This window comes from Vigna unguiculata, chromosome 3 (genome assembly GCF_037176805.1).
Source record: "Vigna unguiculata cultivar grain cowpea cultivar isolate G323 ecotype 2 chromosome 3, ASM3717680v1, whole genome shotgun sequence".
Taxonomy (NCBI): domain Eukaryota; kingdom Viridiplantae; phylum Streptophyta; class Magnoliopsida; order Fabales; family Fabaceae; genus Vigna; species Vigna unguiculata.
Window position 1 is genome coordinate 63,273,576 of NC_140794.1, and position 72,089 is coordinate 63,345,664.

Consider the following 72,089-nt stretch of genomic DNA (forward strand, 5'->3'; position numbering starts at 1 on the left):
AACGGGGAGGGAGTTTCAACATGATGACTTGATGGGGATCAACTTTCTCATAACCCAAATCTCTATCTGATAGAATTTAATAAATTTATACTTGATACTATCTCACAAACAACCATACGTATGAGGCTTAGAAAAAAGATGAAAGAGGCAGAAATCCACTCAGTCACTAATGCTAAGCTCAAAAAATGGGGAAAATAATGTGGAATGATATGTAACTACTGTCATTTTCAAGCGGGTGAAAAGTCATTTCCTTCTCGCTTTAGGAGAGATGACCAATTGTGGAAATAGAATGTAATTGAGTTGCAATTTAGCTCCAGATACTCTAATTTTTATTGCCCAAAACAATTGTAACAAAATTTTGATGTAAAGTTTTTCCCGGCTAATTTTCAGTCAACCAAGCAAATCCTGAAGCCATTCGGGAAACAGAAATGGGAATGTTGAGATTATTAACGAGAAATAACCAACTGGTTTTAGTTAGAGAAAGCAGCAGCAGCAGCAGTGTAGTTTTGTTAACAGCGGAAACACTAATCTACTAGTACATATTGTAAATTTCCAAAGCAAATATTTCACTCCACACCATGAAACAGAAATGCCAAACAATTACCAATTAGATCAATGGTAGTTCCATCCTCCACAGTAACCTCAGACACAGAAGCTCCCAAGTCTAAGAGTAACTGTACACTTTCAACATGCGCATTCAATGCTGCCATATGCAGAGCAGTGATCCCTCCATCAGAAGTTCTGTTAATTACCTCGCAAAGACCACTTTGTATGCAACCATTTAAAGACAAAATTAACTCATTGCCACAGCGGAAGAAGCCATTAGACCTTTGAGTGAGAGACAGAGTACCTGTGATCAAATTCTGCGATTGATTTATGATGACCTGTCTGTAACGCATTCCAGAAGTTATGGATGCTTGGTATATAGTCTGCCAGGATTAGCCGAATGCATCTGGTGTGGCCATTCAAAGCAGCCAAATGAAGGGCAGTTCCTCCATTTAGGTAATCAGCTTTGTGGATCTGCAATCAAATTTAACAACCAACGTTTTACATTTACAACTCAAGATTTATCTGATTGTTAGCAACATTTGGAACAAAATTGGTTGATAGTCCGATCGTACATTGGCTCTAAAAATAGTCAAGGTCTGAACCACCTCCCAGTGACCATGTTGACAAGCTTGCATCAATGCAGTCTGTTAATGTTGTTCAGTGTGAAAAGTAAGTAAAAGAAATGGTCGTTTCTATAATCCAAAGCAGCAAAATTTGCCATGTGATGTGACATGTAAATACTGTGAATAGAATTTAAAGAGACATTAAAACGAAACATGGATTACCTGACCGCGATAATTTCTGAGATTGATATCAACTCCGGATTCAATCAAGAGATACACTATCTGCATTAACACAAAAACACATTTGATATTTTGAAAAGAATTGCAAAACATTATACAAGGAGATGGAGTGCATTGAATAAAGTACCTCATGGTGGCCATGAGCGGCAGAGTAATGCAAAGGGGAATTGCGAACACCAAAAGTGGAATACCTTGCAAGACGGGGGTTATATTCCAACAAGGCTTTGGCCTCTTGAATGTCACCATCTCTTGCAGCAGAAACTAACCGCTCACCAGATGCAGAACAGCCGAAAGAATTCCCCACCAAGCTCAGAAACTTCATATCCCTCACAAATCAAAGCCACAACACGATTCAGGAAATTGGAAGCAGGGTCTCTTCACAGCTTCACCGAAAGGCACCAATTTCTCTTTTGGACAAACACCCCCGACATGAGATCATCAATCCAGCATTCTGATTTGGACAGATCTTGTTCTCTGTCAAAGGTTCATCCCATCTACCAAACCAACAACAACAACAACTCAATCAGAATTTCCCACGCATTCGAAAGAATTGGTTGTAACAATCAAAGCCCCACATGATTCTCGAGAGATATGGAAAACAGGTTCCGGTAGTTTTGTCCACAACCCTTCGAGTCTGCGCAACCAATGAATTGCCAACTTTAAAACTGTTCATTTAAATATTAAAAAACATTTTCTTACAGATTGGTTCAACCCTTCGTGAACTTCGAGAAACCGAACAATAACACAAAATTATTTTACCATAATACAAAACAAAATATCCTTATACCTCTGGTAGAATTTCTATTCTATTTCAATTTGCGAAGCGGGTACTGTGAATCTGACACCAACTTCCAACTATTCCTTTCAAAAAATGATTGGAGGGATAACCATTGAGCATTAACCCACCTTCCAAATTACACAACCCACGTCAGAATATATCTATCTATCTAACTAACTAACAAAAAGCATGAAAATCCACAACCCCAACCTCGGAAGGATGAAAACCCAGGTGGTGGAATATGTGGTTTCTGGGAGAGGAATGATCGCATCAAACCTCCTCCATGAAACCCCACCAGATGCAAAATCGTTGGCAACGATGAAAACAGAAAGATATTTGTTTTTTCTTAAACTGGCAATTTGCTAAAAATATTGTAAGAAGATGGAATATCCAAAAGGGTGACAGATGTTATTGGAAAAAGCAAGTTTTGTGTGCAGCTTCTTGAGGCAACAACAAAAGGCGTGTCACCATGATTGGATATTATTAAGGAGTCAACTTGGTAGTTGTGTCGTTTCTTTCATTGTCCCCTCCCTTTGCGGAGCAAGAATTAGAATTAGCATTCCTTCTAACTGTTCATACTATCAAACACCGCACACGGATCGAGGTCCTCAATCTTGGTACTACCTGACTCGTCCCCTAGCCCAGGGGTCAAACATCTATATCTATCTTAATTACATCAAATATTAATATTAACTAACACGACAACACCTATGTTTTCTATTTAATAATTATGCCACAAAATTAATAATCCACTTTATGTGAGGAATTTAGCTGGTTAGATAAATATAGGTGGGAGTGGTAATTAAATGTAAGAGGTAGAAAACAAATGCAAAGCTATAAAAAGTTGACGGCGAGAATAACATTCAACTTAACTTTAGCATTGGCATTGGGTCCTTTAGAATAATTTTATTTGATTAATTAGGAACCCTAATGATAATTATGGCATGACAAACATTAACAATACGGTACGATAAATCGAAGAAAGATGATGGAAAATGGTGAGTTGGATAAAGAGGTGGAGCGGCACCAATTTTGTGCTACCAACGATGGTACTTGAGGGCTGTAATGCGTTGTCTAAACCCAATCGTTAGACAGTTGGAATCTTTGCTGTTTCATTTTCATCAACACCAACACACACATACATAAAAATCAAAAAGATGTATAGCCAGCCAATAAGTCAAGGGATGTTAAGTGTCAAATTCATTAAAATAGACTAATATTTTCATCATTCTCATTAAAAATTGATTCAATCATTCATTCCCGTGGTATGCAATTTTAAATATTTGTAAATCTATAATCTAATTATTCTTAAAGTATTGTTTGATTTGAATTTTCTTTTATGATTTTGTCGAAAATTCGTTGAAATAATATTATTAAGATTAGTTACTAAATTTAAGATATTGCCCTTAAAAAAATATGGAATATTGAAGGATAAAAATATATTTAGACTATTCCTAACTTTAATCTTAAACGATATAGATGTATTAGATATATCAAAATTAATAAATAATTAAATATTTAAAACCACCCGCTGGAGTTCTTCTATTGTCCTTGATTTCAAATCAAAAGGATTATTTGGAAGTTTGAATTTTAAGAAAAATGATATACGTATTTTAAGCGGTTATTTAATTAAAAAAAGTTCATATATAATAAAGTTATCATTTTTTTTCTTAAAATAATTACTTTAAAATAGTATAAAAGATGGGTTTTAATTTTTACATTTGTGCATTGCTACTAGAATGCATTCGTGATATAAATACATTTTACATCATCTTCCATTTGCATATCATTCTGTTTAACGATTTAGCTTACAAAATTAATTTTAACTTATTTTTTCTTAGTATTGTATAGATTTGTTTACGGGTACACCGTGTGACAATTAAACTTATTTTATATATTTAATTAAGCTCAAAAAACTAAATTAGTCATTTCCAAGAAAAATATTTAATTATTACTAAATATTTTATAAAAGAAACGCAATTTGAAAGAAGAATAACCTTTTAGTGAAATGAAATTTAATAAGCAATTTTCCCAGTGGTCCAGTTGAAATGAAATTTAAAAACTATAAGAAAGAGCGATCCTTGTACTTCAAAACACAAAAATAATGTCAGCAGTGCATGTTACATTAAAAACTTACTTGAGAATCTAAAAAATATGATATTAATGTTGTTTTCAGGCTCTTGAATGTATTGAAGATATTTAATAAAATTTTCAAACTTGCACTCTGCGACCTTTTCTCTACCCACTTGACCATAGTTAAGTTAAATAAGTAGCATGGGGCATTTTAGCAACTGTTACTATTATTTTAAAAAATTCTCTTAAAACACATTTGGTCAACAACATCCAATGATTGAGTAGTAGTTACGACTTACAGCATATTACTTTTACACACTCAAGCATGGAAAAATTGGTGCATGGGTTCAGAGAGTCCACTCAAGAAGAGCTACAAAGAAACAAAATGATTGTGACCTCCATTATCCTTCAAGCGTGAAACCTTTCCAACCATCACATGTGTCGATAATACATGTAGCTTAACTCGTTAATTACGACATAAACATCATTAATTAGCATGAAGATCCTAAAGATCAGTTTTGTTTCTGGCCTCTGAGTTTGATTATCTACCTACGAAACGTGTCTGCAAACTGCAACAAAACATGTCAAGATTGACATTTTATAACAATATTCATCATTCTGTGTGATTTTATGATTTCATCCTTTTATCACACATTTTTTTTTACATCTAACTCTGTTAGTTTTGTAGACTACAAGCACATCTTTTTGTCACTTACATATTATATTATAAAAGTGTTTGATGTAACATTCTAATATTTTAGACCTTTATAATAATTACAGATTAACATTTATAGGATAGAGATTAAGTCTTCATTTAGGTAAGTCCATATGTAAAAGTCAACTACATGACTTTTCTCTACAAATTCAGCAAACCTGACTTTGGTAAACTCTTTGAAACAATCAAAAGAAAGTTAATAAGAGTTTAGCCTTGGGATCTCATCCACCCGTAACAAACCTTAATTAGTGACGCGCAACATAAAAATATCAAAATCAAAATTCCATATGCAATATAAAAAACAAATTAGAAAATAGACCATTGGTGAACTCTTTGTTCTTTGACTAAAAATAATAAAATTATAACCTATGATTAAATTTATTAACCAATTGAAATCTAAAAATCTTCTACTATTTGATTTAACAAAAATAATATATTATAAAATATGTAAAACACTTAATTTAGGGAATAATCTTAATCAAGGTCAACTTAGAGCAAAACTAAATATGTTTCTCTTCAACCTTTGATGACGTGACGTATGACAATTAGAAAGTTTCATATACCTATTTTTGATGACATATTGTAATAAGGGAAGCCAAGGAAATTTTCTCTCATCATTCTCTCTTGTTGGTTAAAACCTATAAGGTCAAGGCTCAAACTTCCCCCTTCTTTGTCCTACCAACAAAATGAGATGTCAAAATAAACTCTAATCGGTGAGTGAACCTGTGAGCCAACTCAGCTCCCTAAAGGTTGGAGTCGGGTTGGATTAAAAAATAATCAGTTTTTTTCAAAGGTGGATTGAACTGAATTCAGCTCACTTAACCCGCGGATTAAACGGGTTCAAATCGGATTGAAAGTGAATTGACTTACTTAACACACTAACATTTTTTTACAAGTTTTTTTTTAAATGTTATAATTATTTAGTATTTCTAATTATATAGTATTTCTAATTATATAGGTTTAAAATTTCATATTTTTAAATGTTATAATGTTGCTCAGTAATATTTGAATAGTGTGAATGTTTAATTAATTTGTTTCTCATGTTATATAAGTTGATACTTTAATTTTTAACTATTATCTTTATAATAATATTTCAAGAATTAAGGAAACACTTTAATTTCACTATTATAAAAAGTAAATTAAGTCAATTCACTCTCATTGTAATGTAATAAATATATAAAATAAATTGCAAAAAAAAAAAAAACATTTGTAAGTGAGTCAACCCACTAATTCACCAACCTATAGTGAATTGGATCGGATTGCAAAATTCTGACTCATCAAAAAAGTGAGTCGGGTTAAACTGATCCTTTTTTAGCTTAACTCATGGTGAATCAACCGGTGTGAGCCGGATTGGCTCACTTTAACACCTTTACCTACAAAGGTATATACATATTTTAGAATCTCTTCCTCTGAAGTAACTATCTTATATTAAGTTATAATGTTGGTTCTTGATGTTTTTATGTTACACGTTTAATCATGTTATGATGACAAAGGAATTTTTCTTTTTAGTGTAACAAGATCAATTTTGGTGACCAAATAGGATTGGACGGTAGTTGATCTTGTTTTTTCTTTAGATTTCCATGGATATATAATATTTATAGGGTACATATTTACTATTTATTAAGCAATTTAAAACACAAATGAAATTTCAGTTTCAGATAACAAATTTAGTATATTTTCTTGGTTTGGAAATTTTATATACTCAAAAGGAAATGAAGTGTCATCAATAGAAATATGTCATTGAAATGTTGACACTATAACATTTTATGCCTGTAACAATACTTTTATTTGTATAGAAAAAGAAATTATATATTAGAAGACAACAATAAGGAAGAAGTTTGTTTATTATTAACATAGTATAAACCATTTTTTCAATTTTTAAACAACATTTTAAAATCATTATATAAGTGTACAGGAAATAATTTTTTAGTCTAATTTTATTTACAACAATTATAAATTCCTGCATATAAAAGTTGTTATCATATCTCTAAAGTTAAAAAAATTGTTCTCAAATGTCTAACATTAAAAATCATTATCATATTCAAAATTTGTTTATTAATTATATACTATACTTCTAGACAATAATAATATATTTATTTTAAGTACTATTATGTTTAATAATTTATTTTTAACAAACACCGTAATTAATATGACAAATGTCTCACATATATTTAATTATTATTTGTAATTAATTTTAAACTTAATTGAAAAAATTTAAGATATAATATAAAATTAATATCATAATATGTAATATGATAAATATAATAATAGAATTTAAAAATTATAAATAAAATAATTGTATCACTTAAGCATTTTCTTTTATATGTCGAGGTAAATAACTAAAAAATTGTAAAGTTATGTATCTTAAATCAATACAAATATCATTTAAAAAAAACGCCGATAAATAAAATATATCATTTAAAAATAATTATTAACTATATTTAAGCCATACGAATTCAAAAAAAAAACATAAAATGTGAACATATTTAAATTGTTAACTAAATATAGTTCAAAATAAATTAGAAACAATTGGTAAATGAAGAAAAGTAGTATGTGAAGTTTCAGTGGATATTTGTTGAAGTTCCAAGGAACACCAATCTTTTGGTGATGTAAGAAACAACCAAGGTAGCTTTATCTATCCTTGAAGCAAAATACATTGCAGATCCTTTACTTCTTGTTAAGTAATGTTGATAGGTTAATTATTGCATAAACTGAAAATTAAGGTTGAGAAAACTCTTAGTTATTAGTTCACAACAACCATTAATTTAGTAAAAAAGAAAAAACATTAATTTGGTAAAAAATCTTGTGTCTCATTGAAGAAGCAATCATTTTTGGACAATGTTTCCTTCTTAAGAGTGCAATTATCGAGTATAGTTAGTATGTATTAATGGAGAATTTTGTGAATCTCATTACTTGTAATTAAAAACTTTATATAAATCTTCTTAACCTTCACATATTTACTAAATACATTTATACTCTCAAGGTAACTATAAGAATCATAGGTTTGATTTACGGTTAGAGGCATGTGACGAGTAGGTGTGGTCCAAGTTTATAAGATGTATTAAGAATGTAAAAGAATATTTGGTGGAAAGAAGAGTTTGTATTCGGATTTTACATGAGTGACAATGGTGGCAGAATGTCAACTAAGTTATTTGAGAGGAGAGGAAAAGATGATTAGGTTAGTATATTTTTCTTTGTCAAAAACACAGGTGACTTCGGTTAACTCATGTATTTTCTGTCTACCACAACACTATGTCTGAGACGAAAGAAAAAAAAAATTAGATTAAAATACTGATCCTAATTTTCGTTCAATTTTTCAATTAGGTATTTTTTTTTTGTTTAATTTTTATTTTAGTATTTGTTAATTTTGATCAATTTGATATTTTTTGCTAAAGTCATTTCAATAGTTAACAGTAGTGAATAATGATCGTTACGTGTCATTTCGTAGTTTTCTTAAATTTTTTTAATATTTTTTTATTTTAAAAAAATATTCACGTGTTAAGTCATTATCGTGGCTAGGGGTGTCAATTGGGTAGGTAGGATATGGGCAGTAGCTCCCCCGTATCTTACCGGATAAATATTCGCCCCGTACTCGTACTCATATATGTGCAAGTATTCGTTATGCGAGTACCTACACATTTTTTTAATATCCACGGGTACCTAGGATTATTTACAAAAGAAAATTTTAATATTTAACAATATATTTTAACCATAAATTCAACTAAAAATGCAATGCATAACATTCATATATTTCATACAAAGTACAAATAATTCATTTAAATAGTGTTGAATAACAGTTTACAAATAAATGAAGATATTTCAAAACCAATTAATAAAAAATAACTCATTCAAAATCAATATGTTAATGTTCTAATCACATTTTTTTTTAATTTAAATTAGAGTATAGATGTACGAGTATCCATGGGTACGCGTACGGATACCATGATACTCGTACCCACCCTGTTAACATTCGAGTATAAAAAATACATGTATCTGTTACCCGCAAGTATCCATTTACAATATTCATTTCCTTCCTTTTGCAGGTTTTATTCGCGGATACTCGCAGGTACGGATTTTTTTGACATCCCTAATTGTGGCACATGTTAGGGTCAGCTTTTTATATTCAATTTGATTTGTCCTTATATTTATTATTTTTGTTGAATTCAATCATTTCTAAATTTAATTTTTACATAAATTTTATATTGGTATTTTATTACATATTTTTAATTTAGAGTTAGAGTTAGTTTAAAATTAAAATAAAAATTTTTAAAGTGGGGGATAACACCACTGGTTTAAAATTTTAATAGGCTAAATATCAAATAAAGTAATATAATTGATTAATATAATATTATATATAATATTTTTATGTGATTTTTAATACTTGGTGTGATTTTTAACCTTTTAATAGTTTAAACAATAGTTTTATTACTTACTTTTAAAATTTTTGTTTTAATTTTAAACAAATTGTAACCCTAAACAAAAAATATTTAATAAGAATTTGAATTTTAATAAAAATATCAGTGTAACATTTATATAAAAATTCAATTTATTCTCATTTTGGAAAGGAACAAAATTGTTTGATTTAAAAAAAAAAATTGGTACCAAATTGGAAAAAGTAATGAACATTAAGACAAATTGAATATAAAAACTGTGATATATGACATAATACTAGCCTGGTATGTGAATATTTTTCACAATTAAAAAAAAAGTCATAAAAAATTATATGTGACAATCATTGTTCATCGTCGCTCAATTATTTAAAATGAGTTCGAAAAGAAAACGAAATTGATGAATATTATGACATAATTTAACAAACAATATTATGACCAAATTTAAAAAAACTGAACAAAAATTAAGACCAAATCAATATTTAAATCTTATAAAAACTATATATTTAAATTGCGACTTAATTAATTATATTATACACAAAATCATATTTACTTTTACAAGAATGTTATGATATGTATTTTGTTATCAGTAATATTTTTGTTATTCTCATTATTATTACCGGTGAAAACATATGCTACGCGCATGTGTTTTTTTTTTTGTGATAAAATAAACTAATGAATTATAATGATAGAAATAAATATAAATAAGTTTTATAATTTAGTTATAGATAGTTTTATTTATTGTGTAGATGACTTTTATTTAGTTGGTAGATATTGTTATTTATTTAATTTAGAAAAATAGTTAAATTTTAAATAAAAAATGGTTAAATTTGAAAACTTAGTTAAATTTAAATAATATTGTATCTTGAAGGATAAAAGTGAAGAAATAAAAAATAATACTAAAAAGAAGAATCATCTTTATACGTATTGATGATATATGATTCAAAGGATAATAAACAAAATTATCTTATTTTTCGGTCATTTTTACTTTATTATTTTTAACTTACTTAAACCATATCACTCTTTATTTTATTTTTTTCTATTTCATTCCTTCATTTGTCATCCCATCTTTCAAATGAAGCGTACATGTCAATTGTATTACAAAAGAAAATTATAAAATGAGTTAAGTTGAAATAAGTCCAACTTAAATTTTCATAATTCAATCCAACCAATTATCCAGCTAATTAAGGTAATCTATCATAACTTATATATTAAAGTAAAATTACGTAGGTATTTACTCTTTACAGGTTTGTGAAAGTAGGATTAAAATCTAACAAAATTTATAAACAACCTAAAAACAATCTTTTGGAGCAAATTAAATCCACACACATAGGGATGGCAACGGGGCGGGGCGGGGACGGGTTTCGCTATCCCATACCCATCCCCGCATAAAAAATTCATCTCCATCCTCATACCCAAACCCAACGGGTATCAAACTTTTTTCCCATCCCCATCCCCACCGGGTAACGGGTATAATCTCGTACCCATACCCGTACACGTGTTCTAACTACTTCAATATTAATTTTTATAAAAGAAAAAAAATTACGGTAAAGAAAACATAATATTATGAAATATTCAATATTAGGAGGATTTTCTTCGATGCCAAATACCTTAAAATAAATTATAATTGTTTACATTTTATATTAGAATACCAAATAAAATTTCATGTGAACCAAAACATTTATTAAATTTGCAAACTACAACATTGATGAACTTAGTTGATAAAATTAAAAAATATTTCAAAAAAATATAAAAGGAAAACAAATATTCAAATTAAAATATATTTTAAATGTTTGTTTACTTCAATTTTTTAAATTCTAATGAATCTCTTTTTTATACACTAATAAAAGTTATAATATATCACTTGATCAAAATGACACAAAGAACAAATAATAAAAGGAAAACAAATATTCAAATTAAAATATATTTTAAATATTTGTTTACTTCAATTTTTTAAATTATAATGAATCTTTTTTTTATACACTAATAAAAAATTATAATACATCACTTGATCAAAATGACACAAAGAACAAATAATAAACATAATAATAAAATTTTGACATAGATTTTGTATCTTTTGAACTTCAATATATGTTGGATAGTGACAAAAAAATATTCATAGAAATTACATTAAATTTTTATATTGTAGTAAATAAAAGTTATTTATACAATTAAAGTGAAAAAAATTACAGTATGATTAATAGTGAGTTATAAAATAACAAATAATTAGATAGAATATATCGAAATATTATTCTACATGATAAAAATAAACAATAAATAAAAATATTAAAAAACTAGCAAATGTATGTTTTAGAAATAATTTGAGAGACTATCGAAAGAAATCGCACAAAGGAAATCAAATGTATAATTAAGGTATGATAAAATGAAAAAAACCTTAGAGAAATAATTATTAAATTATGTTTGAAGTGGTTAAAAATAAATAGAAATATCATTAGTGACCAAAAAATTTGTCATTAAATTACAAATAAATTAGTAATTAAATTGGTCACTAAATCAAGTACCGATTCGATCATTGAATCAGTCACTAATTTAGACAATAAATCAACGACTACCACCAATGACGAAAAATAGTGACTGATATGGGTTACTAACTAAATCAGTCACCATTTCATGTTTTTCTTGTAGTAAATTATCATATACTATTCCTAAATATCATTATATATATATATATATATATATATATATATATATATATATATATATATATTAACCACTTCAAACAGAATTTAAAGTAAAAAAATTACATTATGATTAATAATGAGTTATAAAATAAAAAATAATTAGATAGAATATATCAAAATATTATTCTACATGATGAAAATAAAAACAATAAATAAAAATATTAAAAAACTAACAAATGTGTGTTTTAGAAATAATTTGAGAGACTATCGAAAAAAATCACACAAAGGAAATCAAATGTATAACTAAGGTATGATAAGACGAAAAATATCTCAGAGAACTAAGAAAACTTTTCAAATATCAACATATATACTTAATGGTTGAAAAATAACGAAAATTATTTTAATGAAACAAAAGAGTTCTTCAAATTAAACAAAAATTAATAATAATAATAATAATAATAATAAGTAAAGAATTTTTTTTATATTACCTTAAATTGAGAGTATAAACATTCTCATGTGAAAGGAAAATTTATAATAAATAAAAATATTAAAAAATAATATAAATATTCAAATGTGAGGCATAATTTTTTTTTTTATTAACATACATCATTTTAACATAATTACATAAAGGTTATGATAAGATAAAAAATATATTGGAGATGAGAATGAGTTTAATGACAAATGAAAGAATTAAAAGAAATAAAAAATAGAAAAAAAAAATATATATATATATATATATATATATATATATATATATATAGGGATTACTTGATTAATTGTGAATATTTTAATAATTTAAACGAGAATGAAGATATGGCGGGGACATGTATTATGACGGGTATATGTACATTCCCATACCCATCCCCATACCCAACTGAAAAAGTCGGGGATTCCCCATACCCATACCCATACCCATACCCAGTTAATGCCGGGATTCCCCGTCAAAACGGGGATGGGTTCAGACAATACCCACGGGGACGAGTTTATTTGCCATCTCTACACACACATGTTTATGAGTCTATTTTTTTATTTTTTATTTTTACATATATGATTGATATAGGTAATAAAATTATAGTTGTGGTGGTAGACTTTAGTCTTGTACATAGATATAGTTTAAAGAACACTTTCTTTACATCCATATAATATTTTTGCTCATTGTTCACTAAAAATGGATGCATGCGAAATTTAAACTTTCTAAAAAATATTGCTTAGACTAAAATAAACATGCTTTACAATTTTGATAATTTTTAATTTACATTTTTTTTTAATTTATCTGAATTAAATATGAACGGGCCTTTGTACGGTTTTAAATTTTATTGTTAATCTATATTTTAAAAATTTCCACTAAACTTAAACTATCATATGACAGATGATATTAACCGGCAAAAGAAAAAAAGTGTGAGATTGGCATTCATGGTATTTTGAACAAGAACAAGAAGGGGATTTTGAAAATCAAGCACAAATTAATTGGGCCCGTTACCTAGGCCTTAGTGTCTGAGTTAAAATTATATGAAAATTTAATGATTCGCAATGATAACCCAACAGAGAGTGGGTTACCCTTGAAAAATAAGAATGAAAATCCAAATATGAGGAGTTTTAAGAACATAACACCCAAGCCTGTTTCTGCCTACAAACTTTTTGTGAGTTCCAATGGTTTCTGTTTTAGAACCATATACACGTGCATATTTATTTTCATGTTTATGAATTTACACCAAACTCACTAAATAAAATTATTAAATTTAAACAACTTAAATCTTTTGTTAAATATACGACCACACACAAACATATATGTATATGAATGAATAACATGTTTTATCTTTTTAAAGTATACTCTCAAGTTTTAGAGAAAAAAAAAATCTCACGAAAATCTTATATTGTTATGATAACAAAAGGGTAGAGAATAATTAATATTAATTGTTGATATTTTAGCCTCTGTACAACACGGATAAAAAAAGAGAAAAGGAAAAAAAAGGGAAGATACAATACAGTAAAGTAAAAAGTGTGCTTGTTTATTTAAAGAAAAATAACTAAAAATAAAGGGAAAATGTTATTTTAAATAATAAATTAATTGATTAAAATTAATTAATGGTATATACAGAAAGGGAGAAGAGAAATAACTTTAGAAAATATTAGCTTTATTTAAAGGATAAAAAAAACATTTGAGAGCATTTGAATAACAAATAAAATCGTTTCGCTAACATTAAAGTATATATTCTTCATAGATTTTTTTTTATTATTATTATTAACTCTTTGAATTTGGCGCTACTCCTTTTTAAGAATTTCTTCTTTAACATTATTTGTACTCTTACTTTAATTTTAGATTTTACTAAAAGTAAATAAACTTTTTATTTCATGTATATATTTAATTACTTTAACAACTAATTTTATAACATATTTTTAGCTGAAAATTAAGATTATAAAATTCACTACAATTAATATAATTTATCATGGTAAATTTAAAAAAATGCCCTCTCTCTACTTTATTCCCCTCCACACTTTTTATACAGCATTTTCCTTGCTTTGATTATTATATCCCTTTCAAAAATAAAATAATAAATAATAATCCATATCAATTTATAACGGTTACTCCATTTTAACGTATATTTTTTTTTTCACAGTCCCGTCTTGCATCTATTTTTTAAATTATAAAAAAACAAAGATTAAATGTAAATTACTGACGTTAAAAATAATTATATATTATAAATTACTTTTTTTAGTTTTGTGTAACTACTTCTGCTTTCCTTTTTAAAAGGTATATCTATTTTACTATTTTCAAAAGAAACAAGAAATGATGTGATGGGAGGGAGTTGACTTCCCTACAACTTGGATGCATCTGTTTGTCTCATTTCCCCATTATCTAATCCCATGCTCAGGCCCACCTTTCTTCTTCAACTTTACAAAACACACTATCCTCATCTTCTCTATATTCATTTTCTTAAACAATTATCATTTTCAAATTTCAAAAACATTAATCATTCTCATACTATTTATTTCCTCCAACTAAAAAATTTTATTTTGTTAAAAATATCTATTATGATAAAATAACAGAAGAAAAATACATTTCTCCTTCCACCGCGTACTTGAATTATGAATACCGTTTCCATCATCACCATGCTTTCTTATTATTATAATTATATTTTACAAAGCATGCATTGGAGCTCGTGCATGGTAGTGTTCATTTGTTTTCACAGTCTTGGTTCTTTTGACCAATTTGGTTTTCCATGTGGCAACTCCTAACATTTGACAAATACACACATGGGACAACGAAGTAGTTAATAATTAGGAGCAAACTTCACCAAATTAGTTTATACCTGGATCTTACATTTCTGTCTCCAACCCAAATATTGCTGCTTTTTTTCATCTATATGATCATCACTTCGATCTTTTCTTCCACCGATACCATACTCTATCGAGTTGTAACATTTTTATTTTTTTATCCGAAAATATTGTAGCAGTTGGATCAGTAACATGTATATATTGAAAAAACATCATACGGTGATATAAATGATATAGTTAATTCCATGTTTGAAGCGATGGTCTGGTCTGTAACGTGTCAGTAAATTATATTTTAAATTTTCGTCATCAAATTGGGACGTCATTAACCAAATGCAACCAAATGCGTTGAGCCAACTAGTGTTTACAAAGGCACGTACTATACTGTGTTGTATGACTCAGCTTATGAGTGTATAGTAATAATAAATAATGTGAAAATAACTATCTGAAGTGACCTGTGACCATAATCTTAGATTGTCTTATATATATCTAGGAACCCTGTAAGGCTGAAATGTGTCATAGTCTAAAAAACTATTCTTCATTGTCTGTTTCAGTCTTTGTCCAACAACAAAGGAAGATAATTAATTCAGATTAAGCCAAACCTAACATTAATTGTATGGTTCACGGTAATGGAATAAGAAAAATTAAACTATAAATAAGCATAATTATGGATCTGGAAATATAATCTTTTCATTATGACCAAAAGATCTTTAACTCTTTAGCAGTGTAGCTTTATATCTGTAAATATTAAAAATATCTTAAAAGCCTAGTTGTTTATCGCAAATATGTTATTGTTAAAAGTTTAGATATACAGTACAAAAACAAAAATCTTCAAGAAATGGGTTAATTATGTTTTTCGTCCCTCAAGTATTATGCGATTTTGTTTTTAGTCCCCCAACTAACGTTTGTTCCAATTTGGTCTCTCATGTTTTGAAACTATTGAAAATAGTCCTCCTTTTTGGAAGTCGTTAGTTTTGTTTGACACCTGGCAAACAGACTGTCACGTATTGATCCCGTTTTAAGATGTGTAAGTGGACTGTGTTTTTGCACGTGCTAATTAAAGAGAATGACATCCAAATAAAAGAGGGGTTGGGAGAGTTTGAAACTCTAAAATTGAAATTTGAGAATTGGGACTTCGAGAAAGTGAGGAATTGGTGCATATCGTCACTGGGCAGGCAAAGTTTGGCATAGTTATTGCGTTGTTCACTGATGAAGAGTGGTAGCAAAGGGTTTCCATGTACACCGCAAAATACGGGTTCAAAAATGTTGCAAAGTTGTGCGTCATCTTCAGAAATGTCATCCAAAGTCTGTGGGTGTGGGGAAAGACTGTTGCTCCTAAAGGCATCTACTGTGAAAAACAAAGGGAGATTATTTTGGAGATGTCGAAATTGGGCTGTAAGTTTCAAATTCCGTGACTTTTATTGGATGTTGCTTTTGTATTTGTTGTAATGGTTTCATCTTTTTCTTTCGCAGACCAATTCACATTGTAATTACTTTGAATGGGTTGATGACGAGAAATCTGATTTTCAAGGGAAAGAAACTGAAAGTGAAGCTAATGGTGGAAAAAGCGTTGATGGGGAAAAAATGTGAAGAAGATGAAGTTTCTTTGAAAAGGGAGAAAAATATGCTGGATTTGATGAAGAAAAATGAGAAGTTGAAGATGAAATTGCAACAAGAGAAAAAAATTGGGACATTCCTGTTTTTTTTATTTGTGATATCGTGGGTCTCAACAATTGTAATGGTGCTCATGTTGTTGTTCAAAGTTAATTGTAATGTTTGAGATTACTGTAGTGGGAAGTGTTTTGTAGTTGTGATAATGATATTATTGGAATTGTAATGGAATTTCAAACTTTTTGTTACTGTTATGTCTTAGTATTTGCAATGAAAATGGAACTTGTAGCTGTGATTATTACTGTTATCATTAATCTCAGATTTTGGAAATTTTGCTTAATACCAGATTCAGCATATTGAAACAAAACTCACGCCAATGAAATATTTACATAATGATTTATTGATAAAACAAAGTGAGCTAAATTGTTTTCATTCATAAACAATAAAACGTAATCCAACACTAGCTGTCAATTAAGTGTAGCAGACAAGTGGTCCCTAATTGTGAATACAATAATCCAATAGTTCTACAATCCAAAAAGTGGTTAACTTTCACTATGCCCAATATTCTAAAACAGTGGTCCACTACCATAATACACTGTATTCCAGAAAAGTGGTCCACCATACAAAAAAGGCAACAAAAAAACTTGATTCTTTCACATTCACGTGGGTTGTGCTGAAGTTGCAGTACTTGCTTGAGACCCTAAAACTCGTGTTCCCATTCTTCTTCTCCTTATGGTGGTTCGAGGTATTTCTCCTTGGTTGGTGGCTGCTACAACCCGTGATGTGGACCTGGTTCTACTAGTGGAGCTAAGGTTTGATGTTCATGCAGTGTTGCTTGCTGCACTACCAGTTGTATGCATCTGTCCCTGCCAATTTGGTATGAATTAAAGATTCAGAAGTTGTATTTAGGAAGGAAAGAAATTGTAAATAGTACAAATGTGCGTTTACCTTTCTGTTTCTGATTCCCCTTCTACAGCTTCTTATGTTATGGCCTAACTGTTTACACTTGCTACATTTGATGATGGTATTCTTCTTTGATAGTTTGGAATGGCTGACATGTTCATCAGCTTCCCTTCTTCTTAGCTTTTTTGGTCTCCTAGGTGGAGTCTTGTAAATGGGTGGCAATAGTTCAGGTTGATTAGTTTTTTGCCAAAGTTGTTGTCCATTGATTGGGGTAATTTGAGGGCCATAGGAAGCTTGGTAGGCATCCCTTTTGTAATAAGCATGAACATAATCCTCTGGGTTTTCAACCTTGTAATTAATGGCTGGTAGGCATCCCTTTTGTAATAAGCATGAACATAATCCTATGGGTTTTCAACCTTGTAATTAATGGCTGCCACAGCATGCCTACAAGGTATACCTACTAAATCCCAAAAATAACAACTACAGCTATGGTTACTTAAATCAACAACAAATTTTTCCATAGTGAACCCCTGCGTCACTTCAAACTTAGAATCCCCTGCCCATACAGGAAGCCAATTCCCACTTTTTTCTATTTCCCTGTCTAACCTTTTCTGTGGTTTAGGCATCACAGTTCCTGAATATGCATTCACTTTCTCTCTAAGGGTTGCAAACCTACTCATTATATATGATCTAATCCATTCCATCATACTAATTATAGGTTTATCCCTAGCCAGTAAAATAGTACTATTAAATGACTCTGGCAGATTATTCATCAAGACATCACATCTTGGATACATGCTGAATGCATGTTTACACCAGGACTCCCTAGGAATGGCAACTAACCAATTAAAAGCTTCAGGGTTGATGTTTCTCAACTCACCCATCTTTTTTCCCATCATGCATAGTACGTTGCCTTTGCTGCTCCCATCATCAAGTCTCTGATCACTACACCACCACCAAATTTCTTCTTGAAATTGCTATATAAGTGTCGCAAACAGAAACAATGCTCCACTCCATTCAAGACAGTCATTAGGCCCTGCAAAAATTTAATTCAGAGTTAGAATTAGATGTCAGTTTTACATTCCACTTTAATTTAAATCAGAGTTACATTCCAGTTTATTGAAAAGTAAATGGCAGTTACCTTTTGTTGATCTGAAATAAATACCCATCTATGATTTCCAATGTCCCCAATATCTTCTAACAACAATGTCAAAAACCACCTCCAGGTCTCCTTGCATTAGTTTTCTACTACTGCAAAAGCCAGCGAATAGTATTGATCATTGGGGTCCCTACCCACTGCAACCAACAATTGACCACCATATGCTGTCTTCAAGTGGCAACCATCCACACCTATAAAGGGTCTGCATCTAGCCAAAAACCATTGCTTACATCCATCTAAACACATGTAAAAACAGCCAAACCTAGGTGGCATAGTTGGTTGGGGTTGATTTATCTTAATCTTGAAAGTTCTAGCTTTGACTCTCAATAATTCAGCCACATAGTCATATAAACGACCATATTGTCGTTGACCATCCCCAACCAAACAGTCCATGGCAATCTGTTTTACTTTCCCAGCCCTCCATGGTGTTATACCTACATTATATGTCTTCTTCACCTCGTCAATTATTTGAGCCATAATCATAATACCAACATTCATAAATCTGTCTATAAGGACCTGAGCAATCCAGTCCTTATTTGCATTTTTGTTTCCAAATACCCTTCCACATTTATGACGCCCAATAAGTGTCTTGACTCTGTAGGTTTCCCTCCCTCCAACCCTGCTAGCCATGATTAGAAAACCACATTTCTTCTTGCAAATTGCCCTCACTCGCTTCTGATCATTTTTAACAAACTTTACTTCTTTTCCATTAAGAACACTATGCTCCATTAAAGCTTGTTTAAAGTCCTTCAAAGATCCAAACTCCATTCCCAATTTAAATTTGAAGTCTTTATTCATATCTTCAGGTCTAATCTTACAAAATTTGGGACCAACTGTGTCAACACCCTCATCACTGTCAACATCAAAATCTAATTCATTTGTATCGTAGTCCTCATTAATGTCATGCACTCCAACTTCTTCATTTGTCACAAATTCCCCTTCACCAATATCTCTTTTCCTTTTGACTCTGCTTAAATTCCGTTTGAATGCTTTCCACCTATCCAAAATAGGCCCAAACTTCCTCACAGGTGGATCAATATCCATCCCAAACCCATCATCATCGTCTGCCACCCTCTCTTCTTCACTGTCATCTAATTTGTCTCCACCTAAACCTTCTTCATCTTCATAATTTACATCACTACTTCCTCTTCTGCTACCACATTCTGTTGAGCCACATTATCTACAGCCACTCCTTCCTCTTGAACTACCACATTATCTGCAACCACTTGTTCCTCTTCTACAACCACATTATCTACACCCACTCCCTCCTCTTCAATTACCACATTAGCTGCAGCCACTTCTTCCTCTTCTCCTACCACACTCTCTTCAACCAGTACTTCCTCTTGGTGTACAACATTCTCTTCAGCCACTACCTCCTCTGCTACACCATCACAAATAAAGTGAACGACTTCAGGCTGACTAGGTACATGTTGAACGTATATATCAACCTCTTCCTTAGTCTCCTCTGCAAAGTTAGCCAATGCCATTGCTTCCTTATCATCATTCATCATTCGTAGATTGTTTAATAGCTTCTCTTTTAAACCCTTCCACCACAGTTTAACGTCACCCTCGTATTTAAACTCTTTGACGATGATGCCCAATGCTTCAAAATAAGACCAAAAATCGGGGTCGATCCCTTTAACTACATGAATCTCACCCCCAACGTATTTTAATCCCTTATTCCTTTCGAACTGACCCATATGATGAAAAGCAACTGCAAACCCCATTTCCAGCCCTACATTTCCAATCAATACACAAACTAAACAAATACAACCATACACGAACCAACAAAAGCAACCAAACCAGACCAAGTATCCAAAAAAAACACGAAGGAACGAACTTACCTTAGGTCGCGATTCTATTCTTCAATACTTGAATCCCTTACATCAACCTCCCGATTCTACTCCCGATTCTACTCTTCGATGCTTTAATCCCTATCCTCAACCTCCCGATTGCTGTGTATTGGTTTAATCCCTTCCCTCAAGCCCTGGATTGGTCTGTGCAACGCTTTCGTTCAGACAAAATAACTTTCCCACTCAAGATATGACCTTTCTTCTCTTTTTAATTTGAACAGCGACCTTCTCTTTTAATTCGGACAACTTAATTAAATAACACAGCCTACTTAATTCAGACAAAATAACTCTTCCACTGAAGAAATAACATTTTCGTTTTACCTAATTAAAGCTTAATTAAAGCTTCTCTTTAATTAGCACGTGCATAACCAAAGTCCACTTACACAGCTTAAAACGGGATCAATACATGGCAGTCCGTTTGCCAGGTGTCAAACAAAACTAATGACGTCCAAAAAGGAGGACTATTTTCAATCGTTTCAAAACATGAGGAACCAAATTGGAGCAAACGTTAGTTTGGGGACTAAAAACAAAATCGCATAATACTTGAGGGACGTAAAACATAATTAACCCTCAAAAAATTAATACTTATGAATTTCGTTTATATATGAAAAAATAATTATATTAACTTGTTCTTAAATACATTTTGTTTAGTTTTTTAGTACAGTACAAAAATTAATAATAAAGTAATTAAAAAGTACAAGGAAAATTAGGTTTTGACAAATTTAATAAAGTTTTCAGGAATAAAATTAAAATAAATAAATCTTTTATTTTTTAACTAAAATGAAATAATAAAGTTATACTTTTTTATTCAAATTAATAATTTGTCAAATTTTATTAAAAAAAACTTTATTAAAGTATATTTTTTAAAATACAGATATAAATTTAGCCATAAATTGATATTCGCTGCAGTTTGACAGAAGTACTTAGTAAATTGTTTACCTTGTACACTAAAAAATATAAAAAGACATAGTGAGATATATTTATGATTTTATATATAATATAGTTTCTGGTAATAATAAAGAGAATAAAATGTTTATTATAATGGAGAAATATTTTGTTATAAACAGTATTTGAACAAATGATTGAACATTAAAAGGCTGTAAATGAATTGAGAATTTTATTAATTGGTTTATGATAAAATAAATAAATTATTATTATTATAATTTTATAAATTCAAGCACGTCCTTGAATAGATAGTTACAAAACATTATAATACAGAGGCATAAATATTCCTTAAATCTCATTTAAAGTTTTTTTTGTCTGTACTGAAACTCGATATAAGCTATTGAAAATGAAACTTAACTTAAAAAACATACTTTAAGAACGAGTTCATTAAAAATAAAACTGAATTAAAAAATCATATTTGATAAAGAAAAAGTATAACTTAAATAAAATAACTTATCAAACAAAATTTAATCTTGAAATGATACATTTATAGCAAACGAGATGGAAGAGAAAAGAGAAGAGAATTGAATTGAAGTGTTCCATTGTTTTCGTCTAGAAGTTAATAGTTGATAAAAAAAAAATCAATTATTTGTGAATAAAATGTCATTAATGGTTTCATCTATCGCTTGTCTTCCTGTATTAATAGGTTATTTATTAGTTTTACTGTAAACTTTGACCAATGCAGGTGGCGATTTTATAAAATTGTAACTAGCGTCAAAAAAGAGTACTAAGATTAGAAAGGGAAGAAAAAAAACATATGAAAGGAAACTACATGTGGTGTCTCCCATTTCTGTTCTCCAAACGCAGTGTGTTCATTTTTTTCATATGGGGTTGAATGGTTTATACTGTGTTCTCAAAAGAAAAATATAAATGTGAAAAAGGAACAAGCTTTAGGAACAGAAGTATTTGGTTGAAGCAGTGGTTCCGCTTTATGCAGCAGGGAAACTGGGTATGAAATGAAATCTCCATAAAGACAAATTGAAACCATAAAATATAAAGAGGACACTTTCCCAGATTATGGATTCCAGAAAGCTCTCCCATTATCTATTCATTTGTTTTATTTACTTTACCATATCTTATGTCTCCTACCTTTCTTTCCACATGTCTCATGCCTCTTTCTCTCTCTACTCAATAGGCTTCGTTACTTCATCTTCTTTTGTTTTGACTTCCCCTTGGATTTCAGAATGGAAAAGGAATAGAAGAACCCAAAAGAATGTGAAACAGTCGTAACAAACATCAGAAATAAGAAAAAAATTATTAGTCGGTTCACATTTCCAAAACAAAGCAAATAAATAGAAGTATTATTTTCTTCTGACATCCATTAATTTAATTAGTAGTAGTATCTTAATTTGGGGGCATTAATTGGGCATTGGGGTTGATGCAGGGTAAGGCTCCTCGTATAAGTCAACTAGCAGGTAGCGTTTACTATTGCAGATTTTCGGTTCACAGGTTAAAGTTCTATAGATGTGTTTCTTGGTGTTTTTTTTATTAGCAGAAGATGCGTTTTACTTTGTTTGAAAAAAAAAATATATTAATCATATTTATTTGTTAACATCTCTGTTAAATGATTAATTAAAATGTATAATCATGTTTTAACTCTTTAAATATTAATATTCAATACATTTAATAGTTTTAGTTATGATAGTAAAAATTTATTAATTGTTGTTTTACAAGTAGTTTGAGAATCCATTGATTTAAAAATCTTAGAACAGGAAGGAAGCGCTAGTTATGCAGGAAAGTGAGTTTTGTTCAATGGTCCAACCTAATCTCATTAAATTTCACACGGTGACAGATTTGTGTGTCATTATCATTCAAAAATTGTTCATCAAGGCTTGCAAATCATTATGATATTCTTTGTTGAGAACCCCTTTAAAATCCCGGCTCAAGGGTGGAACTGCTGCTCCCACCTCTTTTTTTTTGACTTCCAAACTCAAATCTAAAGCAAAACAAAAGTAAGCAAAACATTTGTCTCCAGCAAAAGCACTGTTCTTATAAGGTGTCTTTCCCTGCTACTTCTTTTCTTTTTCATCCAACCGGAAAAACAGTACTCCACACATCCTCTTTATCCATGGCACCAAATGGTGTCATAAAACTGTGCGATCCTATTTGCACTTGAAAAAAGTTGCAACCTTTTTTGAGTTTTCTCTGACTCCACAAAATGGGTAGGGGTGACGCCTTTGTGTCTCAACCAGAACAGCCACCATATTTTCTCTCACAGCCAAACCCACCTTTTCCTCCCACTGCTCGATCTGATAGTTTCAGTTTGAACGATAGGGCCTTGAAGGTTAGTCCGAGCATCCTTTTGATCATTATAATTCTGGCTATTGTTTTCTTCATTTCTGGTCTGCTACACCTGCTGGTTAGATTTCTGTGGAGACCCCAAACCAGAGAGCCCGATGATTTAGACAATGCCACTGCCCTTCAAGGCCAATTGCAGCAACTCTTCCACCTGCATGATGCTGGGGTCGACCAGTCATTCATTGACACCCTCCCTGTCTTCCTCTACAAGGCCATCATAGGACTCAAGAACCCCTTTGACTGTGCCGTTTGTTTGTGTGAGTTTGAGCCTGAGGACAAGCTCAGGTTGCTTCCAAAATGTAGCCACGCTTTTCACATGGAGTGTATTGACACCTGGCTCTTGTCTCACTCTACTTGTCCTCTTTGTAGAGCCAGCTTACTCCCTGAATTCTCTGTAGGCAACTCCTGTTCTCCCTATGTTCTTGTCCTTGAATCTGGGAGTGAGAGTTCCAGGGAGATTGTTCCCGAAAGAGAGGCCGGTGTCGGAAGGTCTAGTTCGGTTATGACTTCAAATTCTCGTCTTGGATGCCATGGAGATAGTGAATTTGGATCAACCCGCGTGGATTTGAAATCAGGTGAGTTATTAAGTGAAGCTCCTGGTCCAACAGTGCCAAATGGTGTGGAAAAAGTGGTTACTGTTAAGCTGGGAAAGTTTAAAAGTGTGGATGGTGGAGGTGATGGTGGGGAAGGGAGTAGTACTACCAACAATGTGGATTCTAGAAGGTGTTTTTCTATGGGGTCATTTGCTTATGTTATGGACGAAAGTTCCTCGCTCCAAGTGCCCATACGAACCCCAATCAAGAAGCAATCGAGTAAGAAGAAGTCTGGTTTGCCTTTGACTCCAGGACACAGGCCTGCAATGTCAGAATGTGACTGTGAATCCAGAAGGGATTTCAAGTTTGCAGTCTTTGATGCAACTATAGTTGAGGACGATGTTGCTAGCAGTGGGGCTGCAACCGAAAGGACAACATATAATGGGAATAGTGCTGCAATTGGAAGAGGCAGAAAGGAAAGTTTTTCCATATCAAAGATTTGGCTCAGGGGGAAGAAGGATAAACCAAATGCTGTGGCGGATTCGTCTAGAAGGGCTGTTTCATTTCGCTTCCCGGCGAAGTCTAGTGCTGTTGCTTCTTCGGGTAGTGCTGATGATGATTTGAAAGGAAAGAATTCCAAGTTTGATACAAGGAGTACCATTTCTGAGATGGATATTGGGAAGTGGGAGAATGGAGGAGGAAGCGAATTCGATTTCGATGAGGAAAACCAGAGTTGTTATAGTATGGATTCTTCTCAAGCTAGGGCACCATCTTTTGCTAGAAGGACTTTGCTTTGGCTCACCGGAGGAAGACAGAACAAGGTCGTTCACTCCGCTTCCAATCTCTAGTGTCTGTCATCGTTTATCTCCTTATTTTAGAACCATTTTTTTGCTTTCATCTTATAGTTCTGGAATCTAAATTTGTTTAAAATAGAATGTTAGTGGTAGAAAGGTGCAAGAAAAATGGAAAAAGTGAAATGAGTTTGGATATCCCAATACAGTATTTCTGCTTTGAGTTTGTTGCTGTTCCATTGATTATTAGTCCAACAATGTAGAAGAAAGATTCAGATTCTTTGGCTTTCTCCCTGGGTGATTTCTCAGTCAAATATCTTACATTTCAGCTTTCACTTGATACTGCAGTCTTGTAATATTTTGTAAATTTTCTCCTATCCTCTTATTCATACTACCACCTGTTATGTTCTTGCAATAATGTGATAAATCCTTCGGACCAGAACCGCTTTTTGTTGTTGAATTCTAATGTAAGGAGACTAACCATTTTTAGTGATACATGACATGAGCAATTGGAAGGTCAAACATAAAAGCCCCCCAGAACTGGATTTTTGTACACATGCCAACTGTAAATAATTTATATAATTTCTTTGAAAATATTTGACCCTTCGTTCTGAGTTGATTCCAAAATTACTCACTGAAAATCCACTCTATGTTTTCACATGTTGGGTCAAGAAAATGTTAGCAATTAATTGTTAGGAAGCAGGGAAGTGTGTGTGACTTATCCCCGAGGAGAGTGTTGGGAAGAAGATGACGTGGGGGAAATAATGTGAACTTTTAATAAAGCCATGAATGTATCTTTATGGAAAAGCAGAGAACAGTTGTTTAGGTCCTGTATTGAATGCATATCTGGGACCTTCATAATGGGTGAAATGAAAATTCAAATTCAAATGGGAATGGTTCTTCCTTTGTTGGTGGTGTTGATTTGGAAAAGATGGGAAAAATTGGGAGGCAAGAGACTCGTGGATGCATGAATGGGTTTGCAATAAATAGAAGGAGTGAGTATTGAATGGAAAAAGAGTGAGTGACTGGTCTAATTGCAATTCATTGATGGTGGTGTTAATAAGGTCACGAGAACGGTTGGATGCCGCTATCTGCTGTAATTTTTACACCTAACCTTTCTCCTCGCGTACCATCCTCTTTAATTCAAACTTCAAATTCCTCAGATCATAGGTAACAAAACAAAGACTACACAAACTCCAAATTCATACACTACTTCTTCTCACATAATACTATGATTTATGTACCATGTTGTCTCAGAGGAAGAAAAATTTCCTATGCAGCAGGAAATGGAGTTCTGAATATAGCAAAGGTGGTTTTACTGTATTTTGGATTAAAACTCACTCACAGAGATTCTAGACTTGAATGAATCTTAATTTTAAAATTTAAGTTTCACAAACATCTCTAATGTTAGCTGTTTTGAATTTGGTTTCAAGAGTAATTAAAGCACTTAAGTACAAAACATAAAAGGTAAAGATGTAATGAAAAGACTAAAATATTAAATGCATAATTTTGATATAATTTAATTTATGATTCTATTTTATTTAAGTTTTAGTCCTTGTGGAAACATTCATCAAATAGTTATACTTTGTACATCATACTCTTTTGGCTTCTTGTTATAGGGTGAAAACTATTTTAAAGAAAAAAAAAAAAAAAATATATATATATATATATATATATATATATTGAAATTATAAGATGAACTTTTAAAATACAGATATCCTAATCAAAGTAAATTATCAGAATAAATTTATGTTTAAATCCACAAAAAATGACAAGTTTAGACCTAGAGTTTGACACTCTTAAATATTTATAACTTGACTCTCCCTTTCATTAATTGTGATGCATGTTTAGGTTAATGAAAGGAGCAATGATACTTATCTTTGCACTGTAATGGTGCATGATTGAGTTTAACTTTGATTTTGGTAGATAAAGGGTTATTACACTAAAGAGAAAAAACATCATCCGCAACCACAAACATTGAAAGGATGGAGATATTACCTAACAGAGATCAGAAACATAAGCATATGGTGGCAATAAGTTGGATTGGACCAGCACTTGATGAGTCACAAATGGTGGTGTCGTACCCATAATCATGTTTTTGTCCTTTCTTGTTTATTTGATGCTTCAGTTATATAAACTCAAAACATAATTGGTTGTTTTCCCAACTGTGAATTGTTGTGATCTAGCACAATATTTAAACCCTATAACACAATTATTTTGATTAATTGAGATCCGCGTCACATGCTCAGAGATTCTTTTATTAATTTTTTTAAGAAAAAAAAAAACTCTTTATTTGAAAAAAATAATAATAATTATGTGATTTAAAAACATACATTATATTTAAAAAAGTATGGTCTTATAACAAATTTAAAGGTGAAAAACATTGTTTTACAATTTGAAAACAAAATGTTGTACAAAATTGTTCTGAAAAACTTATAAACAAATAGGTCCTTTTACCTCCTTCAAATTTAATGTAACATTAGTATATAATAATTGATGTTCAACACGGTTATTAATTAAGATTTGAATCTATTATTTTTATATCATTACATTTTATTGTATTTTCATTTTTTTAATATGCTCTTATAATGTTCAGATCTTGAAATAAAATAGAATGTATTTATTTTAATCTACTACTATCAGATCAGTCCAAATTAATAATTTTGAATGTTAAAGAATTTGGCTATACTATGTGGTTTCTAGTATTCCAATGTAAGAGTGAGTAGGATGGATAGAACTGCCCAAGTATTTAAAATGTTGTTGGTCAACGAGTATCTCAACTAAACTTGTGTTAAGTTTTAAAATTTTAATAATCAGCCATAATGATTTGTAAAGTTTAATTACTCCTATATTTGTTTATAGGGTTAAATATGTTTTTGATCCTTTAACTTTCAGTAAATTTTGGAATTAGTCCATTTTGAAACTTTGGACCAATTTAGTCCTTCATCTTTCGAAATACATAGATTTAATCATTTTAATCAAATTTTGTTAATTTTATTTGATGTTTCGTACGCATTTCAGGAGTTGTTTATACTATTTGACACATTTTTGCTTTAATGTTAAGTCAAATATTATTGTGAAACGCGCTTGAAATGCCAAATAAACTTAACAAAATTTGATTAAAAGGACTAAATTCACATATTTCAAAAGATGAAGGACTAAATTTGTTTAAAGTTTCAAAATGGACTAATTCCAAAATTCACTGAAAGTTAAAGGACCAAAAACATATTTAACCCTTGTTTATATACTAAAATATATTTTCCTTTTTTTTTTAATGTTATTTCTTTCTTTTTGTGGTAAGAGTTAAAAAAATTAAGATTATATATTAAAAAGTATTTGTAAGTAGTAAAAATAGGTGTTTTCATAAGTACATAAACCAATAAAAGTTTCTGTAATAATAATAACTAAATAAATAGTTAACTGGTTTATTAATATTTCAAATTTTATATGAACTTTTGGTTTAAATAAATATTTGTCTTTGTAATTAGATTTTTTTTCTTTTTTTTTTCATTAATGTATGCTTATATTTTCAAAAAATGTTACCTGACAGTTCTGAACATATTAAGTTTATCTTAAAAAAACATTAATTTGGAAATATTATAATGACATATGTAGATATATAATATTAATTGGCATGTGCACATTCATTCACATATGTAGATATATAGTGATAGAAAGATATATCAATTTAAAGTTTTAAAAAATTGCTTTGGAATAAGAGTTTTCAAGTTAGATATCAACATATGGTTCTATATAGAAGTGACCAAACATGTGTTTCTTAATTAGACAGTATATTATTCACTCTATAAACAAAATGTTCAACGTGTATTTTTTATATAATAGATTTTTGTAAGACTATTTTCTATATTTTGATGTGTTAACTATATTGGATGATATGTTTATAGGAAAATTAATGAAAAATACTTTTAAAATTTTGGCTAATTATTTTAACATGTTTGACAAAATTGTTAGTAACTTTTATAAAATGTTTCATCAATTAAAAGTCATAAAGCTTTGTATGTTAGTTCTCTCAAGTTATGGTAGTAGTTAAAGTTATTAGATGAGAAGTTATTTATTGCATTGATAAAGACCAAAATTAAATAATAAAAAAAAAACTTTTTAGAGAATCATAAAAACACAATGTAACCTTTTAGGTAAACTTTTGGTTATGGGGATATTCTCTCCACATTGGTTACTCTTAAATTGCCTTCTTCTTTTTTCTTTTTTTTTTTATAAAAAAACTTGTATATTAAAAATTTCAATCAAGTGATGCTTACAAGATTAAAGGATAAACAAATATGTTTCAATTCAAATAAGAAGATTTAATTGCACATCAGTTGCATACTGATGTTTCTATGAATTTAATATGTCTTAATCAAATGTTGAGTGTTGATGTTATAAAGGATTTTATGGTAATATATACTTTAGAATCATTTATGTTCAATCCGATGAGTATTGATTAGTGGTATTATTGTGTTTTTCTTTGAAAAAGTTGAGTTTGAGTTGTTTTGTATGCTTATAGGTTATGTAACATGTGTTACCTACTAGGCAAAAATTAAATAATGCACAATAATATTATTAAACACCTTGTGTTATTTAAACACAAGATCTGTAACTTAAGTATTGACTTATAAATTGAGTGAGAGAAAGGTCAAAACAATTTCTTCTTTTTTTTTTTTCTTGAAAAACATATCACTCATACATTTGATATATAGGACACTTCAAGGATATGACTTATCATGATTTTGAACTCTTAAGTGTGGTATAAGATAATATACATGTACGTTAAGGTATGTTACTACATGACATGGTTATTAAGATCTAGAGTCTTTGGATGTTTCATATTTAGTCATCACATAATATGTCACCAAATATAAGTTCATTAACATTCATATGCATGATAATAATTTATATGATTAATGATGATGTATTTAATAATGATAAGTACAACTATATATGCATGATGATGATTTTATATTTTGTTTACTTAGTTCATCCTTGTATGTTTGCTTATATATTAGTTGAGATAATTGTACTTTATATGAAACCAAATTTTGTTATAAATGAAAATAGAAGTAAATATGCTTCCTAGACATTTATTAGTAAAATTATTCTAAGAGTTTTAAGAAGTAGTAGGCGAATATATTATAAGTTTTTATAAATTTTTAGGTATACAAAATTTTATTATGCGAAATTTATCAAAACTATTTATGTATTCGAACATATTTGAAGTGTGGACTTTAGGATGTTTTGGATAAAATGTGACTACTTTTTAGTTTGTCAAATTTTTTCTATTTAAGGAATATTGTTTTAGACTCTTAAGTGCAAATCGCTTAAAAGTTTATATATTTATAGAAAAATTTGTTAGAAAAAAAGATTACTCAAATAATAATAATAATATAAATATGAAATAATATAATAATTATTATTAAATCAATAATAATACTAAGACAATATATAAAACAATGAATTTTAATCAGAGATCAACAATTATAATAACAATAATAAATAAAAGATAAAAGGTAAGAACTAGAAAAATCCTGGGTTGAGGCACACATAGCGCTATCTTTAGAGAGAAAACGTCCCTACTGCACAGGGCTAAACAAATATATCAATACACAATCATATGTTTTTCTTATCATATGCATTTCTTTCACAAGATACAACAACCCGTCAGATCGAGTGCAGCAAAGAATCTCCGAACCTTATGAACACCACTGTCTTAAAGATAATATAGAGAAGAAAAGAAAAACACTTTTAAGAAAGACTCTAGTGTTTGTTGTCTTTGTTGTTGTGTCTTTCCCCATGCACCTAGGTGGTATTTATAGGTAGAAAAGGGAGACAAAGAAGTAAAGTGTAATAAGAATATAGCCGTTAGCCATAAAATACATTAACCCATAAATTAAAGGTCTATAAAAACATGAGTAACAGTAGAATTTTTATTTTAATTATTTATTTTTTAAATTATAATAAAATATTTCCAACAATCCCCACATAATTTAAAAAAAAAAAAACAAAAAGTATATTATCTTTTTAAACAAAATATTGTAGTTCAGTGTAAGGAACCTTCCGGGTCTGACCCTTACACCTAGTGCTTATAAACTTTCACCCGAGAAAATGCAGAGACTTGATTGTCTTGAACTACATCCCTTGTAACCGGGTTTTAGTAAATAACACATACAATATCGGTGTTCATTATAGGTTCTAATCAGTGGGTGCACGTTACGGCCTTGTGTATGTATCTTGTTTCATGAGTGTCACTTAGAGACTTGCCCATGTCTCACAATAGCGGCCCCACCATCACACTCACTAGGTAAACCCTCAAAGGGTGGTTTGTGACACACACCCCTACAATAATTGTCATTGGGTTTATTAAGATGTATTTTATAAAATAATGCACATACCTCAATTATTAGGTTTATTAAGAGGTATTTTATACAATAAGCATAATAATGCACATACCTCAACCTTATTATTGTCACAATTTATAGTACACCTCGCCATAGGAATGAGACATAAAATTTAATCAAATTATTTGGTGTACTTTAGTCAACAACAACTTCGTTGTTACCCATTGAACTCCATTCCATGGGATCATCATTCATGTGGAGATGGGTGTCCATTGTTGCAACTAATTTATGGGCCATAGTCTCATTCCCCTCAACGACTCAAATATTTGTTGTTGATGCATCAACTCTTTGATAAGCAGATATGCAATATTTCTTTCCGACCTGACAAAGTCAAGAGAGATAGTACCATGAGTAATTTAGTTTCTAATATATTTGTCTCTCATTCTCATATGTCAATTTCATTAACATTTTTACTAAAAACTTTAAACATAACAATTTAATTGTCAGGATGCATTAGAAAAAGGAATAATTTATGCTTGCATGGTAAATCATGACAACAACTTTTTAACATATTTCCATGATAGGACATTTCATCCAAGATTAAAACATAACCATAACCAACAGTTAATTTTGTCACCAAAATCAATATCCAATTTACATTATCCTTCAATCATCTCAAGAAATTGAACATATTGCCATGACTAGAAGAAACACAAATAATATTACACTAGATTGCAAAACAATGACGTATATATTCATTCACTTTATAATATATAACCAAGATTTTTTATTATTATCAAGAGGTATATTAACATTTACAAGACACCCCCACACTTTGAAATATTTTAAATGTGGTTCTGTTTTCTTTCATAACTCATAACAAGTTTATCACAATCTTTTGTGTTCAAAAAATTGTAAGCAAGATATAAAATTTCACTAATATAATGTTAGACAAGCTAGAACTTGTAGAATAAAATTTACCATATCAAAACATTTTTTTCTTTCTTTCACTGCACCATTATATTAACACCATACACTATATGAAGATGTTACATAATGAATAATACCATGAGTTTCACACAAAACACTCATTTATATATACATGTATTGTCATTTCTCTATTTAATTAATTTTGTACCTCAAAATTTCATAATTTGAATGGTCTCTAATCAATCTTCTCAATAATTTTGAATTCATAAATTTGATAAAGATTATATTTATTATCAGTCATTTATTTTTTCATATAAATATCAAGCTAATTTTATTTTCCTTTGCAAATGCAAAGTTTAGTTTAATTGTTTTCCATAACACAATAGTAGTTTTAGTATGACAAATTATTTTATAATTATTTTCATACAAAACAATTAAAATATATTCATGATATAGAACACCTTTATCAATGGTAACAATACACAAAATTAAAGCATAAATTAATATAACAACCAAAAAAATTAGCTATAGATATCACAAAAAAATTATTCAATGAGTAGGAATTCCATTTATCCATAATTTCATTTATTGTTATCAATAGAAATAGAAACAATATACACATAAATTTTTAGGCTTAGTTGAAACTGATCTAATTATAACTATATCAAACACATTAGTTCATAAATTGTGTTTTTCCGTCTTCAACTCTATATTATTTTTAATTTTAGAAATGAATGCAGATGAGTAATCAAAAATAGAAATAACAAGATAACTTTTCTCTCTAAGAATGTTAGAAAATGAGATTACTCAAATAATACTAATAATAATATAAATATGAAATAATATAATAATAATTATTAAATCAATAATAATACTAAGACAATATATAAAACAATGAATTTTAATCCGATATCAACAATTATAATAACAATAATAAATAAAAGATAAAAAGGTAAGAACTAGAAATATCCTGGGTTAAGGCACGCATAGCGCTATCTTTAGAGAGAAAACGCCCTTGCTGTACAGGGCTAAACAAATATATCAATACACAATCATATGTGTTTCTTATCATATGCGTTTCTCTCCCAAGATACAACAACCCGTCAGATCAATCGAATGCAGCGAAGGATCTCCGAACCTTATTAACACCACTGTCTTAAAGATAATATAGAGAAGAAAAGAAAAACACTTTTAAGAAAGACTTTAGTGTTTGTTGTCTTTGTTGTTGTGTTTTTCCCCATGCACCTAGGTGGTATTTATAGGTAGAAAAGTGATAGAAAGAAGTAAAATGTAATAAGAATATAACCGTTAACCATAAAATACATTAACCCATAAATTAAAAATCTATAAAAACATGAGTAACAGTAGAATTTTTATTTTAATTATTTATTTTTTAAATTATAATAAAATATTTCCAACAAAATTCAATTTAAAGTTTTACGTTAAAAAAATCATTATGCCGATAGTTTGGGAATTTTGGTGAGGATAATAAAGATCAATATCATTGGTATCATGTCATGCTTATGATTAATAGTTTGAAATTTTTTTCACAATGGGTATCATATGCCTATGTTTTATGAGGTATGTTTCTTTTTATATTGCACTTTTTTATTATCAATTTAGTGCGGTCTTCTCATGTTTTATATTATTTTTTTTATTTTAATAAAATTTTTATATGATAACAAATAATTTATATATTTTATATTGTCAACTTATCTGTTATGTAAACGTACATAATGATACTTAGCTTATTTTAAAATTAATATTTAATTTCACATGCCAAGTAATATTATAAATTAAATTTTACCATATTAGTTGTATTTGTTCTTCAAAATTGAGGTCAGGTATATTAGTTTAAAGTATGTAACCCTTACAATAGTATACCTTAAAAACAATTTTTCTTTTTCTAACAAGTGCAGTGCCTCGATCTCAATATTAATCTCGGGAGAATTCCATCATATCTATTATCGTAGTATCATGTTAAAAATTTTACATCGACTTACAATAAGATAATTTCACAACATATTAAGTTTTTAAAGTTCACTTTTAATATAATATCAAATAAGATATAAATAAATAAATATATCAATTACAAATTGATGTTATGAATTATATTTACTTGAAGACAAAAGAGGAATTAGAGCTTGGTAGTTTGAAATTTTGGGATAGGAAAAAAGTTTTCGAAAAAAGGTTTTCAAATTTTGGTTGTTAGATGACGTGGTTCATATTGTTATGATATAGTAGGACCCAGATATAAAATTTAGATTATCCAAATTTTAAAATTCATAAAAAATATTAATTTAAAAAATTATGAAATATGAATCAAAATTAAAATCTAAATATAAAAAAATGACTTTTAATATTTCAAATTAGATCAAAATTGGATCGAATCAGACAAAACAGAATTTTTGTCCATCGTGAATAATTAGTTGTATTTGTTCTTCAAAAACTTTGATAATTTAACAACCATTATTCCTCATTCAAGTGAGAATATGAACTTCAAATCTAATTATTCAGGGGACATAAAAAAGTATAAAACCAAAAAATATGTCGCTGTATAAAGTAAAACAACTTACAAAGTATTTTCACTTTATTTTGGGTGAAAGCTACGTTGGTTATCTATTTTATACTTTTTTCTGTTTGTCTTCTTTATGTAATGAAACATGGTCCAAACTTGGACTCCTTCCCCTGTACGGACATACATTCAGGCTTTAACTTTGTTATTTTCCAGTGTACCAAATTTTTTGTTTTATTTCGAAATTACTTTTTGGATCGTATATTTACATTCTCAAAAGTCTACTTCAAAATGAGAGAGGCGGTTCAAGAAATTAATGAAATGCAACATAAAATAATTACACATTTACTGAAGTATAAGATTTTCAAAAATTAAAAAATATATTATTTTTTTAAATTGTATTTTTTATTTGTATGCATAAATATCGTTTCCATAAAAAAATGATTCACATACGGGAGATGTTTCCATTCTCATTCATTTCTTTTTTAAACTCAACAGTCACGATACTAAAATTTTCAATTCCAATTTTGAAAGTTGCGTTATTACTATAGTTTGATAAATGAAAGTACATTTTTTAATTTTATTTTTATGCATAGTAATGTTTCTTGACTTGGTTTTGACTTATTAAATTTATACACATTTTAATGATAGTGTTTATGGCTAATGGCCTGAAAATATATTTATTAAAATTTTTGTTAAATATATTTGTACTCTCTAAATGGAAAATTGAAATTTATTATTGTCTCAAAATTTAATATGTTTTTGTTTACAAATTTTAAAAATAAATGAATATAATCCTCTTAACAAATTAACAATAAATTTTTTGTGTGTTAAATAGTCATTTAAACTGACATTTGAATTATAATGTGTCAAATAGTATAAAGAATTCAAATACTAACACAAAACATTGTTATTGTTGAAAATATATTAATATGTTTTGGTTAATAAGATTATGTTTATTTACTTTTAAAATTTAATGACTAAATTGTATCAAAATTTTAGATAAATACAAATTTTAATTTTATGTCAAAATTTAAAAATTAAAAACATATTTAATTCTTAAAAATTTGATAAAAAAAAACTATCTTTGTATCGATCAAGTATTTAAGTACTATATATTATTTGAAGTTCATACATACTATATATTATTTTTACTTATAATTTATAACTAAAAAATTATGTAAACCTATGTATATTTATCAACTTATATTATTTATTGTTACATTATTTTAGTTCTTGTTTGAATTAATTGCGAAATACTTTTAAAAACTTAAAAATTACACTGTTTTTATCATAAAACATGTTATTAATATTTATAATCAATTTAAAGGTCAACTTGTCAAAATGAAGGGAAAATTTTAAAACATTAAGCTTGTTAGTAAAAAATACTTATTAAAAGGACTAACAATAGCCTTCAAAAAGTCTTGTTAACAAGAAAGCTTGGGGTTTATAGTTGAAAAAAAAGTCTGTTCAAACTTCAAAAACCTAATTATTAATGTAAAGCACATGAGTATAGGTTTATTGTAATTTTGTTATATCCATGTCCGTCAATGGTGGTCATAAAAGTTTTGATATTTTAAAAATACAAAATTATTTCAAAAAATGTTTTCGAAATTGTTTTCTGTTACTCCTTTAATGGTAATATTAAGACATGTTTTGATATTAAAACGAAAACAAGTGCACGAATTTAAAAATTTAGATGAAGCAAATATAATGTTTTGATATTAAAACGAAAACAAGGGCACGAATATAAAGTTTAAATGTGATGGAGCATAATAAAACCCTTTTAAAACATACTTAAATATTTTTAAATTGAATTATTTAAATAAGCACCATTTCAAACTTTATTAGGTTAAAAAAAAAGTGTACTTTCAGAGTATAGTTGTGAATAGGGATTGTTAGTTTTCAGATCCAATTCAATTTTGGGGTTTTAGACTTTTCAAGGTTAAGCTGCTGAGTGAGAGACTCAATAATAAATTACAGGGTGCAGGAAGAAATTTTCCTCAAGTTATAACCACTCGAATAAGACTAACTTGACTGGGGCTTAAATTACATGAACCCATAATATTTAAACAAAATGGACCATTATTTGTTTGTGTATTTAAATAAATAAAAAAATTGGAGCTTCTTCCTTTACCTCCAAGCATTTATTCACTATCTCAATATTTTTTTAGAATGTATTAAATAACCCTTAACTTTTTAACTATGGTAAACAATAATTTTTTTTTCTTTTTATATTTATGTAAGTATAGGATTTTCAAAACTGATTAAAGAAATTAACAAATTTCAAAATTCAGTTAAAAAAATTACAAGATTTTGAAATCTGATTAATAAAGTTACAAAATTTCGAAATCTAATTAACCAATTATCATATTTAAATATATATATATATATATATATATATATATTATTAATTTTATTTTTAATTATTTTCTTTGTTTTGTTTTAACTTTTTTAGTGTTATTTTTTTTACTTTTATTTATTTTTTAATTTCTTTGTACATTATATAAAAAAAATTTATATATATATATTTCAAAATCCGGTAATTTTGTTAACTTTATTTTAAAATTGGTAATTTCTTTAATCAAATTTTGAAATGTAATAATTTTTTTAACCAGATTTTGAAATTTAATATTCTCTGAATGGTTAAAAAGATGTAAAGGGGTGTATGCTAGTGGGTGGGGTAAATATAAAAGAATAGAAAATATATTTTTTATCTTAATTAAAAGGTCAAAGATCATTTAAGGAGTTCTAAAAAATTTTGGAGGTGGTGAAAGAAATGCTTGGAGGTTAAAGAAGAAACCCAAAAAATATTAAATTCCTATCCTTTTTTAACCAAAAGGTTGATCTATGAGTAGGAATTTAAGACAGTATTAGATTAAAAAACACAAATGTAAAATTAAAACACAATTAAAATTTTTATTGACGATATGAGATAATATTAAGCTAAAATATAATAAACTAAATATAATGTAACGATTTTATATTTTAAAAAAATAAAATCTTATAAACAGTATTTGAAGTCATATGAACACTATCATTCCCTCAATCGCTGTTAGTATCATTGAATAAATATATGAAGTAATTGATGAAATAACAATATACAATTTAATTGGCTGTGTAAAAGAAAAAAAAAACTGAAATATACTTTTAGTCCCTATTTTTGTTGATTTTATTCAATTTGGTTCTTATTTTCGTTTTATATTCAGTTAGGTTCTCATTTTCGTTAAATTATGGTCAATTAGATCATTTTCACTAAAGGTGTTTAAATAGTTAACGTTTTTTAACAGTACATGTTACGTATCAGCTCTTGGTTTTTTTGATTTTTTTTGATTTTATTAAATTTTTTTTTGATTTTTTTTTTGATTTTTTTAATTTTTTTAATTTCAAAAAAAGTGTCCACGTGTCAAGTCACAATTGTGCCACGTGTCAATGCTAGTGCCACGTGTCAGTTTGTAGTTGTATTATTTATTTTTGTTCAATTTAGTCCCGATATTCGTTATTTTTGTTCAATTTAGTCCCTATATTCTTTTTGTTTAATTTAGTCCCAAATTTTTTTAAAAATAAAACCATTTAATTTTTAAATTGACATTATTATTAGTTATTTTTTAATTTTATTATAAATTATAATATTTAGTTATTAATTGAATATAATTCTTAAATTCAATTGTTAAATAGAATATAATTATTTAAATATTATTAAAATATAATTATTAAAATTTTAAAAATATATATTAACATTTGTAAAATTCACATTTAAATTTAAAATATTTAATATTTTTATTGCATTTTAGATATTAAAATCTAAAATATTTTATATGTAAATGTTAATTTTACAAATATTAGTTTATTTTTCTAAAATATTTTATTTTGAATATTTAAAATATTTTTATATATCAATTTTAAAAATATTTTAGAATATAAATATTAAAAAAAAATAATAATATTCTTATAATATTTTAAATAATTTTATTCTATTTAGCAATTAAATATAAGCATTTATTCAATTTATAATTAAATTTAATATTTTATAATTGAATTTAAAAAATAATAAATTCAAAGGTCAATTTTAGAAAATATATTAATATAATTTGTATAAAAGATATTAAATTTAGTGTCAATTTGAAAGGGACAAAATTGATTAATTTGAACAAAAATTTGGACTAAATTAAACAAAAATAACGAATATAGGGACTAAATTAAACAAAAATAATAATACTACCATAAATTGACACGTGGCACTATTATTGACACGTGGCACAACTGTGACTTGACACGTGGACCATTTTTTTAAAATAAAAAATATTTAAAAAAATAAAAAATAAATAAAAAAGCCAGGAGTTGACACGTGGCATGTACGGTTCAAAAACGTTAACTATTTAAACACCGTTAGTGAAAAAGACCAAATTTACCACAATTTAACGAAAATGAGGACCTAATTGAATATAAAATGAAAATGAGGACCTAATTAAAAATAAAACGAAAATAAAGACCAAATTGAATAAAATAAACAAAAATAAGGACCAGATGTATATTTAAAAAAAAAGGATAATTTTATTAAAATTGTTGTACTTGTGACTATCAATATTTCAAAATGTTGTTGTTGACGTGCAGTGCTAAACTCCAAAATGAAAAAACTACTAGAACATAAACAATTTAAAAGATCCAAACAATTTTATAAGAATAGGAGGAAAATTAATATCACTTTATAATTTCAACGTTTCATACTAACTTTGTATTTTCGTAAAAAAGTTTGTAATATCTAAAATAAAAAAAAAAAGTATACTGAAAATTCATTGAATTTGAAAATTAAGAAATTGCAAATCTTTCTACTTATATTTTTTAATTGATTTGATTTCAAATCGAAGAGTTTAAAATCAAGACTTAAAAGTAAATAGTATATATATATATATATATATATATATATATATATATATATATATATATATATATATATATATATATATATATATATATTTTGTAACCTTTGATGAATACGGTGACAACTTTATCAGAGCTATTAAAAATTTAGTCTTGTTTACTGAATATATTTTTAGCATATAAACTTAAAAAGTACAACAACTGACCCCAATGTATGACATTTCTATGTTTTTTGTGAAAATTAATCCCTTATTATGCTTGTTAGCATTAACTACGTCTAAATTTGAATTTTTTTTATTTCTATTTATTTTATGTGTATATTTAATTTATCTCATTCATTTAAATCCAAGATTTGTAATAAGCTATCAGTTTGACTTTTCAAAATCTACACTAATTTACAAAAAGCAAACCTCTTTATTTATTTTTTTTAAAATACACTTATGAAATTTATAGTAAGACAAATTGATTTGAATTCAAATTAATAAATCTTAAATATATTAGGGTTGATACCAAAGCTTTTGATATTCTGCCCATTAATATAAATAAATTTGTAATGAACAAAATATTCACTACAATTATAATATTCTGTTATTAAATCATCATTTAATACATAGATATATTATTATCAATTTATCATTTAATATGAAAATGAAAAATAAGAACGTGGATATAATAGAATTTTTTGTTATCAAAATTGTATACCGCGATTTAATAAAAAAAATTAAATGTATTTATAATACATCATCCTATTTTCAAATTATATGTAATATAGATATATTGTAATAAAAGATTTAAACATAAACATAAAAACTATATTCTATTATTAAATTATCATTTAATGAAATACGAATTGATAAAAATTAGCATAATATTTTTCTATCAAAATGTAAAATACCACTTAAAATAAAATATTCAGCACATTATTTTATTTCAACTAAATAAAAGAGTATATATATATATATATATATATATATATATATATAAAATAATAATTCATCTAATTTTTATATTCTGTATTTTTTTTCTAATTGTATCATGTAATATAAAATATTTTACAAAAATTATTTAATAGATTTTACTGATTCGTTTTTCATATTTTATTATTTTGTCTTAATAAATAAACATTTCACAAAATGAAATATTTAAATAAAACCAAATTGTGTAAAGAAAAAATTAAGATATTATCGGACTTCTTATAATTCAACTATATATTTTTAACAAATATTATATTAGTTTATTATTCTTTATTTTATATTTGTCTAGTATAATATAAATTCATTCAAAATAATGTATTATTACCATAAAATCAATCAGATTATATAAGAAACTATATAAGAATATAATCTGTAGTTTCCATACAATTCAATACAAATATATTATGGTGCAGGACATATATATACAGTAGTTTTGTATTGTTTATTAGAACAGAGTAATATTTTCAAAATAGTTACATGATATAATATATTAGATAATATTATAATTTTCTTAAAAATTTTTTGAATAATATATTGTTTAATTATATTACATAACTTAAAATTTTAATTAACTAGAAAAACTATTTCATTTATTTAATATATATTTCTTGAATAATTTAAATTTTGGAAAAATTGTTTCCCATATTTGATTTGATTTATTTAAAAATTGAAAGGTCCGTCAGTTGAAAACCGAGTGGCCACACAGATTAGAATATGGGACGCACCCGGTGTTGTTATCTCTCTCTCTCGATGTGGGATTGGATCCCATAAAATCCATTTTATTCTGTAACACACCATCATTCACGCTCCGTCCCTCTTAATCTTTCTTCATCATCATCTTCTTCTTCCCTCCCAGGCCTCAATTCCAATCGCCATGCCTCATCCCACGCACCACCCCCAATCCCAACCCCAACCCCAACCCCAACCAAAACCTAATCCCAACCTTCTCTCTCTCTTCCTCAAACCCATCATTATGCTTATTCTCACCTCCCTCTTCTTCCTCTTCATAGGCTTCGCTGCCTTTCTCCTTCTCCACCTCTTCCTCCTTGGCGGCGCCTTCCACCGCCTTCGCTTCCGCCCCTCCTCCGCCTCCGCCTCCGCTTCCAACGCCCTCCTTCCTCGCGAAATCAATAAGCTCCCTCGCTTTCGCCTCTCCCGGGGATCCCACATGCTAGCCGACTCCCACTGCGTTGTCTGTTTAGACGCCTTTCGCAGCGGCCAGTGTTGCCGGAAACTCGCCGCCTGCGGTCACGTCTTTCACCGCAGGTGCGTCGACACGTGGCTCCTCAAAGTCGCCGCATGCCCCACGTGCCGTACACCCGTGCGATTTAATGCCGGGCCTCCAGTACATGACGCAACACTAGGTTCTGCTTTTGGCCAGTTTCAAGCCTGCGAAACTGACTCCATTGCCGACACCCTTTTATAGCTTGTAAGTTATCGGTTTTATGCCGTTTGGTCTAAGAACATATAAGGTTATTTTTATTCTCTTTTCCACATGTATAGTTTCTTTATCGGATTTGAACTGTAGCAATAGTTTTATTTAGTTTTCTCATTTTGGAAGTATCAGAAAGAAGTGAAGAAAAAAAATAGGAATTTGCCTTAAAATCTAACTCTGTTGCTCTGATCATCCTCACCTATTTGCCAAATGATTTTTCCTCGGAATGTTTCACAGTTGTTATAAATTCATGAGCTTGGCTATGTCTTCATATATTTAATTGTGAATTTGAATTTGATAGTTGATCGCGTTCCTTATTTAGTCAACCTTGTGGTCGTAATTTCATCTTCGATAAAATTCGGAAAGTAAATTTTCTTGTTCTTGATAGATTGATGCGTAGAGAATTTTTATAGTACATAGATTGATGCCTATATACCGAAGTAGATTACTTTTCCATGGTTGCCTCTAGTGTCGGTTAAGTATTCGTTATTTTTAAAGAGTTATTGAGGCCATTGATTTCTGAAAAATAAGGAGTTCCAGACTACTTTATATAGGGATAGAGATACAAGTGTGTGTATGAATGGTGATATAACGTGATTCAAATAGAGATATAATAAGTATTAACTGAGTGCAGGAAACTTGATGGTGTTTTACATGTTATCGCTCCACAAAAGTGGATTGTCATCGATGAATGATTTAAATTGCTGTTTGTTAATTTTTGTGAAGGTGTGTGAAACATTGTCGTGTCACTAGCTGCATTCTTTTCTGCTAGTATTTAGTGTTGAGGGATGTCTAGCTCCATAGTCCAACGAACGAAAAACAGTGAACTTATGTATGCAAAAAATCTTGGGCAAGTTACAGACTTTCTTGCGTTTTCTTGAAATTTGTATAGTGTTCCATATAATTAAGGGAACATCATCACTGGCTGATAAAACAAGGGTTTAGTGTGAAATTTTAAGGAACAAGAAGGGTCATTTGGATTGTGTGATGGAAATTTTGTGGTGGATAGATGAGGCGTGTGATGAAATCGTGATTTTGGTGACAAGGGAAAGTTTGTTTACATTGTGAAGTTGATCAAACCCTTCTGCGTTTTGCTGCATTTTGTATAAATTATCAGTGGTTTGTTTTAGAAGCTTTTACATATAAGATCAGGTGTATGTAGTTTTCATTTCACCGTATAACAATAATAGGTTTTATTTTATTTTTCTGTAGTGTGATTCCTTAAATACTCTGCATGCATAAAACATTTTTCATTGGAGTATTATTAATTATTAATGGTGGAGTGTGGAGCACGTCCTGCGGTACATCCAGTTCGGCTGTTTTATTTGCTGTGTGGTCTTTGACACAAGCACAAGAAGTTGCTGATAGCTCAGGGGAGCACCAGAGAACTCGCACAAGACATGGTTGATCTTTCTAGATGGTTAACTCCTTAAATCTATGTTTGTTGTGGGGAAAGAAATGGCAGAAATGAAAATAAAGAAGGAATAAATTGAGAAAAGAAAAATGAATAAGAAATACAATTGAACTTTTAGTTGTTTGATTCAAGTAAAATAGTGAAAAATTATGAAGAGATTATTTTTTATAGTTGTTTGGCTTGATTGGATTGAGAAGATAAATTAGTGAGCATGTAAATTAGTGTTATATTTTGGCATTTTGAGAAAGAAGGGCATGGTGAAGATGAGAAAAGTAAAATAATGTGTTTTCATAGGCTGAGGAGGAGTATTAGAGTAGGTGATTGACAGAGGTATCAAAAGTATTGGATAATATCTTCTCTTCGGAGGTATATATTGGGGGAGGGCTCTCATATAATAAACTATAAAAGGTTCATAAACATTATGTTTCGTAAAGGTTAATGCCGACCAATTTTTAAAGAAAATTAATTTTCCATACGGATAAACCCTTACGGAAAACTAAATGTGACGTTATTCTTTGTCTGAAGATAGTTGTTATATGCTGTTTTCCTCAAACTATTTGTACATACCTTTAAAACCTGGCTTTCATTTATTGTTGTCAACAAAAACAGAGAAAATTAATAGAATGCTGTAGTGGTAGAAAATTGTTAACTTGTTTAATTGTATTTTTATTTTTATTTTTATTCGTACCGTTAGTTTTTAATCTTTATTTATTTGAAGTCCACTCAATTCCGACACCGTCTTACTCTTCACATGCATATTGAAAAACAACAGGAATATGCTTGGTTTTCTGGAATATACTTTGTTTGTTTTAACAAAAATCAATTTTGTTTTGCTACTTTTTTTTCATTCTCTTCTAAATTAATGAGATTTTGTTTCCTCGTGTTTTTCACGTGTAACAAACATACTATAGAATTAGTTACATTGAGTTTGTTGACATGACTTCTGTAGTTACGAAACCTATTTTTATTGTGTGACCAAAATGAAAAAAGAAGAAGATATGATTTATCTTTTTTATTAGAATTTTACTGCTTACAACTCTGTTTGAATTTTGCCTGATTTTTTGGGGAATAATATTTGTTTGCCTTTTCTAAAAAAATAAGAAAAGAAAATAGTTAATCAAGACATTATATATATATATATATATATATATATATATATATATATATATATATATATATATATATATATATATATATATATATATATATTGTGTGAAGGATGTATAATAGTTCCCGTTGTATTAACAAAATAAAATTTTACTCATTCTTTTAGTTAATGAACAATGGCCTCCAATGCTTGCATAAAAACTAACTGTCAAACGAACTGTGATGATTTCAATTTGTAGGTTAGGCTTATTGTGCTTTATTTTGTAAAATGCAGGGGTGATGATTATTTAGACATGGTTTTATCTAGGGGTGGTAAAATGGGCTAGGTTCAACGGGTTAGTCCATCATCCTGTGTTAAAAAAAAACATGTTGAGTTGAAGATTTCAATTTGTTAGTCCGTTCTGATCTATCTAATCCAATCTGTCAACTTGACAGGCCAAAGTACAGGTCAGTCCGACATGTTTTAAAAAAATTAAATAAAATAAAAGTAATTAAAAAAATTATTTTTTTATATTATATTTTTTAAATATCTAAATATATAATAGTATTGTAATTTAAACTATTAACACCTACAAAGTTTCAATTATTAGTTATAATTAAATAATTTAATATGTAAATTTAAAAATTATTTTAATTTATCTAATTAAAAATATTAATTAATCAATTAAAAGTTTAAAAAATATTTTATTTGATTAAATATGCCTTTAATAATAACTTATATATATATATATATATATATATATATATATATATATAACTAATTTTAAAAATAAAAAAAATTAAAAAAAAATTGAAAACAAATTAAAAAAGTTTTTTTAAAAAAAAAAGTGGATGGGTCAGGTCTCATCCATTAATCTATCAAATATGGGATGAGTTGTGATTATTGATCCATTTCTGTTTGGCAGACCAGTCTGACCTGATTCGTTTTTGATTGACCACATACGAGCCGGATCAAAATGTCGGACTGCCCATTTTGTCAACCCTAGTTTTATCATTGTATGGTGGTGGTTACATGGAGATGAATTTAAAGTTTGTTGACTTTGGGTTAGACTACTACGAGAGATGGAACTTAGAGCAGGTATATTTTTTTACGAGTAAAATTAAATTACTATAATATTTTTTAAATTAAACTTACAGGAAGTGATAGTTTTTTATGTCCAAAGTTTTGGCGCGTATTGGTAACACACTACATAGGAAAATATATATTGCCCATATGTTTCTCTTCATATAAATAATTTTTACAACCAAGACTTAAAAAAATAAATAATTTTTAGCATTTAAATAATTATATAAATCTAAGATGTGCTAAAAAAATGTGTTTGAATGTGTGTATATGATTTTATATTTATAATAAAATTTTAAATTTAAATATAATGTTATTGTATACTATTGATAAGTTATTAACAGTAATGAAAATTAATTTATAAATAAAAATAATAAATTTAAAGAATTGGACGGTGTTAAAGAAAGGAATTACGTAGAAATCAACACAAGAAAAATAGTTTTTTTTTCAAGAGGAAAATTAGTTTGAAGTGGTTATAAAATATTTTTTATTAATTGTGAAAACAATGTGTTAAATAAACATTCTAGAAAAAAAGGAAAAACAATATTAAACCTAATCTAATTGAGTTAATTTAGAGACCATGCTCATGTTATGAATATTTTTTCCATTGCCTTTCATATTAGAAAGATTATAGATTGTTTCAAATCATGTTACGTATTGACGTCTAAAATATAGATTGTTCATTAATAACATTCATTATGTAATTTACTTTTGTTAATAAAATATTACATTACAACGAAATATCAATTTATTGTATCAACCAATCACCTCTCTTCATATTATAACGGTAATATATATATATATATATATATATATATATATATATATATATATTATACTTATTAATTGTATTTGTATACAATTCATATACCCATATATGCTCAGATATTCTGTTATACTGTGAATAAAACTTTTTTATTGGATTGAGTTTTATAAAAAATCATAATTTCTTTTTGTTTTTAATTATAGCAATTAGAGTAGACGAAAAGGGAGTCATTGAAGATTTATTTTTCAAAGGAAAGAAAAGACATCTATTTATAAAGAAAAAATGTTTGACTTGCATGATCATACAATCCTTCTTATGTTAGTGAAGATGTGGAACATCATCAGAGAAAAGCGAAGGCAACATTCACATGGAGGTCTATTGGTCAACATCCTAATAGTATTTACATAACTAAGAAAAATAAGGGAATCCAAATAAAGTTTTAAGGTTTATATTAACTAAAGATAAACAAAACAATAAATATAGCAAATGTTAAAAAGAACCTAAATATTTTTATTAGAGCTATCAAAATGGGTTGGAATCCGCGAGTTAACCTGACTCACCACGGATTCGGACCGGATTGAGACAAATTTTAATACGGATTGATTTTTGACCCAACTCACCCGGGTTAAACCTGTGATGAGTCGGGTTGGCTCACCAACCCACAAATGAAGAGTCACACAAGTATCTTTTGTTAAGTTGTGTTTTACATTTGGGTCATGTTAGATTTTTTTAGCCAACACATAGATAATTATTTGTATTTTTGTGATGTTAGTTTGTATTTGGATTGTATTAAAGTTTATTTATATTTTAATTAGAATTATAATCTAGTTTTGACTGAACAAAAATACAAAAAATTATATTTTTTTTTAATTAAGTGAGCTTGTGAGCAACCCGTCTAACCCACCAACTTGCGGTGGGCCGAGCCGGATTCGAATATTTTTGACTCGCTAATAAGTGAGCCTGGTTAAGTTGGCTCACGAATTTTTTTGAGTCGCTAATAAGTAAACCAAGTTAGATTGACTCACTAAGTGATCAACTCGTAATAGGTCGAATCAGATCCGTTCGGATTATCCGTTTTGACAACTCTAATTTTTATTAAAAAAAAAAGAGAAGCATCATGATAATAAAATTAAATATTCACAAAAAATTTTAAATAAAAGATACTGCGTAAACTTTCACAATTTTTCCTTCTTCGTTAAAAAGTCTGTGTTTAGTTTAATATTTTTGAAGTCCAGACTCAAATTTGTTAATCACAAATTATGTTTGACAAATTTTTATTATGTTTCATTGAACCTCAAAAATAAATTAGTTTTAAACAAAATCATACGACAAAAACAAAATCATAAAACTTTTGTCTTGAGATAATATTTTCTAATTCATTTGATCAAACTTGTTTTTTATAACAGCAAACAATCAAAACATGTGTTTTATTAAATCAGGTTAGGATTGATACTTAGAGCGCAAGATTTTCTAATTATTTATAATATGTCAGAATAAATTTATCATGGATTTAAATTGGATTGAATTAAAAATAATATATTTTTTGAATATCATTTAATCCGAAGATTAAAGACATGTTGTTATGGGCATAATTATAATTATTATAGTCAATAAATAGATAGGTATGATTTATGAAAAACAGTGGTGTTCGTTTTCAATAAAAGGAAATGAATTATAGGCTATGATTTGTATGATTTGTGAGATTATGTTTATTTTGGATCCCGTTGTTTTTAGAAAATTTGGAAGAGAAGTTTGTCATCTTATCACTGTGGCCCTTCTTATTATATTAGAAAATCATGTACCATTCCATTATTGATCCTTCTTCACGGAGATACATGTCTATTATGAAGAAGTAATGGAACGGATACAGTGAACTTGTATCCGATTCTAACTTCATACATTTTTTTCTATTTACACGTAGAGCTGAGCATAATTTATCAAATTGTACTGAATTGTGGATTATCTATATTATTCTATATTAGAAAAATTGAATTACTTTTAATAAAAACTAAACTATATTGTCATATAATTCAGTTAAAAAAAAAGTAAACTTGTTGTGTTTGCAGTTCAGTTAACTGCTTGAACTGCCTTTTTTATCTTTTCTTTTATGCTTGTTGTCGTAACATAGTTTGTTTTGTAGTCTAGAAAAATAATGGTTACGAAGCAAAACGAGTAAGTAAATTATTTCAATATTATTTATCCATACTATTTGATAATCATGTGTATATACTGTCGAAGATATAAAGTTTATACTTTAATATGATATGTTACCAATTTAATTTTTTTTATATTATCAAATAATTAAAAGTTATATTAAAATATAATTTAAAAATAATTATTATAAAATCAAATAAGTTTGTTATTTAAGTTAACAAATAATGATGTTTAAATATATTATAATAACTTATATATATATATATATATATATATATATATATATATATATATATATATATATATATATATATATGTGAGCAAGGATTTAGAAAATAAGTAAGAATAATTTTTTTTATAACTAAAGTTTAAATATTTTATTATTAAAGTATTAAACATATAAATAAATCTTATTATATATTTGCTTTTCTTAATCAAACCACATTCATTTTAGTTTTTTTTCTTCTTCGAACTATTGTATCTCCTAAAAGAAGAAAATTAGAATCGAGAATGAAAAAAAAAAACTCTGCAATCCCAATTCTAATTAAAATTATATATGCCTCAAACCATCAAAACTTTAAAACATAAAATAAAAAACGTGAAAGTTCATTAAATCATGATTGTATGAATGGAGTTTTTAAGTATATCTCGGTAATAGTTATAATAAGTTAGAAGCATTTAATTTTTTTGATTATGTGATTAAGTATGTCTTTGTGTCTAGTTAGTTAGTTATAATATTTTGATTTTGGTGTATTGAAATATTATGCACTTGATGTTCTCTATGTTGAGAAATGAATGACATTACTTGTCTACAGGAGGAAAAATGGTTAGTCTTCATCTCGTTGCCTAACATCTAAAATGGTGGAAGTACTTGTTTGTACAAAAAATAGTACAATTTAGTTTAAAAATAGTGCAATTGATCTAAAATCAGTATAATTCGATTCAAAAAATAGTTCAAAAATAGTACAAACTTTAAAAGCAGTGTAGTTAAATTCAAAAATAGTGTAATTCACTTAAAAAATAATGCATTTTAGTTCAAAAGTAACGCAGTTTGTAAAACATTTCAGTTTATAACAGATCAATTAAGTTCATATTATAGTGCAGTACAGTTCAGTGTAGTTCAATTTGTTAGAAAAAAAAATAGTTTAGTTCAGTTCATCTGAACGTTTTTTCAGTTTAGTGCAATTCAGGAGAACAATTTTTTAGTTCAGTGCAATTTTTAATAGTGTAGTGCAATTTAGTATGATTTGCCCAGCCTTTACACGGGTACATTTGTGATTGTATTCGATTCTAACTTCATTTTTTTCCACGTACTCGGTTATATTTGTGACGTATGTAGTTCTAATGTGTTTGAATATTTTATCCACATCCGTTTTTGCTTTAATGAACAAAATTTAAATATTTTATTTTTCACTTCAAATATATTATATATTTTTTCAATTAATAAATATTGTTAATATTTTTATTTGTGAAAAAAAAATTAAAATTAATTAAAACTTATCTAATTATCATTTTGGAAAATTATACTTTGACTCCTATTTTTTGACCCTCATCCCTTACTTTCTAAGGTGGATTAGTGTGAACCCACATTAAGTCACGACGTTAGGGAGTAAAGAATAAGAGTCAAAAAATGGGAGTCATAGTATCATTAAATCATTATCATAGATTAAATTTTATTTTTTATTAATCACATCCCTTAAATTATATACAAAATTTTACAAAATTTACTTTAAAATTCACTCCGGTATCACTTTCAAATTCTTTAAAAAAAATAATACAAACTCCACCCTCAAATCGATTCAAATCAATGCTATCCCACTCTTTCCAATATTTTCACTCATAAGAATCACACCCTAGATAAATTTTAGACAGAATGAAGTTGAGTTTATCTTAATCCACTAATAATAATTTTATATTATTTTCTATAAATTTGTTGTTATAAATATTTGTTACTTATAATTTCATTTTATTTTGATGTTTTGAAAAAGAAATTATACAATATCCCTGTAAAACAATTTTATAGAGAAAAAGCATAGGATAAAGTATAGTTAGTAGCTTTTACATGCAATTTATTGAGATAAATCTTTCACATTTGTTTCTTTAGTAAATTTTAGGAGGACATTGAAGACGTAACTTCGAAGCAAGATTACGGAGGACAGAGAAAAAATGGGAAGGGTTTGATTTGATGATCCAACAGCAGCAGTAGAGTAGAGTGAGAGTGAGAGAAGAATGGAGGAATCGGGTGGCGTGTGGTGGTGCGTTTCGGCAGTGAAGATGATAGTGGAGTCGATAAAGATCATAGCCTGTAACAAACTGGTGTTCGCATCAATCATGCTTCTCACCACCCTCCCTCTCTCCACGCTTCTAATTTCCCAATCCATCTCCACCCACTCCCTCACCTCGCAAATTCACCATCTCGAGGCCCTTGCACGCTACGCCCCCACACGCTTCGAGGCCCGACATGTCTGGCGCCAGTCCCGCCACGACGCCCTTTCACTCCTCCGTATCAAGGCCCTCTTCTCCCTCCCCTCCTACCTCCTCTCCCTCGCCGCAGCCCTCTCCGCCGTCCACTCCACCCGCCTAGCCCTCCACGCCGACACCACCCACTCCCTCCTCTCCGCGGCCCTCCGCCTCTTCGCCACCACCATCTTCGTCTACGCCATCCTCTTAGCCTTCTCCCCCATCCCGCGCTTCCTCGCTGCCCTAGCCTCCTCCGCCGCCGCCAGGCTCCTCCTCCTCGCCGCCGGGTCCGCCCTCGAGGTCTACCTCATGGCCGTCATGAGCGTCGCTCTCGTCGTCTCCGTCGCTGAAGAGAGGTTCGGCTGGGACGCCATTCGGGTCGGATCCGCTCTGATGGAGGGGAGCCGGGCATGCGGTTGGGCCCTGTCGGGTCTGTTCGTACTGGGGTCGAGCCTGATCGGATCGAAGGTGGAGCGGTTGATGGAGGCTGAGGATTGGATCAGGGTTGAGGATAAAGCCAATGTGATAGTTTGGTACGGTTTGTTAGTGCTGTGGAGTTACGTGATTATGACCATCTTTTACTGTGATTGTAGAAAACGCCATCCAATTAGGGAACTCCAACCAGAGGAAATGCAACTATCTGCAATGTAATCAAACTAATCTAATCCAACCTCATTTTTTGTATTTAATTTTTTTTAATATTATATTTTTCGTGTACAATTCTTTACCATAAAGTAATATACCAAGAATAGGATTTTCCTTTCTTGATTAGGTCTGTTTCTTTGTTGATACTTTTATCTCTTTTAAGTAATCTTGAGTAGATGGTGGTGGAAGGAATGAATAACAGAGTATGTTGTTTTGGTCAGATAAGGAGGAGCCACGTTTACATTGGAGTACACAACTAAATAACGGAAGCCAACTTAACAAATTTTTCCGTGGAATTGAAGGAGCAATAATCCACATTCCAGGTACCATTTGAAAGTGACTGTTTTCTAACAGAATATCGTTATCCTCTAAATTATAATGTAATGCATTGTTTTATTTACTTTGTTTTAAAAAATATTTAGTTAATATATATATATATATATATATATATATATATATATATATATATATATATATAAGAAATGTGTTTAAGTTTAATACTTTCAACAAATGATAAAATATGGTTTAGTGTAGAGTATGTCTCGAACTAGATTCCATGATTAGGCAGCTGGCTAAATAGAACGTCTTAAACGGGGATTATTTATGAGCATTGTTGTTAGAGATGTAACAGTTTCTATGAATAGTTGTTTATATAAATATCTTCTAATGACTCTTGAAAATTTAAATACGATTTTAAGGTATTTTTAATTTTTTTAACAATTGCATTATCGTTTAACGAAAATCTTTTAATTCTTAAATCAGTAGTCCAGTGGACTATTTATCATGAAAAGGTTATGTAGTATTATGTATCAGATTGGAGTTACTACTGATAAATACTACATTCAGTGATAATAAATACAATGAATGAAGATAAATAATAAACTGACATTATGTCAGATCGGAGGGGATAATATGTTCTTTTTTCCTGATAGATAAAGTATAGGATGGAAATATATCATGTTTGGTTTGGCAGAGTTTACTTTTTTTGAAAAAAAAAATATATTGAGTATGTTGATTAATGTAAAATGTATTTTTGTGTTATTATTTATTAATTTTGTTCTAGTATATTAAAATTATATATTGCTTTAACTTTTACAAATATGTAAGGTAGAAGGTATAAAGAAATATCTATGTCTTGTTTAAAGGTCTTTTATGAAATAAGATATTTATAAAAGTTAAATTAGATCTTAAAATAAATTGATATTAAATAAACATGTTAGAGTTGACTTGTATAAAAACATCGTCGAGACCGGTTTTTAAAAAAGAAAAAAGAAAAACTATTTTGGTCATATCGTGAATGACAAGCTTTTTTTTTTTTAATTTTGAAAAGATAAGTCAAATCTTATCATAAAAATGTTAACAAATCATACTTAAATTTTGAATTTTAAACACACGAGACCTGTTTAAACAGTGCATTGAGCTCTAATTATTTGCAAATGCCATAGCCTTGAAAAAAAAAAAAAAAACTTGTTTCCAAGCTAAGCTATATTTAATCTACGTATAGCAAAGTCAAGTTGGATTAAACTTGCCCAAATAAACATCTTTAAGAATTTTTATTATTATTTAACTTATAATTTAAGAATCGATGTATAAAGAAAACTTACAATTTAAGAGATGTACTAGTTAAAAGAGAAAAGAGTATCCAACTATCTTAAAATTACTTCCTAAAAAACAGTTCCACGAATTGTCAGATCCTTCTATGTTGCTCCTTAACTGTATTAATTTTCGTTTCTTAATTTACTCTTTATTCAGTAATCTATCAACAAAAAGTACTCTATTTTCTTACTTTATTAACTGATAAACAATCTTTTTGTCAGATTATTTGGTCTATCCGTAATGCTGTATTGGTAATGTAGTGCTTTCTCATCTTTGTGTGATGAACAAGTTTTGGTGACGACAGAGAACTTGGTTATCAACCTGTTCGAGGAAGCTTTATTTTTTGGAAAGGTGGTTCCTGGTAAATTCAGGGCACATACTGAAATACATCATACATATATACTGAGGAAATATAATCTATACGACTAATTTTAGGAACAAAAAAACTTTGCTAATTTCCTTTGCTGATTTGCTATTGAAGTACTACTTTCTTGGCATGGATTGGTACGTAAATATATGGTTCGTCTGTGTGAGTCACAAAAAAAAATGTAATTCTCATAGATACCGTAAATATCATATTACAATAAAGAATTTAGAAGACTCCTTGATTTTGAAAGTATAAACTTCGACTTTTATTTTATTTTAAAATGTTTAGTTTTTTTATTAAATATTAGATGATTGGTAATTGAAATTGCATTATTTTTGTTTGTACTATCTTAGTGTGTTGCTTAGAGTTGGCAATACAGGTCCATCTGTCCAAGGTTCGTCTCAAATTTAGTCTGCAAAAGGTGAATCAGATTGTGATAGATTAATAGTATATGAAAAAAACCCGAGAAGGGAGATTTTCTTGTCAATTCACTGTACTTTTTGTTTGGGTTTTACTCTTCTCTTTCCTCTTTTTATTTATTTTTTTCTCTAACGAAACAAAATCCTATGCACACTACACTCTTTCTCACCCTGTTTTCTCATTCACTCTGGATGAAAATTGAAAAAGGGAAATTCAGTTTTCTCTGCATTTTTTTTTTCCTTTCATTGAGGAAGAAAATACATTGTTGTGAGGTGTTCGAAGTAAATAAATAGAGCTTTACTCTTACAAGTTATGCAACATTGAGCAAAATTTGTTCAATGTCAATTCACATATATACTTCAAATTTCAATATCAACATCCCATTTTCTCTTGGCTAGAATTGTCATTGCCAATTTTTGCTTTGAAATTAATTTGCCAAGCTCTTTGAAAAATACGTTGTTGTTGGTCATACGTTTTTGTTTAACAACTGTCTGTCAACCATGAGTCACTACATCTATTAGTTGTACCAAAATGTGTGGAAGAAACAAATTGTTGGTCTTCTAGTTCTCCTTTGGTCAACTTTGCATCTTTCAATTTTAGACTTTCAAATTTGTTCTATATGTTCTAAATCACCATATTTTATGACGTTGACATCACTTCAACAGTTTTTTATTTTCATAGGATCATTTTTTTTTTTTATTTAAATGTAGACAGGTAAAAAGGTCTCACCTTGCTGCATGGTGAATCCTTCTTAAATTTTTATTTTTACATTTAGCTGTGCACCTTTTTAATTTTGTGCTTTTACGTAAAAAACATCTTGTACATCCTCCTATTATCTCATCATTATTCTCTGCTCCTACACTTGTAAGGAATTAATTAATTCTCTTAAGTTTATGTTTAGACTCCTCCAATGTTAATACTTTGATTCATACTTTTTAATACAGTAGTAACCAAATTTTTGTACACTAACCCGGAAAGTTATTCCTGAGATGCTACAATTTATTTACTATATGTAATAGTTCATCAACATAAACTTTTCATTACTTTTGTCTCCTTCATTCTCCCCATTTCAATTTTTTTAGTCAAGTTGAGCATTTATGTGTCTTTGATTCTTTCACAACCAACATATTTTGTTTGAGGTAATCCCAAATATTTTTGATAGATTTAAGATTCATAGTTCTTGTAAAAATAAGTTTGGATATAAAAGAAAACAAGATAGTTTTCTGCCCTTGCCTTTTTTTTTTTTTCATTCTCCTTTATAATATTTCATCTTAATAATATTTCATATTTAAAATCTTAGCCTTTTTTCACTATCTCCTAAAACTTTAATGATTTGATATAACAAATTATCCTTGCAACCTATAACTTTCCAACAAATGAGTCTCCATATTATTCAGGTTAAATTATTTTTTTGTCCTTCTATTTGTCAAGTAATATCAGTTTGGTCTTCAAGTTTTTTTTTGTCTGAATTTGGTCCTGATCTTCTTAAAAATATTCAATTTAGTCCTAACTGTTCGTTTGATTAAATGATATTAAAGTCAACTACATGTGTCAATTTCTGATTTTTTTTAAAATTTTTGTTTTACACGTGTCACTTCACAGTTGTGCCACATGTCAAAATGATTCAATTTGGTCCTTATAGTTTCAATTTAGTCCCAAATTTTGTAAAAAATGAAGCAATATTGTCTCTCCTTAAATTGATACTCAATTTAATTTTTTATAAATCTTATAGTGATATTCTTACTAAAATTAATGTTTTTATTAAATATTTTCAGAAATATTTTAAACTAACTTTAAATTCTATAGAAAACGTTAAACTTTGGTTTTGTTTTAAACTTGAAATTTAGTTCCTAAACTTATGTGTGACAAGTTATTTGGTTTTTAATCTTGACTAAGTTTGTATAATATGAGACACTTGATGTCTTTATATTTGATGACAAAATTGTTAATTGTTGAAATTAAGTTTGGGGTTTAACTTTGTTTAATAATAAAACTAAAAAAAAGCTTTTTTAAAAATACTTTTACAAATATTTAATAAAAATTTCAATTTTAGTAAGAATATTATCATAAGATTTATACAAAAACTAAATTGAGTGTCAATTTAAGAAGGGATAATATTGATTCATTTTTACAAAAAGTAGAACTAAATTGAAACTAAAAAAAAAAATATAGGGACCAAATTGAATCACTTTGACACGTTGTAGTGAATTATGTAAAAAAAATCAAAAAATTCAAAAAAAAAACATAAATTAACACGTGGTGTTGACTTTAATCTTGTTTGGTCAAAATTAACAGTAATGACCAAATTGAATCATTTCTAAGAAAATGAGGACCAAATTGAGATAAAAAAACTTGAGAACCAAACTAATATTATTTGACAAATAGAAGGACCAAAAGAGTAATTTAACATATTATTTATTTATTTACATAGAGATAGCGTAGTTCATTCTCTGTAGCATCGTCGTTTAGAGATCTTAGAAATTAACAAAAAAGCTACAATTGGATTCATGTGTCTATATGCAACAATGTATTAGAAGAAAATGAAAATATCGGATATGAAGGAGTAGTAACGAAACTTTGACAAACAATTTAAAGGTATCGAATTAAACTTTTTATACATAAATTATTATTTTTAATTAAAAAAAATCTTCATTTTATATACTCAAAATAGACACATATGATAATAGAATCCAAACAAATATGATTATCTTTCACTATCATATCATAAAATAATCATAATAAGCTATCATTAAATGTCAAAAATTACTAGTATGAAATAAATTGTAGTTAAAATAATCTTCAAATTAAGTTGTAAATAATATTTAAATATAAATATAATTTTAAATTTAATATAATTATATATAAATATAATTTTAAAATATACATAAAAAATAAAATGAGAAAAGTTTGGGCCCTCTATCTAGGGATGGCAATTAGGGTCTGGCCCATTGGGTCGACCCGCAGGCCCACGAAAAAAACGCGGGGCGGGCCAGGGTAGTGAGCCCGCAAGCCTGCAACCCGCATGGGTCGGCCCGCAAGCCCACATAAAAATTAAAAAAAAACTTGCACTTGTATATTAATTACTTTTTTTATGGACTCTTGTATTAACGTTTCAAATTCTTGTATAACTGGAAAATGTATGAATATGTTGAATTATCAATTTATCATCCAACTCTCCAAAGTTTTTACTTAATTTTGTGAACTTCTTAAAGTTTTCAAATTTTTTAAACATTGAAAGTTTTATCATAAAAATTTAAAAAAAAAAAAAAGCGGATCAGCCTGCGGGTCAGGGTGAACCAGTGTTTGCAGCCCGCATAAAGTGTGCGGGGTGGGACGGATCAGCCCGCGTTGTGCAGGCCTTATGCGGACCAGACCTAAATGGGTCAGGCCAACCTGTATTGTCATCCCTAAAGATAAAGAAGTTAAAGAAGAAGAAAAAAGTTTGGACTCACAAATAGTAACTCTTAATAATGTTAATGTTGGTTTCACATAACATCCTACATTATCTCTTAATAGGATTCAATTGATTAAAAATATATATATATATAAGTACACAAATTAATCATAGATTAAATATAAAAACTAAATTACTAATTAAACATTTTATTAAAGTACCACACTTCCAAATCAAGTTAGAAAAAGATCACATTAAATTCTATTTATCAAATATTGAAATTAATTGACTTAGAAAATAAATATGTGGACTAAAATCTATTTTTCAAATACTTAAATATGAACACCAAATTACTAATAAGACATATTTTTATTTTTAAAAAAATCCAAAACCAAATTCTATATCATGTCAATATAGTTAAAAGTAAATATTTTATAAAACCCAAATCTTTCCCTTATAACTTCTTAATTTAATGCTCTCTTTTATTTTCTCTTTTGGCTCAAGTTTTGTACACAGATTAAGGAATATAATATTTTTTTAGTTTTTTATAGAATTTTTCTATTTCACTCTTTTATTTCCATATTGCAATAGATAAATGCATGTAAATTAATTAAAAATTAGGTGAAATATTAGAATACAAATAATAAAAGAATAATTAATATTATTTTTAACTTTGGAAATGACAGTATAGAAATTAGAATCTTTAAGACACATCAAAAGTAGTGGAGGAGATGGTTTATATCAGTTTACAGACGATGCATGATCATGAAAATTTATAGTGATATAAAGAAATGAATAAAATTTTAACTTTTTTTAACAATTATAAGGAAGAATCACAATCATCTCTTTTAAAAATATGCTAAATGACATTTATATTACATCTAACTTTATAACTTATGCTCATTTTCTTTCATTTTATAAATGCTTATATTTTAATTATCTCATTCACACATCAAACTAATTACAATCACTTAACATACAATTATCATTTAATTAACACAAGATCACCGTAGCTATAGACTATACCAGAATCATCAAACACAATCAAATTTTCTCAACTCAAGAGAGTAGTAATATTCAAACATCAAATTAGTATACTCACACCGTACAGATTAAGACTAGTTTTCCCTACTTTGTGAAAATTCAAATGGTTCTATTATTACTAAAACTTTTCTAAATCTACAAGTTCTCTATCTAAACAATATGTCTAAGAGACAAATCAGATTATACCCTCATAACTATTGATCAATAGAGAATCAAATAGAAAAAATGAGAAAAAAAAAATTACCTCAAAGAGAGATGAATGTAAAGATGAACAAAATTAAATTAAAGGAAAAACTAAAAATTATCATACTCAATTAGAAAAAATGATAAATTAGACTTGAAGCTGCGAAGATCACACAAACAATTTCGATCTTCAAACAGATTATCAAATGATTAAATAACTTAAAAATAGCTCTTTGAACAAAATTTTAAAATGACAAAACGTTTTAAATAATGAGATCTTTTATAAACTTTTTATTTATATTAAACATTTTATTATTAAAATAATAGGATTTCATTACTTTTAAATATTATTATTTTGGAATTAATATATATATATATATATATATATATATATATATATATATATATATTTGAAAATTATGAGAAGTATGGGAAAATTTACAATTAAAAAAAGAGAGAAGAGATGCATTTATATCTATTAATAAAAGTGATTCGTTTTTAAGTGTTTTATAATATTTTTGCTGTACATCCGGTTTTACTCTTATTGATATAAACTATTTTATTATTTTATAGTTTTATTTTAATAATTATTTTTTAACAATAAAAATTACTTTCAATAAAAAAGTATACATAATAAAATTACAAAATAGTTATTTATTTTATATATAGTTTATTTTAATAATTCTTATAACTTTTTTAAAGACAAAAAGAGTAGATACATGTGTGTCCGTCTATATTTTTGCTTTAGTAATAAATGGAAGAAATGCCGGTAATTTTATTTTAATTGATTTTTAAGTTTAATCTTTATTATTTTTAATCTTATTATAAGAATTAGATAAGAGTTTACCCACATAAATGTATGAGTCAATTTATTTGTTGAGTGAAAAAAAGTGAAAAAATATTGAAAATGAAAATATATGTTTTTATTTTATGAAATGTATATTTTAATTATTATTAAGTTGGAGAAGTGCGAAGAAAAGGTGGATAAAGAGGATGTGTAGCTAGGGGTACCGGAGGGCAATGGCCACCATTCTACCTTCATCCAACCCTCACTTTCTCTCCTTTAACGCTCCCACTTCTCTCAAGTAAGTTCACTTCTTCTCCTCATTTTTTTTCCTGCAGATTCCCTGATTACTCTCGCTGTAATCATATTCGTTCACTGCACCTTCGATTGTAGTAGTTTATGCATTGAATTTATTTTTCTCCAACAACCATCTTACTTGCTTCTAGTTATACCGAGGAGGTTATGAGAAAAACTGTTTAACACGGATGGAAAATATTAGGAATTAAGACTTTTCAAGTGTTTAGTATAGCAACAGTTGATTTATGGTTTTGTGCTCTATTAAGAATTGTATTTTCATCTCTTAAACTTCAATTTTCATACGTCATAAGGGACTGCGTCTAATTTTTATCCATGATGTATTTGCACAAGTTTCATAGCAAGAATCCACTTTTAAATGAAACTAATTATTTTATTTTGAGATTCAAAGAACACTGTAAAGGATTTGGAGAATTCGCACAAAGTTTATTTAAAGATTTCGTTAGCTTTATGAGTAACATAGCAATGATGTGATATAGTTAACAAAATTATGCAGAGGAAGAGAGAATTTATCTTCATGTAGGCTGAGATTGACCAATTCTAACAGGTAATTGTTGGATTTTTGCCATATTGAAAGAGAATCTACAGACATGGAATAAGAACCTTGTTTTTCTATTGCTGCTTAACGAGATTATACTCCTTATTTTAGGTGGGGACAGATTAAAGAGCAAGATGTAAGCATGGTTGTCAATAGAACCCGAGGTCAAGCGATTGGAGTCCTGGTAAACTCTAATTATGCATTAATTGAAGATTCCTTGTTCATCGTTTGTTGAAAATGACTTGTAAAATAGAATGCTTATTTGAGTTTATATAATACTGTTGGGGCTTTCAAGTTATTGGTATGCTTCTCAAATTGTTATTAATTTGTGTTGCTTTTTGCGCATTTCGTGTGTATACTGTTTTTAGTGAATCTATCTTATAGTCTAGACATGTACTGACGTAAAATTACAATTGCCGAAGTAGAAAATTGCAAAACTCAACAGGGATGTGAAGGTTTGTAACAGGTAGAAAGTCAAATAACTTTGAGGAATGACACGTTTTGAAATCTGCGGGAGTTATAGGTAGGACAAGTCTAAATAGTGAAGGAAAACATTGCATTACATATACAAAATAATGCATGACGGCTTCTTAAATACATGATGACTTCTTAGTATACCTGTTTTATTCCACCATATAATCAGTTCATGTTCAAGAATACATAACAAACATTATTCTTATATAGAAGACATTGCTAAATCTTAATATGTATGATGTTTATTTACTTCACTTGACAATATCTGATGTTCTTATTTATTTACTTTTGTTTAATAGAAAAAACCATTGCCAGTTACATGTGTATAATTGAAATCTGGCTTCATTGCTTTCTTTTGTCTCTCTGGTAGAAAATAAGGGATGGAATCTTCTTGTGACGTGATATCTTTGAGCTTTATCCTGAACCATTTATTGTGGAAATTACTCCATTGTCTAAACTAGTGATCATTCATTGGGGATTTATGATTTTCAGTACACTTTTTTGGTTCTTTTGTCCTTTTAATGCAATAAACCAATTATTATTAGTTACATCCACTTCTTGCTAAACTCTTGCTTCTTTTGAATATTTAGCTTACGTTCATGAGTCATATGTTTCCAGTTAGATTTCTTTTTTCTACTTCTGTATCCCTTCTATATTTGACATTTCACTTTGTATCAGTTTAATAAGGGTTGCAAGTTTTATAATATAAAATGATAATTATACAGGTAGCTTCAGGAAAGGATGACACGGTCATGGTTGATCCCGTTGAAGCCAAGCGATTGGCTGCCAAACAAATGGAAAGAATCAAAGCAAAAGAGAAACTCAAGGTGAAAGCAGTTCTGTTGTTGAATTTGAATCAAATATTCGGGGTTGTTGCCATTTAGTAAAGAAGCATATGAAAAGTTTGAAAGCCATTTTCCTTCCTTATAATTGTCAGTTTGGGCAGAAGGAAACTGAGTATGCTCTGATGAAATTTCTCAATTCACTAAAAATTTGGCCAACTTAATGTTCTGATTGTAGAGAAGACGCCAAATTGAGGCAATTAATGGAGCTTGGGCAATGATCGGTCTCACGGCTGGCCTAGTTATTGAAGGTCAAACTGGAAAAAGTATTCTGACTCAGGTGAAATTTGGAAATGCTTATTTAACGTGTACTTGTGTCATGTCCAAGAAAAAACATGAGTTCAAATAAACACAGGCACATACATGTCACATACACCTAAGAGCCTTCCTTTTAAAGTGAGTTTGTCTCTAATATGATCTAGTAAGGGTGTATCCCACCTAATTCAGTTTACGTGCATTTTTAACCTACTCAATTCAAAGACAAGAATTGGATCAAATGTCTTATATCTCCACCATAATGTTCTCAAATCAAACAAATAACATTTAGACAGTTTTTCCACCAAAGAAAGCCCCCATTAAAAAAAATGTCTTATATTTTTAGAAGATGCCTACTTGTCAATGTTTCGCTTGATCGAAGTTTTACACTTTTCAATTGTTAGATATTTGATACATGAATTGTATTAAATCCATTTGACTGTACAATTATTATTTGCTGTTTTTTTGTTTAAACTTCTCTTCTTCTCCTTTCAGCTGCAAGACTACTTAGGTGCAATTGTTAGTTTTTTTGTGCGGTAGACTTCTTCCAAGATGTCCGTGGATACAAATGGAGAACTCCAGAATTCTTTCTCACATTCTTTGTAATTATATCTTTTGACTTCATATCATTAAACTTAAAGAGTATGCCAACAATGTTTTTTCTTCACACTTTCACAATTCAATTTTCGTTTTTACCTGGTAAGGATATGTTACATACAATTGTTTTTCCCATGTCTTCTAGTACTTACTTTATACAGAAGAATTAAACTGCTAACCAACTTGTGTAGTGATTGTTTTTCCCTGGTCTGCTATTTATTGTTAAATTCTTGGCACATTTTCTTTGATTACTTAGGATACAACGGACACAGCTCCCTTATCTGATCTCAAAATTAATTAAAATAAAAGAAAGTCAGGTACATCCAGTTTTAGTTACTTTAGTTTGATGACCTCATAGCTACCAAAACTCTACAAGTGGTTATGAGTTTATGCAAGAGAGACTATAATCAAGATATTAGGATGAATCCCCTATTCTGTCTGCTGCACAAAAAGGCTATGTAGTGTGTGATCTTTTCAATTCCCAACTTTGAAAAGAACTATATGATATCACACACAAGCGCACAGATTTTCTATGCCTTGAGAGTTATAGATCCTGGCAGAACTATACTGCTACTGCAATACCGCTGAATTTTTATACTACTTTTACTCATTAATAAGGTGAACGAACGAACATGCTATTCTTTGAGCAAGTTTGAACGAGGGGTTTCGATGAATAAAACATTTCATCTTATTAAATTGCCAGCTAGTATACTGTTTTTTTTTTCGTATCCGATACTGCTTTGCGAAAGGCTTTAGAACAACACTGTTTTTATTCTCAATCACTGTTCAGTTATGATTATCGGAAAATAAGTTAGAGTTTCGTATTTCATCAAAGTTGCAAGATTGTGTTCAAACCAATCAATCCATTCTAACTAGCTCAAGTTGAAATCAGTCAAAGTTTTCGGTCCTGAAAATCCAAAGCTGTTTTCAAAAGAAATTTCTAAGTTAATTATTAAAAAGCACAAATTAGATTTAACCCTCTAAAAACCACAAAAAGTTGAGTTAAAATTTATTGTGCAAAACTACACAGTATATTGAGGTAATTCGAAATGTGCTTTTGTATCATCGCTCAGGTAAATGATTCTTAATAATGAGAAAGAACAAATGGTAAAATTTATTCATAATTGATTATTAAATTCGTAACAACTTCATTTCATTGCACAAACTTTTACACCAAACAATGTTGCTTTTAAAGAAGAAGAAATCACAAAAGCTTTAGGATTTTGTTCCTACCGGTTTGATTTGTTGCAAACCTCGAAAGGTTTCCTCCACTAAGACCAATTATTCAGTTTTTAAATTTTAAACATAGTTGGGTCCCTTTCGAACAAAAATGTGCGTCTTGGATAAGAATGTAATGTCATCATAATAATCTGAACACCTTATACTCATTAACTTTTGTTCTCACAACCGGAAATAACGAGGAAACTGTCCACCAATGCCATAGAAAGTTGCTAGTTTTGCTCAAGAAAGTTAGTCAAAATAAACAACACGTTTTTTGAGTTCCGATGTGGCACTATTCTATTACTCCTCTTATTTCTCCTAGTTCAAAACATCAAATACCCAAGTTAGTCGTATAACACTTATTATTTATTAATATTTCGTAAATTTCACAAATGTTTAGAATGAAATTATCAACCATAGAATACTTAAAGGGTCACAGGTAATATAATATCATTATAGGTACCATGCGAGTCTCAACATTAGACCTGGCGACAATTTTAAAAAAATAAAAATTAAGTGATCCATCTATGTACTCGTCAAAGGAACCAAACGAATAAAGAATTAAAAAGTAAAACATAGTACCAGATTATAGAAAATGCCAGTCCATGGCTCGAGCTTTTTTGAAGATAAAATCTGGTGCAATCAAAATTTAACACGGAATTATTTAGTAATTTTATACTATCATGAAACAGTTCATACTTACTGCAAAAATTCCCTCTTTTCTGGAAGAAAGGGGCAGTAAATGTATCACACACATTAGGATAATGATTGAGATGTTTTTATTTTTGGTTGGGCACGAAGGAAGGACGGTAGAAAGAAAGATGAATTAGAATATTAGGTTTTAGAATATTAGTTATCCACTTATCCATGCGCCCTATTTGAAATAAAAAGCGAAGCAGATGATGTTTATTTTAATGGTTTGTTGAACTTAACGATAACTACAAATGATGAAGGTTGTCAATTTGTGTCTTGTGCTTTTGAAATTGCTTAGTGTAGATAAGGCCTTTGTTAGTGTTAGCGTGGAAATAAGATATCAAAGTCTTTTTCACTCACCTTATCTCCCAAATTCCAAGCGCATCACAATTTTCTTTTCTTTTTCAAAGACCAAAAAGTTGCATTCTAGCCTGTCCAAGGGGAACACCAAGGCCTAAAAGACAAAGAAGCTTAATATAGATTAGTTATTGGTAATAATATTCTTTGGTGTAAGAGCATAAGAAAAGAGAGAAAGAGGTGGAGGGAATGCGTTGTACTTTGAATATTCTGAGTCTCGTTAATATTCAAAAGCTTCGTCTCAATTATCTATGCAATGCATTAATTAAAAGTTCCATATTTGTTAGTAATAGATCGTGAACTTTTGTGCATAAGGTGGAAAGAGACCTTCATTTGCTGGCTGGCCTACTCTCACAAATGAACTTGCTGGAATTTTTTATTTGGCAGTATTCATAAATGTTTGGTTGCTTTTCATATTCAAAACCAGTTTGTTAGGTGACCTATATAAATATTAACTACTCTCAATTTCCCATTTATGTAAATCATTGGAAGATAATGTTCAAAAGTGAATGATCATGTTATCTTTGCAGCAATATATGTTAATAATAAGTTAGATTTTCATTTATGTAAAATTTATATCATGCCATTTTTTTGTTACACTCCCTGTAATTTTTTGTAAGTACTTGTCCATCAGGTGATACATCGAGTTGTGTTTTAGTCCAAACAAATTCATTACTTTCTTACATAATTTTGTCCTACTAAAAAATGAAGTTAAAAACTAAGGAAAAAATAATGTTAAAATATTCTATTATTGGCTTCTATATAAGGACTTCAAGAAGGTGGATTAAGTGGTTGAGTCAACTGGTGGATGCACTCTAGCACTTGTTTAAAATTAAGTGTAACATGAACAACGTGATGTTTTAAAACCTAACATATTGTACTTGTATAAAATATTGATGTGTTTGTTGAGATGTAATAATACTATTTTCTTGATCAAGTAGTAAATCAAGGATAATTATTGTCAAATATCAAAGATTTATTATAGAAGTGATTTATATATAAAACCAAAATCTATTATGGAGATATCTTATTAAACAAATAGGATTAAATCATTTATGAAGGGATTGAATTGGATTTTTAATATCTTTTTAGTTATTAACATATTTTGAAAATCTTTTTTAAATACTTAATGAGAAAATATGCTTTCTTGCAATTTAGAGAAACAATAAAGATAAAAGATAGAGAGATTGTACAAATTATTTTATATTAGTTCAAATCTTTCCTATTTTGTATCTAATGTTAACCACTTAACCTTAAAATTATTTTCACTATCTGAAAATGTTATTAATATAACTACAACACTTCTAAATAATGCACCTACAATATCTCTTGAACAATCTCTCAAAAATATACAGACATTTTTTAAAGCATGTCAATACAAGGTAAAATACAAATTAAGAAAAGAAACAAGAAAATTCATGTGTTTATGATGAATACTAAGGATTAAATTACTTATGACCAAACAAACTATTAAGTGCACATCCTTTTGAAGTGTTTTTCAATGATTTATCATGAAATAATGATGATCAATTAAAATTTTTTTTGAAAGTTTTTTATAAAGACATAGCTTTGATTTAATTGATTAAGTGATGATCAATTATCTTGTTTTTTTTTTTCGCAAACATGAAAAAATATTTTATAAAGGATTACAAATCTTGTTAAGTGATAAACAAGCAATCAAGAACTTTTAGAAGAGAGAACATACCAATACGTAATGGATTATTTGATAAACAACTATATTAATAAATTATGTTGTTTTTAGTCAATCAATAAATAAATAATATAAGTTTTGTTCTTTTCAACTTAAATCCATACATTACTTATATGCAATACATAATACAAGATCATTAATGACATGGTTCATCATTAAAAATTTCCGACACTTCAATTTACTTGATCATCTTGACCAATATTTTTCTCTAATTTTCAACATATCTTATGCATATTGGTGTAAGAGTCCATTTGTATGCATAAGGATGTCACTTTTTTACTTTTTGTTTTTATTTTTTATTTTTTACAAAAGGTTATGTGAACTTTGTAATGTAGTAGGTATATCTTATACAAAGTTAAAATATACTTGATACATACTAATTTGACTTTTCAAACAAAATACTTTGAATTGTTGGATTAGTAGCTGGAATTAGTATGCATACTTGTTTGGGTGAGTGATTTGTTTATGGATAATAATTAAGATATTAAAATTTTGTTTAAAAGAGTTTTGTATGTGATAGAAAGTTAACAAATATAATATGACTAGAGACAAGGTTATGAAGTTTTTACATGAGAAAAAGCATTAGTTTAAATGATTTTTCAATGTTATTAATGAAAGTGTAATTGTAAATTACATAATACTGCTTAACTCTTGTTATTTTTTGACATTATAATGATATAGTGAATGACGAGTTACAATTAAAATGTTGTTTTAATAATAAGTTTAAATAAAAAAATAGATTGAGAAAAATACAACAATAATTTTGGCAAAAAAATGTCGGTAAAATTAAGAAATGAAGGAGCAAGACTTTGAAAAAAATATTATATAATCAAATATTATCATGTGATAAACTTAACATTAATTATTATTATTTCTCACATTAGCAGCCACCAACAACCTACATTAGGTTGGATTATTAATTTAATGAATCAATCAAGCTGGCTACCATACAACATCCTTTCATTCAGTTTACACCTTCATACAATTAATATTTTGCAACTCAATTAGCTGTGATTCCTTCACTTCTTCTTTTTTATTAAAATATTATATTTTCTAACAGATTAATGAATTCGCATATTTGTGGAAGAATGATGTATTTTTTTTATGGCTTCGTTGTTCAAGTGTTAGAATCGTCATATTAAAAGACTCTAAGAGCCTAACATAAAAAGAAATGTCTTAATGACACTTTTTAGAATAATAAATCTTGACCCTGTAGTACGTTAAACTCACTCACCTCTTAGATGTTAAAATATTTCTGAAAATATGAGAGAAATGGAAAAGAGACTTCCTTAGGATTTCTTTTTTCTTTCATATTTTTCAATAAATTAATATTTGAAACAATGAATAACATTGTAATAATTGATAAAATACTTTTTTGTCAACTTTATTTTTTAATAGCGATTAATATAATAATATTTTTGTTGCAAGTTTAATTTACATTAAAAACTTGATATTTTAAGATGTTTTTCGATGTCTAAACTTATATGAGATAAGATTTTTGTATCTTGAAAATGAAAATTAATGAGAAATTACGTGTTTAAACAATCAAGTTATTAATACATTTTAAAGAAATATTGTATTATCTTTTAAAAGGAATATAAAAAAAACGGGTTATAACGTAAAAGTGAAGAGTTTAAGAAAAAAAAAAAAATATATATATATATATATATATATATATATATATTCGGAAACTAAAAAAAAACCACCAAATTAAAATAAACTTTATTAGAAAATAACATCATTTAAATATTTTTTATTTTTAAAATTTGGATCATTAACAAATATATTTGAAAACGAATAAAACTGTAGAAGTTTTTTCTCTCTCGAGAAAAAAGGTTACTCAATCTTTGTTCTTTTTGTTATGAATTAATGGTCGTCCATTGATTTATACAATTACTCATATGATTGATAATCATATTATTCATTACTCTTTATGATGTAATATTTTGTATTTACTATTTGATTTTATATCCTTTCTGGGTTACCATATTGTACCTATAAATAGGACTCGTCCTATCAGTAATTAGACACACATAAAACCAGAAGTTGCTCCCTACTCTCTCATTCTCTATTCTTCCTCTCCTTTGTCTCTCTTATTACCTTTATTTTATAACACGTTATCAGCACGAGGGTTATCCAACTGAGCGTGAAGGCATATTTTTTTTTTTTTTTCTTTCTCCCTAAGAACAACGCTCTATATTCCTTAATCAAGGTTCTTTCTAATCTTTTTCTCATTCACAAACTTTATCTCATTTTTTTTTTGTGTAATGATAATTGTTTGATTTATTTTTCTCTGTCATATTATTATTATTATTATTATTATTTGATTTTAATAATTTCATACATGAAATTTGATTATATTAATATTTTATGTGCTAGTTCTAAAACATGTCAAATCTTGCAAAGCTTGAATTTGCGGCCCTTGATATTTCGGGGGACAATTATTTATCATGGATTTTAGATGCTGAGATTCATCTAGATGCAATGGGTCTGGGTGATGCTATTAAAGAAGGAAATAAAGCATCTGAACAAGATAAAGCTAAAGCTATGATTTTCCTTCGTCGCCATCTTCATGAAGGGTTGAAAATTGAATACCTTACTATAAAAGACCCTTCTGTATTATGGAAAAATTTAAAAGAAAGATATGACCATCAAAAGACCGTGATTTTGCCAAAAGCTCGTTATGATTGGATGCATTTACGGTTGCAAGATTTTAAAACTGTAAGTGAATATAATTCTGCAATGTTTAGAATTACTTCTCAATTGACTCTATGTGGAGAAAGAATTACTGATGAAGATATGTTGGAAAAAACATTCTCAACTTTTCATGCAACTAATTTGCTTTTGCAACAACAGTATCGTGAAAAAGGTTTTCACAAATATTCTGAATTGATTTCATGCCTTCTTGTGGCTGAACAAAATAATGAGCTCTTGATGAAAAATCATGAGGCCCGACCAACTGGTTCTGCTCCATTCCCAGAAGTGAATGCAGCAACATCTGATCCATATAATCATGGACGAGGTCAAGACCATAATAATAATCGTGGTCGTAATTTTGGCCGTGGTCGTAGCCATGGTCGTGGTCGTGGTCGTGCTATTAATCATGGTCGTGGACATGGTTATAAAGGAAATTTCAAAGAGAAACTTCATCAACAGAAGTGGAACAAGAATGCGAAAAAGGAAAAAGAAAGGGGTGAAAATAATGGCAAAAAGGCTGAAAATATATGTTACCGTTGTGGTAGTAAAGGTCATTGGACCCGTGCCTGTTATACACCAAAGCATCTTGTTGAACTCTACCAAGAATCACTTAAAAAGAAGAATGTAGAAACACACTTTGCTTATGAAGATGGTGATTCTGATTATGGTCATATGGATACTACTCATCTTGATATTGGTGATTTCTTTTCTAAACCCGATGGAAGCATTGATCACCTTATTGGTGATGGGAGTGTTAGAAAATAGTTTTATTTTATGATTAATTTTTAAGACAATGTTTTATATTTAATTCATGTTGCTTTTATATGTACAAGTTTTTATGTTTTTATGAATAAAATCCTCTATTTTATTTTATTTTATTTTTTCTTTCTCTCCTCTTACAAAGTAATCTCTAATATTGATATTTATGTTTATATGAAGAATGAATATTGGCATTAACACCAATGATGAGGATCTGTGCCTTGCTGATAGTGCAACAACTCATACAATTCTCAAGAGTAATAAATTTTTCTCTACTTTGGTAATGCGAGAAGTCAATGTTAGTACTATTTCTGGTACTACAAATATAATTGAAGGCTCTGGAAGAGCTACAGTACTTCTGCCAAGAGGTACAAGATTGCATATTAAAAATGCATTTTATTCTCCTAAGTCCAATAGAAACTTATTAAGTTTCAAGGATATTCGTCTAAATGGATATCATATTGAGACAAATAATGAAGGAGATGTTGAATATCTTTATATCACTCAAATTGAGTCAAATAAAAAATGTGTATTGGAGAAATTATCAGCCTTCTCTTATGGCTTGTACTACACATATATTAATGCGATTGAGACGCATGTTATTGTAAGCCAGAAGCTTACAAATAAGAATGAATTTCTTGTTTGGCATGATCGGTTGGGTCATCCTGGATATATCATGATGCGAAAAATAGCTGAAAACTCATGTGGACATCCACTTAAAAGTCAAAAGCTTCTTCAGTCCAATGATTTCTCATGTACTGCATGTTCGCAGGGAAAATTGATAATAAGACCATCACCAGAAAAAATTAGAAATGAGTCAATCTCATTTTTAGAACGAATACAAGGTGATATTTGTGGTCCAATACACCCACCATGTGGATCATTTAGATATTTCATGGTATTAATTGATGCGTCCACTAGATGGTCACATATTTGTTTACTATCAACTCGAAATCAAGCATTTGCTAAGTTATTAGCACAATTGATCAAGTTAAGAGCCCACTTCCCAGATTATCCAATTAAGAAAATTCGTCTTGATAATGCTGGTGAATTTACATCTCATGCTTTTAATGAGTATTGTATGTCAATTGGAATTGAAGTTGAACATCCAGTAGCACATGTTCATACTCAAAATGGACTTGCAGAATCATTGATAAAACGTCTAAAATTGATTGCACGACCTTTACTTATGAAAGCTAATCTTCCAATGACTACTTGGGGATATGCAATTCTGCATGCTGCAGTATTGATTCGCATCAGACCAACAAGTTATCACAAATACTCTCCTTTACAGTTGGTTTTTGGTCAACAACCAAATATTTCTCATTTAAGAATTTTTGGGTGTGCTGTATATGTCCCAATTTCCCCACCAAAAAGGACTATGATGGGTCCTCAAAGACGTTTGGGAATATATGTTGGATATGATTCTCCATCGATAATAAAATATCTTGAACCATCAACAGGTGACTTATTTACAGCTCGATTTGCTGATAGTCATTTTGATGAATCAATTTTTCCAACGTTAGGGGGAGAAAGAAAGAAACTGGAAAAAGATATTGGTTGGAATGAATTATCACTATCTCATCTTGATCCTCGTACAAAAGAGTGTGAACTAGAAGTTCAACGGATAATTCATTTACAAAAATTGGCCAACCAATTACCAGATGCTTTTACTGACACAAAAAGGGTAACTAAGTCGCATATACCCGCTGCTAATACTCCAATCAGAATTGATATTCCTGTTGGACAATCTAATATAGCAAATGAATCTCAAACACGCCTAAAGCGTGGTAGGCCTTTGGGTTCCAAAGATAAAAATCCTCGTGTGAGAAAA

The 72,089-nt window shown here is 28.8% G+C and overlaps 7 protein-coding genes across 8 annotated transcripts in view; 4 read left to right on the forward strand and 3 right to left on the reverse strand.

Annotated features, from left to right (window-relative positions):
- The window catches only part of LOC114178396 (E3 ubiquitin-protein ligase XBAT32), a 6,030-nt gene extending 3,269 nt beyond the window's left edge, over positions 1–2,761 (reverse strand). The window contains exons 1-7 of the mRNA XM_085671529.1: positions 2,341–2,761; positions 2,140–2,258; positions 1,480–1,986; positions 1,335–1,394; positions 1,122–1,193; positions 851–1,020; positions 605–765 (exon numbers count right to left, since the gene is read on the reverse strand). Of these exons, the coding sequence (XP_085527655.1) occupies positions 605–765; positions 851–1,020; positions 1,122–1,193; positions 1,335–1,394; positions 1,480–1,674 (658 nt within the window). The 5' untranslated portion in view covers positions 1,675–1,986; positions 2,140–2,258; positions 2,341–2,761. The remainder of the gene's footprint in view (positions 1–604; positions 766–850; positions 1,021–1,121; positions 1,194–1,334; positions 1,395–1,479; positions 1,987–2,139; positions 2,259–2,340) is intronic.
- Positions 2,762–17,653: 14,892 nt separating this feature from the next.
- Positions 17,654–18,619, reverse strand: LOC146888003 (uncharacterized). The gene is made up of 3 exons (XM_085670484.1): positions 18,220–18,619; positions 17,781–18,097; positions 17,654–17,698 (listed from the first exon to the last, which is right to left on the reverse strand). The coding sequence occupies exons 1-3, from the start codon at positions 18,617–18,619 to the stop codon at positions 17,654–17,656; spliced, it is 762 nt and encodes a 253-aa protein (XP_085526610.1).
- Positions 18,620–18,630: 11 nt separating this feature from the next.
- LOC114175543 (uncharacterized) lies at positions 18,631–20,621 on the reverse strand. Its single transcript, XM_028060297.2, has 3 exons — positions 20,153–20,621; positions 18,988–20,057; positions 18,631–18,771 (listed from the first exon to the last, which is right to left on the reverse strand). The coding sequence occupies exons 1-3, from the start codon at positions 20,619–20,621 to the stop codon at positions 18,631–18,633; spliced, it is 1,680 nt and encodes a 559-aa protein (XP_027916098.2).
- Positions 20,622–23,485: 2,864 nt separating this feature from the next.
- Positions 23,486–25,654, forward strand: LOC114175704 (RING/U-box superfamily protein). The gene has a single exon (XM_028060490.2). It carries the CDS (start codon positions 23,851–23,853, stop codon positions 25,369–25,371), a length of 1,521 nt encoding a protein of 506 aa, XP_027916291.1. The 5' UTR covers positions 23,486–23,850; the 3' UTR covers positions 25,372–25,654.
- Positions 25,655–41,656: 16,002 nt separating this feature from the next.
- LOC114176297 (RING-H2 finger protein ATL56-like) lies at positions 41,657–43,983 on the forward strand. The gene is made up of 2 exons (XM_028061284.2): positions 41,657–42,393; positions 43,612–43,983. The coding sequence occupies exon 1, from the start codon at positions 41,839–41,841 to the stop codon at positions 42,388–42,390; it is 552 nt and encodes a 183-aa protein (XP_027917085.1). The 5' UTR covers positions 41,657–41,838; the 3' UTR covers positions 42,391–42,393; positions 43,612–43,983.
- A 6,962-nt stretch (positions 43,984–50,945) lies between these two features.
- On the forward strand, positions 50,946–54,227 carry LOC114176698 (uncharacterized). Its single transcript, XM_028061817.2, has 3 exons — positions 50,946–52,010; positions 52,230–52,331; positions 53,826–54,227. Exons 1-2 carry the CDS (start codon positions 51,133–51,135, stop codon positions 52,231–52,233), a joined length of 882 nt encoding a protein of 293 aa, XP_027917618.1. The 5' UTR covers positions 50,946–51,132; the 3' UTR covers positions 52,234–52,331; positions 53,826–54,227.
- A 5,726-nt stretch (positions 54,228–59,953) lies between these two features.
- LOC114176786 (uncharacterized) lies at positions 59,954–62,995 on the forward strand. Of its 2 annotated transcripts, XM_028061946.2 has the most exons (6): positions 59,954–60,097; positions 60,608–60,658; positions 60,761–60,833; positions 61,849–61,950; positions 62,144–62,245; positions 62,716–62,995. In XM_028061946.2, the coding sequence occupies exons 1-6, from the start codon at positions 60,033–60,035 to the stop codon at positions 62,758–62,760; spliced, it is 438 nt and encodes a 145-aa protein (XP_027917747.1). In that variant the 5' UTR covers positions 59,954–60,032; the 3' UTR covers positions 62,761–62,995. The 2 variants fall into 2 exon arrangements, with proteins under 2 accessions (XP_027917747.1, XP_085526878.1); XM_085670752.1 differs by lacking the exon at positions 60,608–60,658 and having other exon boundaries at positions 59,991–60,097.
- Positions 62,996–72,089: the final 9,094 nt, after the last annotated feature.

Excerpts from the sequence above, each read along its gene's own strand:
- LOC146888003 (XM_085670484.1), bottom strand. The coding sequence starts at position 18,619 with ATGGGTGAGTTGAGAAACATCAACCCTGAAGCTTTTAATTGGTTAGTT. Across the intron at positions 18,098-18,219 it reads TGATTTAAGTAACCATAGCT|CCATTAATTACAAGGTTGAA; the intron begins GTAGTTGTTATT and ends GATGCCTACCAG. Across the intron at positions 17,699-17,780 it reads GGGGAATCAGAAACAGAAAG|GGACAGATGCATACAACTGG; the intron begins GTAAACGCACAT and ends CCAAATTGGCAG.
- LOC114176698 (XM_028061817.2), top strand. The coding sequence starts at position 51,133 with ATGGAGGAATCGGGTGGCGTGTGGTGGTGCGTTTCGGCAGTGAAGATG.
- LOC114175704 (XM_028060490.2), top strand. The coding sequence starts at position 23,851 with ATGGGTAGGGGTGACGCCTTTGTGTCTCAACCAGAACAGCCACCATAT.
- LOC114175543 (XM_028060297.2), bottom strand. The coding sequence starts at position 20,621 with ATGGGGTTTGCAGTTGCTTTTCATCATATGGGTCAGTTCGAAAGGAAT. Across the intron at positions 20,058-20,152 it reads AATTGAAGAGGAGGGAGTGG|AATGTGGTAGCAGAAGAGGA; the intron begins GTGTAGATAATG and ends GTGGCTCAACAG. Across the intron at positions 18,772-18,987 it reads ACTATTCGCTGGCTTTTGCA|GGCCTAATGACTGTCTTGAA; the intron begins GTAGTAGAAAAC and ends AAATTTTTGCAG.
- LOC114176786 (XM_028061946.2), top strand. The coding sequence starts at position 60,033 with ATGGCCACCATTCTACCTTCATCCAACCCTCACTTTCTCTCCTTTAAC. Across the intron at positions 60,098-60,607 it reads AACGCTCCCACTTCTCTCAA|AGGAAGAGAGAATTTATCTT; the intron begins GTAAGTTCACTT and ends AAAATTATGCAG. Across the intron at positions 62,246-62,715 it reads GAAAAAGTATTCTGACTCAG|CTGCAAGACTACTTAGGTGC; the intron begins GTGAAATTTGGA and ends TTCTCCTTTCAG.
- LOC114176297 (XM_028061284.2), top strand. The coding sequence starts at position 41,839 with ATGCCTCATCCCACGCACCACCCCCAATCCCAACCCCAACCCCAACCC.